Here is a 72,089-nt window from a genome sequence, read left to right as displayed (position 1 = left end):
CCCGGTCAGGGCACGATGAGAAACGAATTTTCCTTGATTGGTCTGGGTCTTGGATATTTATCTATATAAGTATTATTAAAAATATAGTATCGTCGAGTAAGTATCTCGTAACACAAGTCTCGAACTTACTTCGAGGCTAACTCAATCTGTGTAATTTGTCCCGTATATATTTATTTGAATTTCGATTCCATCATGGAGCCATACAGCTGAGCGTGGCCTGTCATTTCGAGGCTGTTGACTCTGTCTACCCCGCTAGAGATGTAGAGTGTTTTAGTACATCTAAAACAATGTATGTTACAGTTTAAAACAATTCCGATCAAGCTTTCAACTTAAAACTCAAATCGCTACATCCAAACAAAATAAGAAAAGAAGAGAGGCTTCACAAAAAAAATGGTTAAGTGCGAGTCGTAATCGTGCACGATGGGTTTCAACCATATTATATTTAAAAAAAATATTTTGTTAATATTTATGACAATATTATCAAATAGGAACCGTTAGGCGCTTGTAATAATTCATAACTTATTTTAATAACATTATATGTAGATAATATTTCGACGTTCTAAAGCCTTAAAAAATATTTTATACATACATACAGTCAGGTCTACATTCCTCGCGGGTTAGACAGAGCAACCAGTCTTAGAAAGACTAATAGGCCACGTTCAGCTTTTTGCCTTGATGATAGAATTGATATTCAAATAGTGACAGGTCGCTAGCCCGTCGCCAAAAAGAAGAATCCCAAGTTTATAAGCCTATCCCTCAGTCGCCTTTTTCTACATCCATGGGAAAGAGAAGGAGTGGCTCCATTCTTTTTCTCTTATGGTGCTTGGAACCACACGGCATACCATACACGACAAACCCTAAAACATGGCGGACTTAAGCTGCACCTCAATAGCACCCCACTACAAGCACGGTAATCCCCTCTTAGTCCCAAAAACAACCCCAAAGCAACTAACTTTCAATTACCGAGTCTCGTAAAGCTTTGTCTAAGCTTCCTGTACGCGAGTGTGTAAGGGGCCCCACACACTGGGCGTCTTTCGCGAATGAATGAATGATTGAACATACATACATATAGTCACGTCTATATCCCTTGCGGGGTAGACAGGGCCAACGGTCCTGAAGAGACTGACAGGCCCCGTTCAGCTGTTTGGCTTTATGATAGAATTGAGATTCGAATAGTGACAGATTGCTAGCCCATCGCCTAAAATAAGAATACCAAGTTTAAAAGCCTATCCCTTAGTCGCCTCTTACGACATCCACGGGAAATGAGCTGGAGTGTTCCTATTCTTTTTTATATTGGTGTAGTGAACCACACGGCATCATACATGAATGATTGAATGAATGATTTATTATGCAATTAGCCCCATTGTCTTACGTCTACGCGGCTTGCACGTATTTGTATGATGCTACGTCGACACTGAAGTCCTGTGCAGCGTGCCGCCGATCTAAGTCTGATTGACTCGGACAGACTGGATTGAAACTAGATTGAGACTGAATTGAACGAGTTTAATTAAACAGCTCAGTATAGCGCAACTTTTACGCATTCAACGCATTTAGCGGCAACCTGACAAAGGCTAACGCCTTTGGTCTTTTGATCATGACGCACAACGCTGCGGTATGCGTCCCAACGCAGCGTCACGACGCAGCATTTACCGTCCCTGCGGAGAAGTGGTCAGTTGATTTTGCCGCAGCGAACTAATTCTTTTAAATTGTCTTCGAAAAAATCCATATTGTCAACCCGTGACATACACCGCACAGCGCAGCGATGCAACGAGAAGCTTGCGTGAAAACCTTACCGTTCGCCGCTGACGCATTCTTCAAGACGGCCTCTGTGGCGCAGCGGTAATACGCTTGTCTGTGACAATGGGGGTCCCGGGTTCGAATCCCGGCCAGGGCATGATGAGAAAAGAACTTTTTCTGATTGGCCTGGGTCTTGGATGTTTGTCTATATAAGTATTTATTATAAAATATAGTATTGTTGAGTTAGTATCTCGTAACACAAGTCTCGAACTTATTTCGAAGCTAACTCAATCTGTGTAATTTGTCCCGTATATATTTATTTATTTATTTATTCTGCGACGGCACAAGAGAACGTTCTCGACGTTTTTCATATAATTGAGTATCCGGCATCGCATACCGCATACCGCAGCGTTGTGCGTCACGATCACGAGACCAAAGCTTTAGCAAGAAGTCGTGCGAAAGACGCCCAGTGTGGTAAGGCCCTAAAGGTGTTAGAGCATCAGCCATAATTAATTGTCTTCACAATTCGGAAACCAATTTTAGACCTGATTGTGGTGTTAGATGAAGCGTTTACCTGCGTTTGGATATCTGTAAATGTACCTGTATTTAGTTCACAGGTAAATTTACTTACATTACTTAGCTGAACGTGGCCATTCAGTCCTTTCAAGACTGTTGGCTCTGTCTACCCCGCAAGGGATATAGACGTGACGTACCGATTCATCGGTGTTAAATTGAGTGACAGGATAGCAGCGCGATAAAGAAATACTGTGATATGGAAAAAGATTACAACAGGAATAGAAAAGGAATGCTTAGATGGTTTGGTCATGTGAAGAGGACGTATTAAGCAGATTGACTAAGCAAATATACAAGAAGAGTGTGTATGGTAGCACCCAAAACCGACGAGCTTGCTTGAGCATAATTATGAATGTGGTTGAAGCGAAATAAGTATTCAGGGATTATGGTAAGTGACAAGATGTTGTCTCTGCCTACCCCTTCAAGTTAAATGTGTTATTTCATGTATAAATGTATTAAATGAACCACACAATAATCGTGAAGTTCCTCAAGATCTCCTGAAATGACCACAAAAGCAAAATGTTAATCTTCACAAAAATACAATATCCTATACTTAGTCCAAAATATCAAATACTTTCTAGTCTTCAAGCTTTATATGGGATCAAAGCGGGTTTTTGTATGGAATCCTGTAAATTCTAGATTGAATGTTGCAGACGGTTTTATTCAGAGTTACGAGAAATGGTTTTCTAAATAACATTTTATTTTATGTTATTTTGAAATCCATTAGTCAATCACGCGACACTGTCAGCCAATTAAAGCGAAGACTCTAAATCGCGCAAGCAAAGATTTCACGGATTGGAGCATATATACAACCTCCGATACAAAAGCGTCGGAGCCGCGGTTCCCCAGGCACAACACTTAGCCTGGTGGAAGATCTTCCCTTTGTGGCGGTCGAGCCTGAACTATCGCCCATTTACCCAATAGTCATCCCCAAAGTTATTGGAAGCAACCTTCATCAACTCCAATCCTTACCCATCCAACTTGCAAGCTCAGCATGTGCACGATTGCACAGCAAGACCAAGACATGAGACCTCCGGTCTTGGGGAGGAGTGGCGCCAATAACAGCTAAGAGTTTTAATTGCGCATGCAAAGATTGAAATAACTAGTTCTACATTCATTCATGTTTTTTAATGTAGACAATGTGCATTCGTCCATGATTTAGAATTAAGAGATCTATATTTGTATATTGAGGTCCGATAAAAATGCTGCAGTGTAGTTTGTTCCGCCAAGTCTTAAATGCACATGCAAAGATTTCACGGATTGGAGTATACATACAACCTGCGACTCGCGAGTATTTGGTGGCAGCGGTGGGGTACTTACATTAGTTTGAACATTGTAGACACGTAAACATTGCAGGTACATCTAGAAAATATAGAGATGCCTTCTTTGTCATTTATTTATTGTTATTTATTAATTGTTAGATGCAATAAATAGACACACAAATGCAAACATCATATATAACACCCTTCATATTTCTTTGGGTGTTAAAAATAAACTTTAATATCGTTACTCATTTTCCAGATTTTGCTTTACACTACACCGTTAATAGGATTTAGACGCCGGACTGAATTTCATATAGACTTTCAGCCATTACGTATTACGAGTATTATACTCCTACACAATGGCCATTGTTAAACATTTTCATGAAATATTCTATTAAAAGCTAGGAATATGATGAATAATAAAAGGAAATAAGACAAATAATAAATAAATATATAAACAATAAATGTGGTTTTAATAATAAAATATAAAATTGTTTTTTCCCAAGGATTCGATCCGAGGTTTCTCTCGTAGGAAGAGACTAAAGTCTAACGGAAAAAGAAATTATTTTTATGTAACGAAGTACGAGCTTAATAAACTTAATCCAGGAACACAATATGAAGGTACATACATACATACATAGGACATACACGAGTATTTGTGAGTTTGAAAGTAAAACTTATAATGAGTTCCGAATTTTCGACAACTGCGATTCTAACTGTCAAAGTACAAATTAGGACGTGTTTTAGTCATAATAGTAATTTATTTATTGACCAATCAGAAAAGCAGTAAATACTTAATATTAAAGTAATTTGCAACAATGTCTCAACTAGGTATAACCTGCCCTTTGATACCATGCCTTTTATCTGGATGGATCCTAGATTGGGCGAGTCAGGTCAGGTACCTTTGCAGGTAAACCTAACTCTTTCCCATGGATTTCGTAAAAGGTGACTCAAGGAAACGCTAGTGAACTTGGGATTCTTCTTTTACGCGATGGGCTAGCAACCTGTCACTATTTGAATCTCAATTCAACCATTAAGCCAAACAACAGCTGAACTTGGCCTTTCAGTCTTTTCAAGACTGTTGGCTCTGCCTTTCCCGCAAGGAATATAGACGTGACTATATGTAGGTATGTATGTAAAAATATATAAAAAAAGACGTAAAAAAGCCCCTCTTAACCTGTCTTTTCATAAAAAAATGCGTAAAATAAGGAAACTTGATAAATCGCCGGCGATATACGTTTATACTTAAGCCTCCACCAGTATTTGTCTTCATAAGTTCGTCAAAACTCCATCAATCTCTTAACGTCCATTATTTATGATTCCTGTAATAAAGGCGTAGTTCACACTTTGCGAGTAGTAAGAGTAAAAGCGAATGATGACTTTGTCAAAAAAAAATTTACTGATTAATTAAATTGATTAATAAACTGAACTAATTAAATTAAAAAAATAATTAGCCCATAATAGCCGTAGCCAAAAAGAATTATCCCAAGTTCATAAGACTAGAGAAGACACCTTTTACGACACCCATGGGAAAGAGATGAGGTAGTCCTGTAGGTTTCTAATTCAATTAAGCTTTTTTCGTTATTATTTCGTTATTCCTCAAAATCAGTTTGTAAAATGATTCCATGGTACGTACAAAATATGACAATATGTTTGTGAACAGTTATTGGTCGAGTGAAATAGAATAGTTAGAGTCGAAACGTGCTAGTTAACTCTATCAATGTAATCTTTAAAATATTGAAAAATATCCATCTTCACGGCATCGGGGCCAATGATTCGCGCGTTTGTTTCATGATTGAGTATGGCATGGGTTTGAATAACTTTCTCATTCAACGATTAATATATTATTCAGTACTTCTTATTTTTATTAGACAGGTTGAGATGTTAGTGAGATGGTTTTCAATACCGATCAACGTTTAATTACGCCATCGCGCGTGTTGTGACAGGTTGCCAGCCCATCGCCTAAAAAAAAAATCCCAAGCCTATCCTATAGTCGCCTTTTACGACACCCATGGGAAAGAGATGGAGTGGTATTATTATTTTTTGTATTGGTGCCGGGAACCACACGGGAACATTTTGCTATGATCTAATCTAACAGATTTTAAGTGAATCTAGTTATTATTTAATCATTGAAGCGCAAGATAGTCTACATAAATATTATTGTAAAAGTATGTGAATTAATAATATTTACAATTTGTAGTACCGTGTGGATCCCGGCTCCAATAAAAAAGTATAGGACAACTCCATCTTGTTCCCATGGATGTCATAAAAGGCATCTAAGGGATACGCTTATAAACGCGGGATTTTTTTCAGGCTAGCAACCTGTCACTATTTGAATCTCAATTCTTTCTTTAAGCCAAACAGCTGAATGTTGCCTATTAGTCTTTTCATACCTATTGACTATATCTACCCCGCAAGGGATATAGACGTGATTTTATGTATGTTTGTATGTTGTACCGACTGCAAAAAATATTTTAACTTAACAACAGGTGAAATTGGGACATTCATTTGAACAGAACAGTTACCACGCCTGTGACAAATACGTTGACAGCGTTCAAATTGAGTTTTCCCAAATTTCATCTCGTCTTAAGCGCAAGCATATTCTTGGGCAAAAAAATATATTTTTCTCCCTCGCGGGCTATTTTTGGGGATAAAGGTGTATCTACATTGATGAAATACCTGTGATGGTAGTCTATATATATGTGTATAAATGAACATATTCAAAACAATCATTTTTTTTTTATAAAATTTTAACGATTATATTTACAAGGGCAAATAAAGAAAGAAATCTACATAAGAATAGAATAGAATAGATTTATTTTCAAAATTGTATACAAGGGTATCACTTACTGACGTCACATCACTTAAATATAATTATAACTACTACCGCTTCCAAAGCGCATGTGTAGAAGAAGCGGCGGAACAAACTACAACCAAATTAGTATTTAACAGTCACTGGTTTTTTTTGTAAAACTGTACCTTTAACTGATTTTAAACTTTCGTGTCTCATCATACTATTTATAAATAATACAGGTTTCAAACGCGCATGTAACGTACCTTTATTTTTGAAAACGTCCGAGATAAAATAAAGGTACGTTAGGTGCGCGTTTAACACCTGAATTATTTATAAACTGATCCTTTAGGTAACTAACTATTAATACATGTGTGCCGTGTGGTTCCTGGCACCAATACAAAAAAGAATAATACCACTCCATCTCTTTCCCATGGATGTCGTAAAAGGCGACTAAGGTATAGGCTTATAAAATTGCGATCCTTTTTGCGATTCAGTCTTTTCGGGACTGTTGGCTCTGTCTACCCCGTAAGGGATATAAACTTGGCTATATATATGTGTGTATGCTATTAATACATTTTACAGCCATTGACTTTTTCGCTCAGTGAAAACTCGCCTTAATACCTACAGATATTCATCATTTTAGATAGGACGTTGACCCGTGAAAAATAAGGGTCTTTTAAGGATAATGTGTTATGTTTATACATTTTTCTTAGCTCCATGTCAGTTTCTGAGATTTATTGGACCGTTGTGTACTATCAGTCATGTTTCTTCAAACAATACTAATTTAGAAAAAGTATTTACATATTTTTAGCATAAAAGAAAACTTTCCGACGGTTCCCAACGAGATATGATGGAATATTCAGCGATATAATCGATCTTAATCGGAAATGTATAATTAAGATGTTGTTTTTTATGTTAATTTAGTTTTTGTTACACGTTCAGCTATTTGGCTTTAAAATAGAATTGAGATTCAAATAGTGACAGGTTGCTGGCCCGTCGCCTAAAAGAAAAATCTCATCTCCTCTCTCTCATCAAATCGTTTATAAGCCGTATCCCTTAGTCGGACTTTACGACAACCATGGGAAAGATATGGAGTGGTCCTATTCTTATTTCTATTGGTTCCGAAAACCACACGGCACAAAAGCCAAATAGCTGAACGTGGCCTTTCAGTCTTTTCAAGACTGTTCGCTCTGTCTACCTCGCAAGGGGTATAAACGTGATTATATGTATATATGTTTCACGTTCGTCCGTTTCGGAGGGGTTCAAAATTGCTTTCAGAGTATAAAGACAGAGATAAAAAACTTTAATCTCAAAAAAAATTGTAGGCAATGTTTTATTGAGGTAATGATGGAATTGAAATTCAGTAAATGACTGGCTGCTAGCTGTAACTTAAAAAAAGAATTCGAAATAGGTCTCTTCGATTTAAATTAGTAATTACTTCAATGTTTTCTGAAGAACAAATTCAAACTATAGTTGTTTTACTGTGTGTACTACGATTTCCTTTTTTGGTTGCAGTTTAAAATCACACTTAAACCAAAATAAAAAAATTTCAACCTTAGTTCAAACCAAATTCCACGGATTTTTATAATCTTTTCGCTTTCAGTATAATAATAATAATATAGTTAAAATAAATTCTGAATTACATAAAGAATCAACAATCTTAAGCACACACATTGTCGCTCCTGTATCAACGAAAAAATTCTGGAGTAAACACAATCACAAGCGTGAAACGAAACGTCAGAATGAAACGAACTGAGGGCAATAGAAAACCCGCCTAATAACGGTATTTTCTCACAATAAACGGTGAAAACCGGCCTATAACAAGTGACGAGTGAATTGTGTGTGGACCCCACGGAACCCAATATTAATATCGCTTCCTTCATCTGATTTGGGGTGGGCGACAATTAGGAGCCGTTGATGGTACGTTTACCCTAATAAGCGCTTTGTCGTGTCAAGAAAAATGTTTGGTTTACATTTACTGTCGGAAATAATATTGACTTTACTGACGAAAGTATGGTGAATGAATGAAAAGAAAAATCAGGAAATAAGTGTTCTTATATTATGATTAAAAGATTACTTTATCACTGTGCCAAGATTTATCAGAATTTGTTAATGAAAGTTTATTTAAATACAAATCGTTTATCATATGAAATATTGATTTGAACTCTGGTTGTCAGTCAATAATATGAGACACATCATAAATCAGAATGGAATGACAAAATGTACAAAAATATACTCTTTATAAAATGTATTTTTACGTAACAAAATTATGGAAGGACTTACATTTGACGACAAATACAAAAAAAAAATCAATGGTGAAAACCTTGGTAAATTCGTATAGAAATAAATATTGTGTCAACTTTATGAATCATTTCAGAATAACCGTCTGGCTAGACGCCAAAGCTAGTCGGTGATCTTAGTTACAAGTTTCAGGACACCTGCTAACATGCCGTGGGGAATATTGAACGTAGTGTTAGATATGAGAATTTTAAATTAAAATAATTTATCAAAAGATATTACATTCTACGAGCGAGTGTGTGTAAGGACCATAAACTCTATTTTCAAACTCAACTTCGAACTAAAAAGTATTATTGAAATCCCGTGGGATTTTTGGGAATTTTTCTCTTAGTGCACATTAAGATCATAAAGGCATATTATGCCAATATGTGTTTTAATAATAAAGCATAGAAATTCCAACTAATAGACAATACTATTCCAATTTTTATGTTTCTAGCAAAAAAAATTACCACAAATAGAAAAATATTGCAAAATAAAAAAAAAATTCTTCTATTTTCAAACGTATATTTTTATGTAGTCTGGGGTTTAACCGCGCAAAACAAGTCAGTTATTTAAAATAATGGCATTATAATAAGTTTGAACCCTCTACAGATCGCTCCATCAGAGTTGACGCCACCACCGGGTCGATGTTGGAAACTTTTTGATTAATTACGTTTCGTTCCACGTAGAAATATTGCCACATTCCAGGTGGAGGTAAAGTTATGTGAGGAAATATAGAGCTAAGAAAATATAGACTTGTCCTTATCACATATATTCAGACAAGTCTCTTGTCAGTTCTCTTGTCAGTGGAGATAAGTAGTGGTAAAAAAAATTCTGAATTTATTTTTTCTTATATTTTTTTTACGTTATCCAAATTTATAATTAAACCAAAAAGTCTTAAAAATAAATTAGACTATTTCTAGTGACTAGTATCTGGTAAGGACACGCTGCCACCGAAAACTTTAATTTAGACATATATTATATAGTTATAAGTACTCTTGTTACCACCAATCACAACGTGTGATTTTAAGACCGAAAATATTTTTTTTAAAGAATTAAAAAAAAATTTGATGCTTTCTATAAAGACAGGATCAAAAAAAAAATATTTTTTTTTTAATAAATATTTTTCTCGTGAGCTGTCTAAATATTCTATGACCACGCGTAAAGTGTGAAGAGCGACTTTAAGTTTATTACCTGACATGTTTGAAATACCAGTTTTATTGTGGGGGAAGGGGGGTGGCTGAGGTGGAATTTATTATATTTCCTCTTCAATGTTCAAATCTCTTCAACAGTTGAAAAACAATTATATTTGTATTAAGATGTAAGATAGAAATAATAGATTTGTAAAGGTTATTTATCCATTCATTCATATAATCAAGTGTATATTCCTTGCGGGCCAGACAGAGCCAGCAGTCTTAGAAGCCTGACAGGCCACGTTCAGCTGTTAGGCTAAATGATAAAATTGAAATTCTTTGAACCAAGTTACCTTAAAACAGGAACATTTTTACATGAATAAATTAATCTATCGTCAATCGACGTTATTTCGATCTGTTGATAATAATCTGTTAATAATCATTACTGAGCCTGTGTGGTTCTAGGCCCTAATATAAAAAAGAATTGGATTACTCCATATCTTTGCCATGGATGTCGTAAAAGGCAACTTATCGATTTGTTTATAAGCTTGGGATTCCTCATGTAGACGATGGGCTAGCAACCTATCACTATTTGAATCTCAATTCCATCATGAAGCCATACAGATGAGCGTGGCCTTTCGGTATTTTGAAGACTGAGTCTCCGCCCCTGCAAGGGATACGTGGCTATATGTATGTATGTTTGTTTATAGAACCAAATAAATGAAGACACATTTTAAAATTTTACTAACATAAAGGAAAGTTTGTATTTCCGCTCCGCAAAAGGAAGCATGCAATATTCTTTGGAATCAATGCAAGCATCACAAAGCCCAATTAATGAGCGCTACAGACGTAAGTGCATTGGAGCAAGCGGTTGTTAGAGGCTCGTTTGAGTTCAACTTAAGGTGCTGTTTCGTTAACACGACATGTCTGCGATTTTCTAAGAAAATGTTACAAAATCGGCGTGTACGAATATTGCGTTAAATATTAGAGTTAAAATAAAATATAACTTTTGGAAGCAATAGCATGTGAAAGAACATACATACATACATATAATCGCGTCTATATCCCTTGCGGGATAGACAGAAACAACAGTCTTTTAAAGACTGATAGGCCACGTTCAGCTATTTTGGCTTTAAGATAGAATTGAGATTCAAATAGTGACAGGTTGCTAACCCATCGCCTAAAAGAAGAATACCAAATTTATAAGCCTACCCCTTAGTCACCTTTTACGAAATCAATCGGAGAGAGATGGAGTGGTCCGATACTTTTTTCTATTGGTGCCGGGAACCACACGGCACGAGATGTGAAAGAACGATGTACTTAAACAAAATTTAATATCGTAACTGAGAAAAGATAAAGTAATAAATTACAACGCCAGTCTAATAGCGTATTTTTTGGGTATTTTATTGGGTATTCTGTAAATTGCGTATAACAGATAGTTGAAAAAACTTATTTTAGAATGTATACCAGTAAGTACCCGAAACCGCCGAGCTTGCGTGAAGGGAGTTATGAATGTGGAAGAAGCGAAGGAAGTAAGCAGAGATCGTGGCAAGTGGAAGAATCTAGCCTCTGCCTACCCCTCCGGGAAAAAGGTGTGATTTTTAGGCTTTATTCCAAGAAGGCTGAAGTCAAGAAATCAGCAGAATAATGATAATAGTTTCAGTCATGACTAACTTAAATATCCAATCTTTTGCATTCAAATTAAATTTATACTTTACTTTGGTTACAAGTTAATACTTGTAACGAGTATCGAGTATAAAATTATTTGCACGCAGACTGTCTATACCTTTTTATCATTTTTTGCGCGGAAACGTAAATATTATTTTTGCCTCAGGTGGTTATCACCTATGCTTACAAATAAACTACGACAACCTACAACTTATTTGCTGTAATTGTACTAGTGGTCTGACTAAAATATTCCTTTTCTCTATCGCCATGTTACAAAAAGTTTTTAAATCAGATCATCATCATCATCATCATCACAATCAGGTCACAAATGAATCACAATTAAAATTTGTTTACGTTTAACGATTTTATCACAGAAAATCGTGTTTAACAGAACCGTTCCTTAACCAAGGATGAGAGAGGGGTAACACCTGCGCGGGGCGAGGACCAGACGTCAGCTATCGATTATTCGAGAGCGAACACTCAGGGACCCGGGAACAGCGCTTCCTTCTCAAACAAAACAATAATTTTGTATCTTAACACAATGTAGCAAAGCGCATATTAGCTTATCAACAGTCGTAAATCACTTCCACCTAGCCGCATATCTACAGTCCTTCCCAAGCGATTGTAAAGACTATAGTTTCGTGTTACAGTCTATTTTACATTGAAATGTATTTCGACGAAATCAATTTGCGTATATGTAAATTTTTCGATGAGAAATTTCCTATGATACACTGTAAGTATGAAGTATGTTTGGTCGTAGTATAAATTGGTTCTGTCGTGAGACTGACGGTTATATGATAGGTAGTTGGCAGGCGTTTGTGTGTTTTTGATGTATTGGGATAGTGAGACGTTTCGTCAATTTTACGAAGAACTAGGTATATATTTGGATAATAATAAATAAATTTGCTAAATATTCTCACAGTACACAAAGTATCACCGCTTACATAGTATTTTTAGCGCCGCTAATAAGCAGACTCCGAGCTTCCAACTTTTAAAACTAGCTACTGGGAATTTTATAAAGGCGGGGATAGGCAAAAGACAAAGAAACATAGAGTAAAATCTAATAGACACGTTCTTCCAAGTAGTAAGCTATGATTATGTCTTGTAACGTTTTTAGCCTCAAAGTTTATTTTAGCTATTTTCAATCTAATCGATGAAATGGATCAACTGAAAACTGATTATCTATTTGATCAGTGAGCATAAAATTGCAAGAGTATTAGAACCTCTGTTTATTTTATGAAGTGATCATCATTCATTCTTGTTATTAAATAGTAGGAGGCGCAAGGACGCTACCCTGGGGAAGCCCATTTTAAGGTGATAACCAGCGGATGATTTTCAACAGCGGATACATCTAAATGCAGCATTTGCGAGAAAACTCACTCAGTTTTTGGGCAAAACAATGACATCAGTTTATACGCAAAGAACATATTGACAAAAACTGCCCTCATAACACAATGAAGCTCAAACCAAATCCCTCAACTTACATGTTGGGTAACTTAATGTCTTTAAAATAAATGATTAAGCTATTATTTCAATAGCGAGTAAAATACATTTTTGAGTACGTTTATCTTTGATCAGCTTGTAAAAAAACATACCCCTTTCATAGTCCGTTGTGTAAAAAGAATGTCAAGAAAAAGGGTTGTACAAGTATCAGAATTTCCACATGAGCAGGTATGAAACTCGTTCAGACACGTTCAACCCATCTCAAATTGACGTTATCAACAACCATTGTTTATTTCTCGGAAACTAGAATTTTTACGGTGCAATAATAAGTTATTTATTTAATATCATCTGTTGCCCGTTTATTTGTAAGGGGCAGTTCTGCTTTCGTAAGAACTACAGGGTACCTACCTATGGTCACCTCTATATCCCTTGCGAGGTAGACAGAACCAACAGTCTCGAAAAAAGGCTGAATGGCTACGTTCAGCTATTTGGCTTATATTGATAGAATTGAGATTCAAATTGTGACAGGTTGCTAGCCAATCGCCTAGAAAATAATCCCAAGTTTGTAAGCCTATCCCTTAGTCGCTTTTTACGACATCTATGGGAAAGAGATGGAGTAGTCCTATTCTTTTTGTATTGGTGCCGGGAACCACGCGGCACCTATTTCAATATAATTGGTCTTTAACATATCCCTGACATAAAAACTATTTGAATTAGTACTTATACTCACTCATTACAGTACTTTCTCTCATTCACATTTCTATTCTGATTATATAAGTGTGGATAATTGGGAATCTGACATTATTGAAGAAAATGGTGCAAACTCTACTGTTACATTCATACATACATATAGTCAAGACTTTATCCCCCGCGGGTTAAGCAGAGCCAACTTTTGTTTTGCTACACTATACTGTTACTTCTAAAAATTGTTTTATTAACAAAACAAAAAGATAAAGTGACCATTCCACTGAATGCAAAATCATAGCCCATCGGACTTACTACGCGTGAAGCGATTAATTCACGTGGAAACCTTAATCTTCAGGTTTAAACTTATGATCCAAAAATGATGGCTATCTTTTGACATACATTTTACATTAAAACACAAAAGGTACTTTTTTATAGCACCCGGGCCGAAATTTAATGGTCACTGGTGTCAGATTAGCGAGTAAAATAATTATTCACATTGTTGTAGTCGAAATAAGCATAACGGAATTATTTGCGCATTCATTCTTAGTACCTGGGTGACTGAACGTTGCTATGCTATAATGTAATTAAAATGCTAAAATTATGCTATTATGCTAAAATGCTAAACGTTTGCTATATGTAAATATGTAAGTATATTTTTGAAAAAAAATACTGAAATCCAAATAGAAACGTTTTATGAAAATAAAATAAATAATTTAAAATCATACAAATTTAAATTAATTAAAAAATGTAACTTAACACTAAAGTATTGCAACAACAATAAAACAAATTAGCTATAATTGTGTATCAAGATTGTATCGCTGGGTGGAATTTAATTAAAACTCGAGTTCAAACATCCTGAATTTGTGTTGTAATTGTATTATATTGGAATTCTGGAGTTTCGTAAGGTATTACTTTGTGCTAATATTTTGTAATTTTCATAATTTTTTAACCGGCGGCGTCCATAAAGGAGGTTGTGAAATGTACCATTTATTTGTTATCCTATTTTTCAACTAATAACGAATCGGTTTTTGATGAGTTTTTAAAACTAAACGAAAATTTTTACTATACTTAAATTTGTTTGGCTCTGTCTACTACGCAAGGGATGATAAATGACTCTCATTAAAGTAAAATTGAGTAAAAAGTACGATGATAAAGAAAGGGTAAGACAATGTAAGTAATAAGACTATACATATCTTATAGTCATTCAGTTATGAAAAAGCGTCACAGAGGAAATTCTCATGAAAAGAATAAACGGTAACAATAAACCAAAAAATTGCCAAGACAGAACTGTGTCTTTTAAGATAGTTCAGTATAAGCCTAGAAAAGTACCGTGTGGTTCCCGGCACCAATACATAAAAGAATTGGACCACTCCATCTCTTTCCCATGGATGTTGTAAAAGGCGACTAAGAGATAGGCTTATAAACTTGGGATTCTTCTTTTAGGCGATGATGGGCTAGCAACCCGTCACTATTTGAATCTCAATTCTATTCATTAAGCCAAACAGCTGAACATGGCCTATTAGTCTTTTCAAGACTGTTGGCTCTGTCTACCCCGTAAGGGATAAAGACGTGATCATATGTATGTATGTATGAACAAGGAATATACATACATATATCCGGCTCGAAGGACCACTGTTTTAAATCTTTATGTGGCGACTCAAATAAAAATTAGTGGGCTTTTCAACAAACTGAATCCCAATTCTATCATTAAACCAAACAACAGCTGAACGTGGCCTATCAGTCTTTTCAAGACTGTTGTCTCTGTCTACCCCGCAGGGGATATAGACGTGATTGTATGTATGTATGTATAACAATATATATAATTAGAAAATAAAGAATACAAGAGTAATTCGATACGCAGAAATGCCGTTGGTTAAAAAATTGTCGGGATTCTTCTTTTAGGTAATGGGCTAGCAACCTGTCACTATTTGAATTTCAATTCCATCAAGCTATACATACAGCTGAACGTGGTCTCTCAGTGTTTTCTAGACTGTTGGCTCTGTCTACTACGCAAGGGATGATAAATGACTCTCATTAAAGTAAAATTGAGTAAAAAGTACGATGAAAAAGAAAGGGTAAGACAATGTAATAAGACTAACATTCATGCATATCTTACGGTCATTCAGTTATGAAAAAGCGTCACAGAAGGCAATTCTCATGAAAAGAATAAACGGTAACAATAAACCAAAAAATTGCCAAGACAGAACTGTGTCTTTTATGATAGTTCAGTATAAGCCTAGAAAAGTGCCGTGTGGTTCCCGGCACCAATACAAAAAAGAATTGGACCACTCCATCTCTTTCCCATGGATGTCGTAAAAGGCGACTAAGGGATAGGCTTAAAAACGGGTTTCTTCTTTTAGGCGATGGGCTAGCAACCTATCACTATTCGCATCTCAATTCTATCATTAAGCCAAATAGCTGAACGTGGACATTCAGTCTTTCAAGACTGTTGGCTCTGTCTACCCCGCAAGGGATATAGACGTGACCATTTGTATGTATGTAAGCCTAGAAAAAAAAAGACAGACGTACGGCTTTACGTCGTCCTGAATGTTCATAAGATTCGTAGTAATACAAACATACATGCAGTCACATCCATATCCAAGCTAAGAGTCTTGAAAAGACTAAAAGACCATATTCTGTGTAGCTTAGTGATGTAGCTGAGACTTGAATAGTGACAGGTTGTTCAGTGAATTTATTGTAAAATGATACTACACGTCACAAAACATACTATTAATCAATACTGTGTTTCAGCAGCCGCAACAAGTCAAGCTTAAGTTTAACTCAGTGAGAATGAGAAATAATATACCTTAAATTAATTATTTTAACCTGTAAAGTATCCACAAAACTTGCAATTTATTTCTCCAATTTGAAAACCAAATATTAAATGAAAATTATAAACTAAGGAAGTTTAAATAAGAAGGCTTCTCGAAACACTCCTGTGAACGGAAAACTCTCAGTTTGAACTAAAGCAGTGGAGAGTTCAGGAAAATGTTTGCCTAGCAAACAATCTTAGTTGGTAGTGTTGCCAACTCTCTCCGGCCATATTGCGCTAAATCTGACCCGAAAAGCGCTACATTGGCAAAACCGCTTAATAATTTTCGCATTGACTGTTAGGTATGTATGAAAAACGCCTTTTATTTGCACAAAATTGTAAATTACACTGAATACATCTTCAAATTCGGTCGGCCTCAAATTCTTAAAAATCCTTGTATAAACGTTCTTTCGAATAGAAATGAATTAATGGAAAAACGTTATAATATAGATGATAGGCGTGAAGCTTCGAACTTTTCGCGCGGACGAGGTCAAAAAGGCGCTACGAGTATATTTAGCGCCGAAAGCGCTAAGTTGGCAACACTGTTAGTTGGTTATGAAAACATTATCAAAGGAAACGTAATATTCTTGCTACCTGAGTTACATTTACTTGGATTGAATGAAAATATTGAGTTTTAAAAGCAGCTTAAAGACATGTCTAAGGTAGAGTTTATTTAAAATTTAAAATCAGATTTCATCGGATTAGATTTTTCCATTTGCGAATAACGCAGAGAGTGGAAAATGAATAAATAAAGATAGATATGGTAATGTAATGAATTATGTAACAATATAAAATTGTATAAGTTTGTTTATATATTTGCTTGCCCTTTAGACTAGAATAGATTTATTTTCAAAATTGGATACAAGGTATCATTTATTGATGCCACATCACTTAAATCTATATACCAACTCTTCCAAAGCATGTGTAGAAGAAGCGGCGGAACAAACTACACTGCTACTACTCAGCCTCTCAATAATATAACACAGATGGAAAGCCATACGAAAAATATGAGTGGGTAAGGAGTTACTAGTGAGATGGCAAGTGTCAGAAACAATTGGAAAAAACTAACATAATATGCCGAATCCACGTAAAGAGTGACAAAAGGTAACGATAACGAAGAAATAACGTTTTTATCCCTTATTCACGTACCTTAATATTTTGTGCTAGCTTCCGCCCGCGACTCCGTCCGCGCGGATGTCGGTCTTCGCGTGGATGGTTTATTTCTAACTAAACCAATTTACGATAAAAACTTAAACTTTGGTATCAATCCAGTAACACCCCCTGCTATTTATTTTTTCAATATTTTCAATGTACAGAATTGACCCTTCTACAGATTTATATATGTATATAGATAAGGTAGGTAAACTTCATATTAATATTTTTAACGATTTTAAAAATTAGTTCGAGTTGAATTTTTTTTTTGAGATAAAAATATATATTTTTTTTTTGTGATAAATATATAGCAACCCATCCCCAATATTACACAAACAAACATACCGTTTAATACGACATAATCGCAACACGCGATACATTTGGCAGGTGATATAAAATATATATAAAAATTCTAGATACCGTGTTATAACGGCGCGGGCTGTAAAACTCCTTCATTGCAAATAGGCCGTAAAGAGTGCCGGATGCTTCGTACGACTGATGATCAAGTTGCGTAGAAGCGATATTGTTTCTCTGTCGTGTGGTTCCCGGCAGTGCCGTGTGGTTCTCGGGACCAATATAAAAAAGCATATGGGATCACTCCATGTCTTCCCCATGGATGTCGTAAAAGGCGACTAAGGGATAGGCTTTTAAACTTGGGATTGAGGATTTGATTGGGACTGTTATTATTTGAATCTCAATTCTATCATTTAGCCTAACAGCTGAACGTGGACTGTCAGTCTTTCAAGACTGCTGGCTCTGTCTACGCCGCAAGCGATAAAGACCCGATTATATGTATGTAATTATGATGTGATAACTTTAAAGCAATAAGCATCTGGAGAGGAGCCTAAGCGCCGTTTGTCCATGACATATTGCTTGTACATCGCCTATAAGAAGAATCCCTATAATAAGAAGTTTAAAAGCCTATCCCTTAGTCACCTTTTACGATATTAATGGCATAGAGATGGTCCAATTCTACACCATAATTAGACTATTTCATTCTTTTATTTTCATGCCTACGTACTTATACCGTAGAGTACACTTCTATATTAAATCATAATTAGACTATTTCATTCTCTTATTTCCATGCCTACGTACTTATTCTGTTGAGTACACTTCTATATTAAATTACTCTATGTCCGACCTCCCCTAGGCTTGCTGCTTTCCAAGGCTGGAATAAGAGAGGGTAGTTTTACAACGCACGAGGGATAACTTTACGTGTCGGGGTCCAGTCTCACCACCCTTTATACGCCTCGCCGTAATGCCCACTCAAATTCTTATTTTCAGTTCTGGTAGAATATACATACATACATACATATTATCACGTCTATATCCCTTGCGGGGTAGACAGAGCCTAAAGTCTTGTAAAGACTAAATAGGCCACGTTCAGCTGTGATGGAATTGAGATTCAAATAGTGACAGGTTGCTAGCCCATCGCCTAAAAGAGGAATCCCAAGTTTATAAGCCTACCCCTTAGTCGCCTTTTACGACATCCATGGGAAAGAGATGGAGTGGTCCTATTCTTTTTTCTATTCGTGCCGGGAACCACACGGCAATACACTTGTAGAATATTCTTGATTATATGGTTGCTATGCTAGTTGTGAGTTATGTCATCGCTTACTTGCATTGGAAGATAAAATTAGAAATCGTGAACACTTTTGTCAAACTGAGATCTTTTGAGACTGTTGAAGCTATCTACTTATATAGACAAGATTTTATGTGTATTTACACATACATACATACCTACATATGTACATACATATTTAAATAAAAATTTAAATAAATAAATAAATAATCACGTCTATGTCCTTTGCGGGGTAGACAGAGTCGATCTTGAAAACACTGATAGGCCACGTTCAGCTGTTTGATCAGCAATTGAGATTAGAATAGAATAGAATAGATTTATTTTCAAAATTGGATACAAGATATCACTTTTTGACGTCACATCACTTAAATCTAATTAGGTATAACTAAGTACTACCGCTTCCAAAGCGCATGTGTAAAAGAAGCGGCGGAACAAACTACACTGTAGCATTTTCACCGGACGTCACTTTACAAATATAGATCTCTTAAATCTAAATCTTGGAGGAATACACATTGTCTACATTAAAAAACATGAATTAATGTTAAACTTATTTTTTCAATACGAGTATTTCGTCAAATAATGCTAGATACAGGTTACTAACCCATCGCCTAAAGAAGAATCCCAAAATGTAATGTAATTGTAATTATTAGTGGATCGTGTTCGTGTCATTTAAAACAAGTTTTACTGACTAACTGACGTTCCTTCTAGATACTGGGTTCCTGGGAAACTGCCTTAATCAGTACAATTTTTGGATATCACTTAACAAAATGTTTTTCAAAACTTAACAAATTTTTGCTTTCTATTAGTCATTCTAAGTGTCCATCTATCCAATTCAGTTAAAAATACTAAATGTACAGACAAAATATTTTTATTGTTTTATTATATGTATAGATTATTTACATTTCGCTAATGAAAGAATATTACATTTTTCGACAGTAATAAAATTGTTATTGATCAAGTAGATAATTTCGTTATGCAAACGTTCCATGCTTACCTTATATTTATATTAAAAAAAATCCAATCAGACTTTTCATGACTGTTGGCTCCGTCTACATGATATAGACGTGAATATATGTATGTAAAAAATAAAAAAAAAACAGCAATAGTACCTATATAGCGACAGCGATAGGGTTGTCCCGCGAATAAATTTGGCCAGTTATTCGTTTATTGGAAATTCCATCCAATCCGTTGGAAACGTACCCTCTAGGTATTGTAGTTTAAAATTGGTTCTCAATTTTCGACTCATCTGCATTCAATTAACAACATTGGCTCCCAACCAATCTGTCAAGTAATTTATTTTATGTAAAGACCAAGTTTTTGATTTACAGTTTTTGCCGTGTGGTTTCCGGCACCAATACAAAAAAGAATAGGACCACTCCATCTCTTTCCCATGGATGTCATAAACGGCGACTAAGGGATAGGCTTACAAACTTGGGATTCTTTTTTAGGCGATGCTGCGACGATTAGGCTAGCAACCTGTCACTATTTGAATCTCAATTCTATCATTAAGCCAAATAGCTGAACGTGGCCATTCAGCCTTTTCAAGACTGTTGGCTCTGTCTACCCTGCAAGGGATATGGACGTGACCATTTGTAAGTATGTATGTATTTTTTGGTTGCGAAGTGCTTATCATGATATTTTATGTGTGTCTACTGTGTGTGTGTGTGTGTGTTAAAACCTTTAACTGATTTTAAACTTTCGCGTTGTATTTGTAAATAATAAATATACTATAACCTATTATAGTTATTAATTTATTAATAATAGGTATTAAACGTGCATTATCAGTGTGTCAGTAACGCAACTTTTATATATTTTACAAAATTCTTAAACTGTAAGAATATTTCTTGTTACTTCTATTAGAGAGGAACAAAAACAGGCATTTGTTTAATTTTGACGCGTATTAGGATAATTAAGTTTATTTCAATTTATTGTGCGACCCTCATAAAAGTTTAATTCAGAATGAGATGTGTAACTAAAACGTTAATATGCCTTAAGGTTATCACGAATGTATGAACCTTTCAAAGAGGATCGACCACTAATGGCATTCCGTACAAAATGAATAATTAATTTATTGTTAATCGAACTTTCTAGTAGTTTCTAATTGTACCCTTCTGTTAAATCAATCATGAGAGATGTACTATATATACTAATCACTACATAGTATAAAACAAAGTCGCTATTTTAGTCTGTTTGTCTGTATGCTTAAATCTTTTAAATTACGCAACGGATTTTGATGCGGTTTTTTGTAATAGGTAGAGTGATTCAAGAGAAAGGTTTTTATGTATAAAAACATTTATAATTTTGCACCCGTGCGAAGCCGCGGCGAGTCGCTAGTAATATTATAAATGCGAAAGTTTGTGAGTATGTCAGGTAGTCAGTATGGATGTTGGTTGCTCTTTCACGCAAAAACTACTTAACCGATTACGATGAAATTTAGAATGTAGGTAGCTGAAGACCCAAAATAACATATAGGGTACTTTTTATCCCGGAGTTCCCGCGGGATTGATTCCACGTCAAGTCGCGGGCGGCCTCTAGTAGGTTTATAAAATTACGCCTTTTTCCTAAGTAGGTAGACTATGTCTTTCTACATGCCACGATACCTAAATATATGTTGTTACTAGACATTTTTCTTTATCCCTGGACATATTTTTATATTGTAGAGTTAATCTGTTGAGATCTTTTCCCAAATGTTTATATATACAGAATAATCATCAGAAAAATTTTAAAAGAAAGCTTAAAGAGTATTTTGTAGAAAATATGGATAAATATATTTTGTGAAAATGTTTTAAATACCTAACTACCTAAGTAACGTTGTTTATTTTTATTTTATTTTATTTTTCTTACGTATGTAACTGTTAACAAAACTTTGAAATGTATTAAACTGCATTAGTACACAACAAACCTTTGTGGTTTTAACCTAATGTATTATGTGTACCATTGTAATTGTTGTTTTTTTTTCTGTAATGATAATAAATAAAAAAAAAAAAAAAAATCTGAAAAGAATCACTATTATTTTGATTTTTTTTTTAAATTTGCACAAAATCCTAATGACAAATAATTTTAATGAAAAGATAAAAGAAGTTAAAAATAAAACAATTTCACTCTTGTATGGTACCTACCTAAGCAATACGTTTATTACTAACTTGCCTACGAAAACAATTTTTGCGACAGCTATTATTTTTAATAAAATATAAAATAGCACCCCTCCATTAGCGTTCTATACTTAAACAGCAGTCTTGTACAAAATTAAAACTTTTAAGCGTGAAATTTCCACCCGTAATGGTGCCATATTAAACTTTACAAGGAGGGACTTAATTAAATTATTTGCTATCATATTTTATATTATTACATTTCGCTAATGGAGGGAATGTTATTGGAGATAAAATTTGGCGAACTCTCCATTTCTCTTAAGTTGAACCCTGTGGTATCCATATTTTCTTAGTATAGGAACGTAATGAACGAATTTCTTGTTTCTTTATACTTATAATATAACTGGCTGTGCCCGCGACTTCGTCCGCGTGGAATAGTTTTTTAGGGCATCATTGAAGTCCTCAAGGATGAATAATTTTCCCCGTTTTTTTTAATGATTATGCTAGGTATATATATAGCTATATATATGTAAGAACTACAATAGCTATTTTCTTTAAATACGCTTAAATTGTAATTTTTTCGAATCTCTTGGACCCAGATTTACCTACTTATTATATAATAAAGAAAACCTGTGTTTACAAACATTGTAATGTATATGTTAACGGAAATGTATACAATCCGAAGCTATTTAGGAAATGTATAAAATATTGTATTAAAAATTATTTAATGCATACATATCCTGGGAGATGTATACATTTCCTAGGAATTGTATATAATTCCTATATCGTATTAGGAAATGTATAAAAAGAAGGCTTTCTGTAATGAAACACCTTGTTTAAAAATGAGAATAATATTTTTAGGTTAGGTTAGGTTAGTTTTTTTTTTTTAAAGAAATAATAATTGCTTAGAGTTACATTCTGACGATATGATAGGCTTAACAACGATGCCCTTTTTTATGCTGCCCTATTTCTAGCTGTTGTTTTTGCCGTTAAAACTTCTTCTATTAACTCTTTGTAACGTTCATCTTCGATATAGGTAAGCGGTGTTCTTAGCGTTTGTTAACATTCTAAATGATGCCCCTCGCCCCGCTATCCCCGCGTACCACCACGGGTTTTACATTTCCGATTGCTATTTAGGAAATGTATACAGTTCCTAGGAAATGTGACTGATATAATTTATTTCACACATTTCCGGGCTATTTTAGGAATTACATACATTTCCTAGGAATTGTATACAATGACGGATTACATACATTTCCGTTAACATATAAAAAAAGGCGTTTACTTCATACGAAAATAAATAAAATAAAATACTGCCATCTAGTGGCAATAGCGCGAACCAAAAGGGTGTGGAGAAAATACAACTTTCGAACCTCAAGGCATTTGATGGGAAAATATAAGTTATGATATTTGTTAACTAGATGGCGTTAAACATAACTTTATTCATGAATTATTTTATTTATCGGATCTACAGTTATTATCAGGGATTTCAAATTATTATTTTTATTTAATAATTCGTGATACAAAACTTTGATCTCATTATCAATTAAATATACAAGGGCATAGATAACATTTCATTGAGGCAAAAACCTACCTTGTAGGAATGGTCCCCTCCCGTAATACAAAATCCTCTCCAGAGTGGTGAGGATGCAACCTGGACTAAAGCCAGGAGGAAGGAGATACTTTGCATTTAAGTTATTTCTTGTTAATGTTGTTACATACATACATACATATAGTCACGTCTATATCCCTTGCGGGGTAGACAGAGCCAACAGTCTTGAAAAGACTGAATAGCCACGTTCAGCTATTTGGCATAATGAAAGAATTGAGATTCAAATAGTGACAGGTTGCTAACCCAACGCCTAAAAAAGAATCCCAAGTTTGTAAGCCGATCCCTTAGTCGCCTTTTACGACATCCATGGGAAGGAGATGGAGTGGTCCTATTATTTTTTGTATTGGTGCCGAGAACCACACGGCACAATTATTTTAGTTATTTTTTAATAATTGTTATTTTTATTAAATTGTTATTTTGGCATTATTTGCCGCCTTTAACAACTTGTCGCTCTAGGTTCAGGCCTTCGGGGCCTTAGGGTTCCGAGTTAGGGTATCAGATTCGTAAAATCTTATACCACGTGAGGTCTACTTTTAGCTAATACCTTAATTGTCATTCACGTAACGCCCTCGACATAAATAATCCCGTAGAAAGTATTTATTCATGCAGGATTGATATTCAATGACTGTGAATTTCTGACGAATGATAAGAATATTAAGTGGAAAATCAGCATTGTACTTAATTCACTTTCTTGATGATAAGACAGGTAAAGGGTCAGGTCAAGAGTTTTGAATGTGGATGAAGCGAAGGAAGTATGCAGTGATCGTGACAAGTGGAAAGAGTTAGTCTCTGCCTACCCCTCCGGGAAAGAGGCGTGATATTATGTATGTATGTATTATAAGACAATATTTTCATTTTGTAAGTAATAAACTCAAGTGCCGTGTGGTTCCCGGCACCAATAGAAAAAAGAATAGGACCAGTCTTTACTCATAAATATACCTATTTAAGAGACTTATTATAATTCATTTTCCAAGTATAAATAAATAGTACTCAGTAATAAGTTAATTTTACTGCCACTTAACGCTTTTACATAAAAACCGCTAAGCGATTATACAATTACAATTTATATGAAATTTAGTCTTAAGCCTTTCTTTTATGACTTGTGGTAAGGTGGTATAAATGTCATCAAGCTTTGCGAAGAACTAATTTCCAACTGTTACAATAAGGCGCCGTGTGTTTCCCGGGACTTTCTAAAGTATTCAATTCATCCTATGGATGTCGTAAAAGGCGATTAAAGAAATGAGCATTAGAATAGGACAGGACCACTCTGTGTCTGTGACACCGGAGGTCCCGGGTTCTAATCCCGGTCAGGGCATGATAAGAAAAGAACTTTTTCTGATTGGCCTGGGTATCGGATGTTTATCTATATAAGTATTTATTATAAAGTATAGTATCCGTCAGTATCTCGTAACACAAGTCTCGAACTAACTTCGAGGCTTACTCGATCTGTGTAATATGTCCCGTATATATTTATTTATATATTATTCTTTATGTTTGTATGTAAAAAGAAATGTGAACGTTTGGTGTAATAAATAGATGGTTTGGTGTTAAAATAAGCGGTTTCTAACAAGGCTCACTTACAGATTAACGTGAGAGTGGGCTATTGTTCTAGTCAATTTGTTACGGACTATGGGAACGGCCAACACAAACACGATTACAGATTAAAGATAGTACATACATACATACATACATATGGTCACGTCTATATCCCTTGCGGGGTAGACAGAGCTAACAGTCTTGAAAAGACTGAATGGCCACGTTCAGCTATTTGGGATTAATGATAGAATTGAGATTCAAATAGTGACAGGTTGCTAAGAAAGAGATGGAGTGGTCCTATTATTTTTGCATTGGTGCCGGGAACCATACGGCACTATTAAAGATAATACATAATCATAATACGTGTGGTTCCCGGCTGTGCTGTGTGGTTCCCGGCACCAATACAAAAAAGAATAGGACCACTCCATCTGCTGATAATAATTTAAGAATGTAAAATTTAATGAAACACTTATTCATTTACATTATTTACTGAGCTGGCACTGACGAGATCTTTATAATGCTCGCAGCTCCGCCGGCGCAAAAAGAAAACGATCGTTTATTTACCGTTCTTCAGCGTGTTATTGAAATAGATAGATGAAGCGGCGGAACGAACTACACTGCGGCATTTACGTGGGACGTTAATTAACAAATACCTACCGATCTTAAATCAAAACCGTGAACGAATAAACAAAATCCTTTCTTAGTGATCTTCTACACATGAATAATTGCTATATTCAGTCAGTCAGTCAGATTAAGGCGATGGGAAGAAACTTGTCTACCTGATTGTCAAGTCTATCACTATGCCATTCAGCTGAACTTCAAGTCATATTGTAACTATTGGCTCTGTCTATCCCGTAGGTCATAAAAAAGTGAACTATTTATACGTACTTTTTCACGTATTGGTCCTTAATAAGTACAGGGGTCAAGATTTGCTTCATTTTTATTTTATATCATTGCCGAGAGAAAATATAGTGAACAATAGGTAGATTTGCGAATACTTTGTGTGATATAAATCTGCATAATTATAATGAAAAACTGTAGGTACATATTGTCTAATTATAGTATTTTTTTAACTTATTATGTTATTTCAATATCTAAGCTATATTACTGCAAAATTTCATTAAAATAAGCTAAGTAGTTTTTGCGTACAAGAGTAACAATCACGCACACATCCTTACAAACTTCCACATATTTAGTAGGAATGAATAACCGTCTACATACATACATATATTTAGTCACGTCTATATCCCTTGTGGGATAGACATACCAAACAGTCTTGTAAAGACTGATAGGCCACATTCAGCTGTTTGGCTTAATGATAGATAGATAGATAAATAAAATGTTTATTCGACAATGCTACAAACAAACAAATAAAACAATAACAAATCCTTAAAACTAACACTAATGACAGAATTTTGTTTCAAATAGTGACAGGTTGCTAGCCCATCGCCTAAAAGAAGAGTTCCACTTTATAAGTCTATCCCAATAAGCGTGTAACTGCTATATATGTTTTTAAAATAAGATCAATATTCATAGAAAGATGTTAGTATTGGACAAACTTTCTAGCCACTTTCTGAGTATTGTCTAAATGTTTGTGTTAGGATTCAACATCAATTAGCATAAACTAGCACCTCAAATATAGAGCAGTATAAGTATAATATTGCGAAAGTTATGTCTGGCTGTTATGCTTTCACGTCTAAACGACGAAACCCGATTTTGATGAAATTTTGAATTAGGGTTCCATATTATTGCGAAGAAGAATAAGCCCACTCCATCTCTTTCCCATACATGTCGTAAAAGGTGACTAAGAGATAGGCTTACAAACTTCTGTCACTATTTGAATCTCAATTCTATCATTAAGCCAAATAGCTGAACGTGGCCATTCAGTCTTTTCAAGACTGTTGGCTTTGTCTACCCCGCAGGGGATATAGACGTGACCATATGTATGTATGTAAAATCAAAATTTTGTGTTTGTTCCGTATAAAATTACCAATCTCAAATTTAATATCTAGGTAAGTAGATATTTTCTTGGCTGCCTTTGAGCATGAAATATCAAGTAAGTACAAAAATATAATCTGCGCTATGTACATAGATCATACAATTAATGTATAAGTTGTTATGTTTTTCTGCGTTTTGTAAATTGTTTAACATTAGTATTGTCTAACAAATTCAACTGATTAAACTGTTTAACATAAGTACATACTAATCACGTCTATATCTCTTGAGGGGTAGACAGAACCAACAGTTTTAAAAAGACTGATCGGCCACGCTAATTTAAAAAATAAAGCTTTTCCATTTTTCAATTGTCGAACATCAATCTATGTTTTCATACATCTAATATCGAATTCGTAAAAAAAAATATTACAGAAATATTATGTTGTGATTAATATCTTCTAAGAGGCCAATATTTTTTCGAAGGGCATTACAATTTTGAAAGATGTTGCTGCCTTTTACAAAAAATAAAAAGATAGTTTTTTTTGTTGGTATTTATTGTTATCATACAATCCATTTCGTAGTTAAAAAAAAAGAAATCAAGACATTACTATGTCTGCGTACTGTAATTAAAGGTGCGGTCACATGAACGCGATTCTCAATTCAAAATATTTTAAAATGTATATTACGTAGAAAGTATTGTTGAAAGCATTTGAAGAAATAAATTTTATAATTATTTGTCATAAAATGATGAATTTTCATTCATTAAGGACCAAAACTTTGTACGGCACCATTTTAGTCAGGTACGCACGAAATAACTAAAACTCCACGAGCGCTATTTGTATACTAAATTTATATCTAAAAATAGGTTGTAATAATATACATATCGCAGAGTAAGCAAATTACAATTATGTTTGACACAGACATAACGACTAATTTATAATTATCTTAAACGGATGTACTTCATACAAAGGTCGCTTCATTACCAATTCAGGATCCTGATCAAAAAGGTGAAGAACCAGGTAACGCCAGAACCAAAATGGAGGTGAAGATTAAGATATTATTCTCTCTATATATTTGTGGAGGGAAAGGTCGGAGTGGGAAGACCTAGACGAACGTATCTTGATTAAATTAAATACGTCCTGGTAAAGGGTCAGGTCAAAAGTACCCGAAACCGCCGAGCTTGCATGAAGAGAGTTATGAATGTGGATGAAGCGTAAATGGTAGTCTCTGCCTACCCCTCCGGGAAAGAGGCGTGATTTTGTGTATGTATATATTTTACATATCATTAAGCCTAACAGCTGAACGTGGCGTATCAGTCTTTCAAGACTGCTGACTTCTGCAAGGGATAAAGACGTAATTGTGAACGAATGTATACCTAAATATATTTCCCCAACGCCTTCCCAAAACGCCCAAGTGTGACCACACCTTAATGTCAAACAATAGTCTTTTCACATCAAGCAAAATGCGTGCTACAAGAGCTTTCTTTATCAATACCGCTCCTTTTAACCAAATAATTAAATCAGCTATTTCAATCGATCCAAGGGACGATAAAAAACCTTTTTGATTCAAGTCAAAACATTATAAGAAATATATCAAACTCACTTTTACATCACGTATTAGCGATATTAAAGCATTTTGTGTGTTAATTCTTTGATTTTAAGGTTGATTTTAAGTTGTGTATGTTGGTAAAGAGGTTGTATCAAGCAAGTTTGGTATCATTACGCTTTTGCCTTTTGCGCCGTGTGGTCGTAAGCTCATATATATTGCGATTATTTTCGTGCAAGTGACAAGTGTGTTTAATTTATTGTTTAATGTTGTGTTGTGATATACTTATTGGATAATGTGAGTTGTTGTTATTTTATATTGTATTGTTTGTTTTCGAGTAACATATATCACGTCTCTATCGTTTACGAGGAAGATAGATCCAAAACCGTCAGTTGATTAAGTTATTTTAATCAAGTTAAAAAAAAATTTCTGGAAACATCATATTTCAGGCTATTATTTATGGCCTGGTTATTTTTCAAATTCAGTAAATTATAAACTTTTGCATTGTTAAATAATATGGTAGTCAGTACTGAACGAGGCGACTAAGGGATAGGCTTATAAACTTGGGATTCTTCTTTTAGGCGATGGGCTAGCAACCTCACACTATTTGAATCTCAATTCTATTATCGGGCCAAAAAGCTTAACGTGGCCTGTCAGTCTTTTCAAGACTGTTGGCTCTGTCTAGCCCGCAAGGGATATAGACGTGACTATATGTATGTATGTATGGTTGAGTTAGTATCTCGTAACACAATACACGAACTTACTTCGAGGCCAACTCAATCTGTGTAATTTTTCCCGTATATATTTATTTATTTATTTCATTATTTTACAATGAAGTAACTAGATTACAATCACGATATGTCAGTAAGTAAGGTTAGTATAACATACATAGTGCACAAAGAAATAAGTGTAATTACTGAGAACGCTATTATGAAGATAAGCATCGGATGGTGACATGATTCTTATCGATTTTACAATGGAAAACTGTCACAAGTATGCAATCTACTGTGTTGTCCGCGACTTCATCTGCGCCCATCCCTAGGGAACGTAAATATTTTTACACTACGGAATTGTAAACGAAATTTTAGGTTTTCTTAAAACTAAAATGCAAAATACCATAAAAAGGTCATCAACACCCCTCGAAAACTGTTTTCACAAAAAAAATATGTATATTAATTGATTGAGTGCCGTGTGGTTACCGGCACCAATAATTAAATATAGTATTTTCGCAAATTCCACGGAAACTAGTTTAGTTTTTACCGGGATAAAAGGTACCCTATGTCTTTCTCCAGACTCTTAATTATACATACATACATACATATAATCGTGTCTATATCCCTTGCGGGGTAGACAGAGCCAACAGTCTTGTAAAGACTGAGAGGCCACATTCAGCTGCTCTTAATTATATACGTGATTTTTCAAGAAGATTTAACTCAGTAGATAACCCTTGAAGACGTAACCAACAAACAAACAAACTTTGTTACTTCTAATATTAGTTGCGATTCAGAAAAGTGTTAATTAGTACACTGGCTCTGTCTTCCCCGTTAAGGAGAGCTCCTATCTATGTTCTGCTTCGATTGAATAAATGATAGCTTTAATTATTTCCGCTTTTTTGCATATCATAAAGTTAATTGTTGCTTAACAAAGAGAAATTTGAACTGCATATAAGATAGATGTAGATTTTATTGAAGAATCATCAAAGTGTGAATGCATTAATTGGATATGTCGTTCTTGAATAGATAGCTTTAATTAATTCAATTTCATTTGGTTGCCTGAAATTTTATTCATTCATTAATATAATCACGTCAATAATCCTTGCGGGATAGACAGAGCAAGCAGTCTTGAAATACTGACAGGCCACGTTCAGCTGTTCGGCTTAATGATGGAATTGAGATTCAAATAGTGACCGGTTGCAATCGCCTATAAGAAGAATCCCAAGTTAATAAGCATATCACTCAGTCGCCTTTTACGACATCCATTGGGAAAGAGATGGAGTGGTCCTACGTATTCTTTTTTTATATTGGTGCCGGGACCACACGGCCATTGATAAGAGATTTGATCTTTGTGTACTATAGTTTACTAGCTATCGCCTGCGGTTTCGCACGCGTGAAATGACTTTCTTCACACTATAAGTATGCAAAATTTCGTGAAGGTCGGTCCAGTGGTTTTGACGTGAATGATGAATAGATAAACACAAAAAAATACACATATATATAATCTCGTCTATATCCCTTGCGAGGTAGGCAGAGCCAACTCGGCGGACACCAAAAAAACCAAGGCAGATGTCAATATTCAAATAACCTTGGTTGGACACAAGCAGTCATAGTGAGCTAGTGTTGCAGGATTATTCTCTGTGTTACATACATACATACATATGGTCACGTCTATATCCCATGCGGGGTAGACAGAGCCAACAGTGTTGAAAAGACTGAATGGCCACGATCAGCTATTTGGCTTAATGATAGAATTGAGATTCAAATAGTGGTTGCTAGCCCATCGCCTAAAATAGAATCCCAAGTTTGTAAGCCTATCCCTAAGACGCCTTTTACGACATCCATGGGGAAGAGATGGAGTGGTCCTATTCTTTTTGTATTAGTGCCGGGAACCACACGGCACCAACATACCAACACAAAAAACTATCCTATCTCCAGATGTTGCCAGCTACAGCAACTATATATTACCTTAACATCAAATCCCCAGACGATAATGGAAATATGTATGCTTTCACCCTTTCACTCGCATGCATATTTCATGCAAGCGCTTTGTGCTAAACCTGCATGCATGCATATTGTAATTTAGTGCATGTGGTCGCAACAGCGATGTAGTCCACTTTCAGTTGGTTTAATATGGTTGGGTTTGGTTAAATGAAGTATTTTTTTTTGGTTGTAACACTAGACACCAGATTATTCATTCATTCATTCAGCAGTTTTGAAAGACTGATAGATCACGTTCAGCTGTTCGGCTTAATGATAGAATTGAGATTCAAATAGGGACAGGTTGCTCATCTATCGTCCTAAAAAAAATCCCAAGTTTATAAGCATATCCCTTAGTCGCCTTTTACGACACGTATGGGAAAGAGATGGAGTGAATACAAAGTTTATAAACATATCCCTTAGTCGCCTTTTACGACATCCATGGCGAAGAGATGGAGTGGTCCTATTCTTTTTTTTTTGTATTAGTGCCGGGAACCACACGGCTCATGTACCTACGTATGTAAACGAGAGGAAATCGGCAAGATGTCCGCCGGCACAAATGTACTAGCAAGTCGTGCGTGCTTTGACCTACATAAGCAATCAGATGTCGCGTGTTTCGGTAATGAAAGTTGACAAAAGAAGGAATAATGAGAAAGAAAATTTTAGAAAAAAAAAAAGAATTGGTTGGTACCTATTAAGGCAATAAGATTTTTCAAGTCAGTCTTTTTCAGTTTTGAAAAGACTGTTGCTTTTGTCTACCCCGCAAGGGATGAATGGATGGATGTTGTAAAATGCGACTAAGGGATAGGCTTATAAACGTGGGATTCTTCTTTTATGCGATAGCCTAGCCACCTGTCACTATTTGAATCTCAATTCTTTCATTAAGCCGAACAGCTGAACGTGGCCATTCAGTCTTTTCAAGACTGTTTAGCTCTGTCTACCCCGCAAGGGATATAGACGTGACCATATATATGCATGTATGTATGTAGGATATAGACGTGACCATATATATGTATGTAATAGGTGGCCAACTCAACGTGGCCATTCAGTCTTTGCAAGACTGTTGGCTCTGTCTACCCCGCAAGGGGTATAGACGTGACCATTATGTGTAGTAATATCATGTGACATTAAGAAAGTGACTTTTTCTCAAGCTCGCAATACTATTTCAAACTCTCATAATTCAGAAGCTGATCTTCAGCTTCTGAATTATGAGAGAGATAACTGATGTCGTATTGTGAAGTTCACAATTTTTTCCCGCTAAGATTTCTACAAGAGGCCGCGCGCGACTTCGTCCGCGTGGAATGATTCCTGCGGGAACTCCGGGATTAAAAGTAGCCTATATGTTATTCTGGGTCTTCAGCTACCTACATACCAAATTTCATCGTAATCGGTTCAGTAGATTTTGCGTGAAAGAGTGACAAACATCGATACTGATATTGTCACAAACTTTCACATTTAAATATTAGTAGGATTAGCATACACAATATACCTTAGTATATCTGACTGGAAACCTTTAGTGTAGTAATTATAGTATAGTAATTTATTATTATGATAGCGCCTGGCTTCCTCAGTAAAGGTTTGCCTAGTGTAAGTTACAAGAAACCTAAAAATATAAACTGCTATGTATATAATAGCAGTAGTATCTATGTAGTGCCGTGTGGTTCCCGGCACCAATACAAAAAAAAAAAGAATAGGTCCACTCCAACTATTTCTCATGGGTGTCGTAAAAGGCGACTAAGGGATGTGCTTACAAACTTGGGATTCTTTTTCAGACGATGGACAACCTGTAGCAACCTGTCACTATTTGAATCACAATTCTATACTTAAGCCAAATAGCTGAACGTGGCCATTCAGTCTTTTCAAGACTGTTAGCTCTGTCTACCCCGCAAGGGAAATACAAGTGACCATATGTATGTATGTGTAGTAATATGTGGCCAACTCAACCATATGTATGTATGTATGTATGCAATATATGTAAGGCTAGAATTAAATAAAATTATATTGTTTCTCTTATGTAGGCTTCAAAATCACCTTTACTTAGGTATGTTAAGACTCACACAATTCAGCAAAACGTTTCCCACACTTAGGGACCAAATAACGAAATGACTGAAATCATCCTTTCTTTTGCAATTTTTGTTTGAATCACGAGTGATCACGTTACGTTATTGTGTATGAAAATTTCATGTATTTTTTTATTTTTATTCACCATTGATTTCCACTTTCACTCCGTGAAGAATTAAATATTTCCGTCGTTTTTATTGGGTTCGATAAACTTCATAAATGCCGTGCGGTTTCCGGGACTTTTCAATAAAACCACCCAATATATTTAAAAAAAAAAAGTGTCGTAATAGCCGACTTAGGGACATGCTTAAAAACTTGGGATTCCTTTAGAATGGCAACTTGTCACTATTTGAATCTCAATTCCATCATAAAGCCATACAGCTTTCAGACTTTTCAAGACTGTTGGCTCTGTCTATCCCGTAAGGATATAGACGTGACTGTGTATAAACAGGTAAACCTAACCCGAATTGAATCATAGTTATACATCCAGTTGCCTGAATGTGCAGGTTTCCTCACGATGATTTCCCTCACTCTAGGAGCATCTTTAGTATTCAAACTCATGCACATAACTTCGAAAATAGTCATTGGCTGAGGTGGGATTTGAACCTGTGCCTTTCTGCGCATTACGCATATTAACCACCTTAACTATTCGACCACCAACGCTCTTTCCTTTCCCTAACATGGTAGACATAGGTAATAGTTTCGAAAAACCTCGAAGAAATTGACAGTCTGATTGTGACGGATTGTTCTTTAGGATTCTCTCTCTTTCATGCTCTCGAATATTTAATCTTAAGTTACTAAAGACATATAAACAATTATTAGTCAAGACTGCAACTTCATAACGTAATTATAGGTGAAACTTAAACAAGATCATCATGAAATTAGCATCGAAATCATGTCTTCATATTAAGATTTCCATGAAAGCAACAAATTGGACTATTCATGACGTTTTTCCGAAATGACTTATTACAGAAATTTGTGAATCTCGCTGGTTATCTGTTCCGGTAGGCAAATTGAATCTGCATGAATTTGCAAAACAGCAGTTGACAACGTTATTATGGATTATGACGATCCATTGTTAAATTTTCGATGTTAGATAAGAGTAATATGAAAGAATAGATATTAAATTTTCAAATCTTTTGATAATAGAGCATTCTAAAAATTGCTCTAGATGTACGTATAATCACAATTTTAAGCATTAAGCAACATTTAAAACTAATTATCGAAGACCTTAATAAGATTTAGATAAATTATTTAAGAAATGAAGCTTCTTTCATCTTGTCTTTTAAATTGAAAACAATTCATCTGTACAGAAATACATATATGGGCACTAACATATCACCTTTGGTATGTTAGTGATCATATATTACAAAAGGTATAATAATATATGTTTTAAAAAAATTCTCATTTTCTATTTCAGATTGCAAAAGTCGTTACTACGGATGATATTGAAGATATTATCTACTGAAGCAACGATTGTTTATCTGCAAGAGGCTTTATCCAGAAGAGATAGTAAGAGCAATCACTCCCTATGACATGATCTAGAACACTGAATGGAAGTATAGTTAAAACGAGAAAACATTGAATGAAGATTCCGGATATAACATAACCACAAAAGTTGATAACACTTCGAATTACTTCGACAAATCTACACGAGACGTTAAAAGAAAACATTACAAGGGTAATAAAAATCGTATTAGTACTCACAAGTCGTTACTTTAAATTGGACATAAGAGTGCCAATTAAGAACAATAAATAACCCTGTTACGTGTAAAACTACCGCAGACCACTATTATTAAGAAAGATCCGTACTGATGCCAAAAGAAAGGAAAAGTGGAATCCACAAAAGAACCATAACAGCCATAAATGAGAAATGCAAAGATATAAAGGCAGCCGTAGAAGTGAAATTCTACAAAGCATTCCACTTAATTCAAAGTAATAAGGATGAATTTCAAGATGGTGATATTAACAGAGCTGCAGATGTTATTTTGTTAAATGAATATGTAACCTTTGAAAAGGTTAAATAAGAAATCATTCAACATTAAGTTACAGATGTAAGTTATAAGAGATTTTTGTTTAGTTCGTGACCGAATAACTGTGTTATGTCGTAATGGAAAGTGAATCAGATCTAATACAGCACAGGGATTTGAGAAAACGTGTACGAGAAGGTTGGTCTCTCAAGCGTTAAGGTGTGTCTGGACAAATGTATGCTGTTGGTAAGTGACTTTTTGTTGTTTTAAAGTTAATGATCTTTGAGGGAGATGATGAAAATTTGAGTCTTTTTTTAGATTTGTTTACTTATCATTATCATAGTGTGTTGAAAGTTACTGTTGTTGCTTAAAAAGCGGTGATATGGTAAATTGATAATGGATTTAAAAGATTAAAATAAGATTTAAGTTTCTGGTTAGAGTAAAATTTAATTGTGGTAATAAAGTTATGGTTATATGGTTTAAATAGTTAGTTACTATAAAAAATTTGGTTAGGTTTATTTTTTAAAGTATTTTTTTTTGAGCCCAAAGGGAGGGACAGGAATAGATACTTGACAAACCTCACCAGCACGGCATGAACATCCGGATTTATTTCCGTCCAACTCAAATGTACCTTCTTCCATTTTTATGTCAGGGTCACCAGTTTAGGCAAGAGGCACAGGTTGAAATCCTACCGCGGATCTGTAATAATAACTATTTGCAAAGTAATGTACATTACATTGAATACTAACCGATGCTTTTACAATGAGAGAAAATATCGTGACGAAATCTGCACATTCAAGAAACTGGATGTGGTTACATATCCAGTTTCCTGAATGTGCGGGTTTCTGATGTGATCTTATGATTAAATACGGGTAAGGTTTACTTGAAAAGGTTATGGAGGGCAGACGGGTATCGCATCTTTTAAAAACCTGACTTTTTGTGCAACCATGCACGAAGTCATTTTGTAAGATTGCCTACATCTTATGATATGCAGATTTTTCATATACATGTTTTGAATTTCCCTCTAGTCACTCAAGTACAGATTTACTACAATTGTGTATATAGAAAGTCTCTCTAAATTTCAAGTGATCTTAATCATGTTTATAACGAAGAAACTACCATTGCGCAATGACATATCATATTTGACACTTGAAAACATACGCAACTATTCTCGTAATCTCGAGTCATCATGATAATCAATTATTAAATTACTATTTATTTGCATAAGTTACTACTAAATTTGTCAGTTATTGACGTTGAGCAGGTAACTAAAAATGATGATTATCAATCAATATTTGAATACAAATTTAACTTAAAGCACTATGTTTTTAGTGATAATAATATGTCAACACCTATATATAACACCATGTAATATATAGATACATACATATAGTCAAGTCTAAATCCATTGCGGGATAGACAGAGCCAAAAAGTTTCCAAAAGATTTAAAGAAAGTGGCCACGTTCAGGTCTATGGCTTCATGATGAAACTGAGATTTAAATAGTGACAGGTTGGTAGCCCGTCGCCTACAAGAGGAAAACCAAGTTTATAAGCCTATCCCTTAGTCTCTTTTTATGCCATCCGTGGCAGATATGGAGTGTTTTCTTTTCTAAAGTACTGGAAACTGAACGGCCCTATATATTTGAGTAAAATGCTATTTGAATACATATTTTCGAGACATGGCTTTGTCAACTCTTTATAGGATATAGACATTATTATACATGTGTTTATGCTATGTTTAATAATAACATTATATAAAGGTTATAAATAATGATATTTTTGAAAAAAAAAATATTAATTAATTATTGATAGAGTGGGCACGTCCAAAGTTTCTTGGCGTTTTTTTTAGTGTTTAGTTAGTTAAGCAAGATGAGGCCTTAGTTGATACACGCAAGCTCATATAGTGCTTTTTCACTCTTGCCTTGAAAATCCCCAAGGACGGGTAGGAAATTCCAAATAACAGCTAAAAATTAAATCCGCATCCAAATTGAAGCAATAGTTTTCGCGATTTGCGAGTACAAACATACAGACATACATACATATAATCACGTCTATATCCCTTGCGGGGTAGACAGAGCCAACAGTCTTGAAAAGACTGATAGGCCACGTTCAGCTATTTGGTTTTGAGATAGAATTGAGATTTAAATAGTGACTGGTTGAAAAGAATCCCAAGTTTATAAGCCTACCTTAGTAGCCTTTTACTACATCCATGGGAGAGAGATGGAGTGGTCCTATTCTTGTTTCTATTGGTGCCGGGAACCACACGGCGCTCGAAACATACAGACAGATACAGGAATCCAAAAAATCCCATTTTTAGCTTTTTAAAGTATTAAAATGAATTGTCAGTGAAAATAACGAACCATTTCTCCATACAAATGTATGGAGAAATGGTACATATTTCTTCATAACAAGACAAGCGCCTTCATTATCTTAATCTCGGGTCATTGTCGCCAGAACTCTGAGACACTCGCGATTAGATCAGACTTTCTCGAGAGCTAAGTCAGCTTAATTATTTTTACTGTGTGATCTCCTTCAGTTTTAAGGTTCCGTATTAAAAGAATACATATATAATAACTTTAAGTTTTTCTGTTTGGTCAGCTGGTGGACTGATAGAGAATGCCAAACGGAATTAATTCCGCCTTTTCTACATTTTTTGTGCAATAAAGATTCGGCCGTGTGGTTCCCGGCACTATTACAAAAAAAAAAAGAATAGGACCACTCCATCATTTTCCCATGGATGTCGTAAAAGGCGACTAAAGGATAGGCTTATAAACTTAGGATTCCTCTTTTAGGCGATGGGCTAGCAACCTGTCACTATTTGAATCTCGGTTCTATCATTAAGCCAAATAGCTGAACGTGGCCATTCAGTCTTTACAAGACTGTTGGCTCTGTCTACCCCGCAAGGGATATAGACGTGATCATATGTATGTATGTATGTATAAAGATTTAAATACTCGTATATAACTATATCTTCTTCCTGGCGTTAGTCAATTCTCTGGAGAGAGAGATTTTTAATTTTGTGTAGGTATAAATATATTTATTTAGTTTGACCCCACATTAAGTTTTTTGTCAGACCCAATGGTTGACTGGTAGATAATGCTTCTAGCACTTAGTCCGCCAATTGTGCTATAAATTAGTAGATATCTTGTACAAAAAATAATAAATAAATAATGCAAGTAATCATTGAGATGAAATAAAACTTACTTCACGAGTAGATATCATCATCCAATTCATACACGTATATGTGATCCACGCCATCCTACTAATATTATAAATGCGAAAGTTTGTATGTCAGTATGGATGTTTGTTACTCTTTCACGCAAAAACTACTGAACCGATTACTATGAAATTTGGTATGTAGATAGCTGAAGACCCAGAATAACATATAGGCTACTGTTTATCCCAGAGTTTCCGCGGATAGTACCCGAAACTGCCGAGCGTGCATGAAGAGAGTTATGAAGGTGGATGAAGCGAAGGAAGTATGCAGAGATCGTGGCTAGTGGAAAGATGTAGCCTCTGCCAAGCCCTCCGGGAAAGAAGCGTGATTTTATGTATGCATATATGTATGTTCCCGCGTGATTGATAGGGTTTCCATGCGGGCGAAGTCGCCGGCGGCCTCTAGTCTCTAATATTTTCCCATCATTATTCGCCAGCACAATCGCTATTTCACTTTCAATACAATTTCTCTTCTAATCCACAAAAAGGGCTGCACAAAAACAGTGTTGGACCTTTCACGACGGCTGATTAAGTTATTTATGAAAGGGACAGTTTAGGTACGAGTACATTAGCCTTATCTGCGTCGCATCTGTCATTTTTCGTTATACGGTTTTGAATGGTTGAGAAAAGTAATCAGTATTGTCACTTGGTATTGCCCTTTTTGGAACTATATAATTAAGGCTCATATTTTGTCCCAATGGTAAAAATCAAAGAGAACTTAAACGCTACGTTTTTAAGAGATAGAATTTCCATATAAAATTAAATTTTTATTTGCATAATATATGTACAACAAGATCTTAAATTTATATAACAGATCTTCATATAACCATTTCAGATATTGCAAACATATATATGTATAGTAGGCATCCTACCTACTAATATTATAAATGCGAAAGTTTGTGAGTATGTCAGTATGAATGTTTGTTACTCTTTCACGCAAAAACTACTTAACCGATTACTATGAAATTTAGTATATAGGTAGCTGAAGACCCAGAAAAATATATAGGCTATTATTTATCCCGGAGATTGATAGGGTTTCCATGCGGACGAAGTCGCGGGCGGCCTCTAGTTGTTCATAAATCAAATATTACCCACAAGAAAGCGAACAAAATCGAATCGAAGCACTTTCCTTTGGGGAACCTGTTTTCTAAGAATTCCAGTGATTTTCCACCTGCGCGAGGTAAAATCTAGACTTCTTTATAGCAACATAATAATATCAGTGTAACCATAAATTAATAAGGCCTAAAGCTAAACTAGTAATGAATCCATCGTCTTGCAAATCACTCAGAATCACACTTTTATAGTATTAAAATTTGGTACTTGGCTGGTAAATATAGCCAACATAAATCCTAACTTATAAATGGACAAGTGATTTTTTTTATTTGTTTGTTTGTAATCTATCGCCGATTAACTGAATTAATCATCTTGAAATATCACGTATATATAATTAAGTGCCGTGTGGTTCCCGGCACCAGTACAAAAAATAACCACTCCATCTCTTTCCCATGGATGTCGTAAAAGGCGAAGAATCTGGAGAAGAACATTGGGTACCTTTAATTACGGTAAAAACAAGTTCACGTGGGATTTCCGGTAAAAGCCTGTATTTTTTTTTAAGGTAACGTGGGATTTGAACCTGTGTTTTTATGTGCATCACACATTTTAACCGGGCACCTTAACCATTGACCACTGGCACCGTTAAACCAAGTCTGTATTCTAATGACATTGATTGATAACGGCCTCTTTGGCGCAGCGGTAGTATGCACTGTCTGTGACACCGGAGGTCCCGGGTTCGAATCCCTGCCAGGTAAATAACGGTTTACATTTATAGAAATAATTTTTAGTTACACATTTCCAGACATAAAATTATCTAATTAAAATGAAGGCTTATAAATTTAGGATTATTTTTTTTGGCGTTGGGCTAGCAATTATTACTATTTTTAATCAAAATTTACGCAGCTGAACGTTACCTTCCAGTCTTATTGAGTTGTTGGCTCTGTCTCTCTGTAAGGGACAAAGACGTGATGAAATATCGGGACTAGAGAGATGTTTCTAATTAAATAATTAAACAGTATTAAATAAATTATTTGTCACAACGCCATCTAGTGTCAAAGTTAAGAAGATTTTTATAAGAGCGACAATTGCGAAATACGATGCATGTTCATTTTATTTCGTTCTCATCTCTGACGCTAGATGGCGCTAATTGAACTAATATTTTTAAAGAAAAAGACATTGTTTAAAACCGACTGAATAATAAACCATACTATCATATTTTACGTGAATGTGTGTTTATTGTTCCTTTTGTCACGTAAAAATCACTGAACAAAGCTCCATGAAATTTTGCATATATGTATATGTACGTAATATAGTGTGGAGTACGGAAGACAACGAGCGGAGCCGCGAGCGATATCTAGTTAATATATTTTGATTATTATACATATTTTCAATCATGTAATTTCCTGTTTATGATGATAGAATTGAGATTCAAATAGTCACTAGGTTGCTAGCTCATCGCCTAAAAGAAGAATCCCAAGTTTATAAGCCAGTCCTTTAGTCACCTTTTACGACTTCCATGGGAACGAAATGGAGTGATCCTATTGTATTTCTATTGGTGCCGGGAACCACACGGCATTTAGTAAATAAATAAATACCTATCACTGAAGATCAAAATCATTGACATGTATATGTATGTACTTACTAGATTGTATTTTTCTTGCATCACTTTGAATGCAATCCAGCATTCGTCATTATGTCTGCATAACAGTTTCTTAACTGCACATTAATTGATGCAGTTGCATCTATTTTTTACAATAGGCCTATATAGATTTTTTAATTTCTTCCTTATGAGGATTTTCTCTATACAAACATACGTACATACATACATATAGTCACGTCTATATCCCTTGCGGGGTAGTTCATCTTTTTGGCTTGATGATAGAATTGAGCTTGAAATAGTGACAGGTTGCTAGCCCATCGCCTAAAAGAAGAATCCCAAATTTATAAGCCTATCCCTTAGTCGCCTTTTGCAACGTCCATGAGAACACATGGAATTGTTCTATTTTGAAGTGCCGTAAACCTCGTGTCACCAGTGCTTATAAATCTTCTTATATATAAAATTCTCGTGTCACAATGTTAATTCCCGTACTCCTCTGAAACGGCTTGACCGATTCTCATGAACTTTTGTAATCACATCGAGTAGGTCTGAGAATCCTATCAGTCTATTGAAGACTGTTTGCTCTGTCTACCCCACAAGGGATATAGACGTGACCATATATACATATGTATGTATATTTATTGATCATTATTTATTTTATTCATAGTGTACCTTAAACTGTCACCACAATAATCTACGTCCATCTTCGATCCCATGTCGGATCGCATGTGGAAGTAGTACGGTGTCCCGTTAACTGCGCTCGCGCACCAGTCTTGACCGACATCAACGCGAGTGCGAACGCGTGTGTTGTGTTTTGTAACGGGTTACGGTGAGTTGAGATTGTTTTTTTTCTTTCTTTCTTTAATGAAAGGTTTATTGATTATATTTATTTAGGAGTATTAGGTATTAAAAATATTTAAATTAAAAAAAAAAATTTTGTTTCATACATTATGGGTGTTGATTGTGCATAACAAAAATTTTTTAAAACAACTTTAGAAGTAACAATATCGTTAGAAACTTCTTTTAAAATATAAACAAAATTTTTGATAATTAACAATAACAACTTATAGTAGGTACACCTTCTTTTTGTGTGGGAGGTTAAACAATTTCTGTTTGTCCATCCGTCCGTTCTTCGCGTCTATTGCGTGTAAACAGTTTACAGAAATGTAGAATTTCTCTACACTAGTTCGATTTTATGACTGGTTTGTCTTATAAAACATTTCGTTTAAAAACTTTTTAATTTTATTATTATTTAACTAGCTTTCCCCCGCGACTCCGTCCGCGCGCATGTCGGTCTTCGCGTAGATGGTTTATTTCTCCATTTTATTTTCAGTCCGGTCAATTTAGACCAAAAAATAGGAATGAAGCTACATTAATTCCCATCAAGCTGAAAATCAGTATAATTGTTTAAAACACAATCAAAAGCATTATTTCAAAATTCCCCATGATTCCGGTTTAAGGACAAAAATTACCCAAGGTCAAAGGTAAGAAAATGGGATTTTCACGATTTTCTTCAAAACGGTAAGTTTTATAGGAAAATTACCTCAGACATAGATTGTAGATCATAAAGATATCTATAAAAAGGAATCAATATTTTTTTTCCAATAAAGCTACCGTTTCTGAGATGAAAATAAAGATGATGATGATTACGATGCAAAAAGTTGCAAGCGTCATAATATGCATAAGCACGTCTTGTATATACTCTATGTAGCAGTAATATAAGTAAAAATATTGTTCTGTCGGTAATTTTAACTTGAATTCAAAATATAAAATATACATAAGTATAATGAAACCCAGTCCCTTCATTTATACTGTAGTGAAACCTTGAGACAACATCTGTCTCTCTGTTTAATTGTGTACGTGGCTAGGGTCGTATACCTGCTTTATCTCAGAATGCTCAACACATGAAATACCGTTAGTCTTTAATAATAGTTGTCCTTGCGGGGATACCGTTGTCGGCTATGGACACCACGGCCTCTCATGCCCTAGGAGTGCCGGCCGTTTAGGGCACCATGCCGCCCTAAATGATATAATCCTCCGTGCTCTTGCCACCATCCATGTTCCAGCCGTTCTAGAACCAAACGGTCTGGCTCGGGATGATGCCAAGAGACCGGATGGTATGACTTTGGTACCCTGGAGATTGGGGCGGCCTTTGGTGTGGGATGCTACTTGTGTCGACACACTTGCGCCGTCTCATCTTCAGGTTACTAAATCTAAGGCCGTTCTGCTTCAAATGAGGCAAAAAACCTCAAAAGGCGCAAATATGTAGTTATCGGTAATATCTATACTTTTGAACCTTTTGGGGTAGAAACTATGGGACCGGGGGGTCTATCTGCCCATCAGCTTTTCCGACAATTGTCGAAAAAGCTAATTGAGGTATCTCTTGACCGGAGGGCTGGAAATTATCTGGCTCAGAGAATCAGCATTGCCATTCGAATTGGCAATGCTGCCAGCCTTCTGGGCACATTCCCGCATGTTGATGGTATGCAAGGACTGTACAATTTATAAATTAAATTTTAGTTTGTAGTCATTTTTTTTCCTTCTTTTTATAAGTAGTTTTAGTTTTAATTTGGTTATTGCATTGAATTTGATAATTGTAATCTCTATTATTGTCCTAAGATGATTTTCTTCACTTAGGGTTATTCTATTTTTTTTTTAAATAATAAATGCGAAAGTTAGTCTTGAGTGCCACTGCGTAGTGAAAACACGTGTTTATTCTAACCTATTTCAGACTTTTTCAAGTTTAATAATAAAAATGTTAAAAAAAAACGCGCTAATAGTACACTACCTCAGAGGTGGCGTGGAAACGTGTGCATATTATGACGCTTGCAACTTTTTGCATCGTTATATCACAGAAACGGTAGCTTTGTTGAAAAAAAATATTGATACCTTTTTTATAGATAACTTTATGATCTACAATTTATGTCTGAGGTAATTTTCCGATTTGAAAAACTTACCGTTTTAAAGAAAATTGCGATACACCCTTTTTTTACCTTTGACCGTGAGTAAATTTTTTTCCTTAAACCGGAATCATGGGGAATTTTGAAATAATGCTTTTGATTGTGTTTTAAATAATTATACTCATTTTCAGCTTGATGGGAATTAATGTAGCTATGTAGTATTTTTTTCATAGTAATTAGTAGCGGCCCGCTTGTGCAGCAAACGGTTCAAGCCAAAGCCGACTTTAGGCGCTACAGGTTACGGCGCTAAATCCACTGCGGGTAACGCAACGTGTGTTCGCGGTTCTACAGAACAACGTCTATGGATAAACTGAAAAATTAAGATTTTTTTTCTTCGTATTTTTTCGGGATAAAAAGTATCCTATTTTACGCCCAGGATAATAAGGTATAATTATACCAAGTTTCATCAAAATCGAACCGTTAGTTTTCACGTGATGCCTGAACATACAGACAGACAGACAAAAATTTTTTTAATCACATTTTTGTATTTGGTATCGATCCAGTAACACCCCCTGCTATTTATTTTTTCAATATTTTCAATGTACAGAATTGACCTTTCTACAGATTTATTATATGTATAGATACACGGCAGTTTGAGGTTGATTTTTTTTTACATATTAGCTATCTCCTACGGCTTTACTTAAGTCAAAGGTACCCTGTGTCCTTCTCCGTACTTCACAGTATATAAATGCAAACATTTCATTTATATCGGTTTAGTGGTTTTGTCCTGAAAGATGGACAAACCAACTCGTAAACTCTGGATTGATTGATAAAATACAAAAAAACCAATGTTATAAAGATTAAAGTAAAAATTCCTGATTAATATCATGTAGATTTTTATAATAATAATAATTCTCTCCTTCTCTTAGACTATTTTAATAAATGTTCTGATTTTTACATTTTTAACTAGTTTTCAGAACACTGATTCATTAACCTGCTTATTTTTCGTAGGCCCACAAAACATCATTATTTGTTCAACCATCATTTGTTATACAAAAAATATTACACAGGCGTCATTGAAAACTAAACAATAATATGCCTCAATTTTTTTACATGTGAAACTGTTTGAAAAATGATTCACGACATGATGATTCGTGATTAAGTGATGATTAAGTAACGCGATTCGAAAGACTTCGACGCGCCTCGCCATCTTACTGTTAAGTTTACCGTTCGCTCATACCAGTAACACACGCATAACTTGCTTTTTATATAAATTAATTTATATTTTATCGAGTCATAGTGCCGTGTGGTTCCCGGCACCGATATAAAAAAAATACGATCACTCCGTCTCTTTTCCCATGGATGACGTAAGAGGCGAGTAAGGGCTTATAAACTGGGGATTCTTATTTTAGGCGTTGGGCTAGCAACCTGTCACTATTTGAATCTCAATTCTATCATTAATCTAAACAGCTGAACGTGGCCTTAAGTCTTTTGGAGACTTCCAAAAGACTTAAAGGCCGCGTTGGCTCTGTCTACCCTGCAAGGGATATAGACGTGATTATATGTTATGTTATGATGAAATATCGACTAATTTGACAACATGTAAACATAATGCTACTTCGTTGGGGCGTCGCGTAAAACTTTCTTACCATGCTTATTGACTATTTACTAAAGGAAACTTTAAACATGGCGTCCTTTAAACCTCGTATGCATATGTATTGGCATTCAATGTATATTGTTAAGCAAAGTGTATGTATATATACATTTGTATGACGGCTCGTCGCACCTAAATCTATGGATTAAGGTTGCTCGACCGCATTGTAAAGTATTTTCTCTCTCTAGTAAAGTATTAAAAGCTTGTGTTTTCACATCGTAATTGATAAACTCTTCTCTGTACTTGTAAATTTGTGCCGTGTGGTTCCCGGCACCAATAGAAAAAAGGAATAGGACCAATCCATCTCTTTCCCACGGATGTCGTAAGAGGCGACTAAGGGATAGGCTTATGAACTTGGTATTCTTCTTTTAGCTGATGGGCTAGCAACCTATCACAACCTATCTCAATTTCATCTTAAGCCAAACATCTGAATGGCCTTTCAGACTTTCAAGACTGTCAGCTCTGTCTACTCTGCAAGGGATATAGACGTGACAATATGTATGTATCTAACCCTCATATAAATAAGCTTTAACTGAAGATGTCTATGTAATGTAAACGCGTCGAACTGATGCATATACATAGAGGTGTCATTAAAGTAACGGAAAACAACGGTATCTTGCGTCAACTATGCATTATCTGCTCCATTTATTCGCATTCAAAGGTACAAGTATACAAGTTCTATGATTTGCAAATAGTTTTTCAGTCCCCTGGGAATCTTCTTTTAGGCGACGGGCTTGCAATCTGTCACTATTTGAATCTCAATTCTATCATTAAGCCAAATAGCTGAACGTGGCCATTCAGTCTTTTCAAGACTGTTGGCTCTATCCACCCCGCAAAGGATATAGACGTGACCATATGTATGTATGTATGTAAGTGCTACGCGTCCGAAGCCGGGGCGGTTCGCTAATGGGCTGATAAAACTTGTTTACATACATACATACATATGGTCACGTCTATATCCCTTGCGGGGTAGACAGAGCCAAACTAGTTTTGTTAACAATAAACACTTTCAGAGAAAGTTCCCTACAGATGGATTTGTGTGTACTTACGAGTACAAGTGCAAAAAGGTTGTAGGGTTGATGAGATATCTTTAATTTCTGTACATAAATCTATTTAAAATTGGCAATACATAAAAAATAAACGTTTTATTTTATTTATTATTAAAATCTGGTTCAAATTGAAAAATTCCTTTTGCGTTGAATAGACCATTTATCGGGGAAGGCTTTAGGCTGTATAACATCACGCTGCAACCATAAGAAGCAAATAAATAATGGAAAATGTGAAAAAAGAAAACGGGTAAAATTATTCATCCTTGAGGGCTTCAATGATGCCCAAAATAACTAATCCACGCGGACGGAGTCGCGGGCACAGCTTGTATAAGAATATAGTACAAAATAAATTATATTTATATCGATCAGATAATTCAGATAGACAACCTTAACTAAGACCTAGAATCGAGACAACTTTCCCACTTAGGTATTTGACTAGGTATAGGTATCTTTTAAGGACACTTTCATATCTGCATCCTATTTGAATGAGTAGGTATGATTTGTAACTATGTGCATACCGTGTGGTTCCCGGCACCTAAAGAAAAAAGAATAGGACCACTCCATCTCTTTCTCATGGATGTCGGAAACGGCGACTAAAGGGTAGACTTATAAACTTGGCATTCTTCTTTTGGGCGATGGGCTGGCAACCTGTCACTATTTGAATCTCAAAACATCAAAACAGCTGAACGTGGCCTATCAGTCTTTTCAAGACTGTTGGCTCTGTCTACCCCGCAAGTGATAAAGACGTGATTATATGTATATATGGCAGTCTATTAGAACTTTTTAATAGTCAACCTAGTCAACCTTTTTTTTTACAAGATAGTTGCTGGTTTATTACTTTCTTGAGTTGAGTGGATGGGATGAATCTGTACGTTTCTAAGAAAATATTATCAGCGCAAGAAAAAAAATATTATCCAATTCATATCAAAGTCTAATATAATATTTACTCATTAACCGAAACCCATCAAACTTTATAATGAGTCAGTATAATGGTTATCTTGGTATTTATATATTTATCCTTAACGGGGTAGGCAGAGCTAATGGTCTCGAAAAGACCCCAACACCACGGGTGGATGGCTTAATGACGGAATTTAGATTCAGGTAGCGATAAGATTGCTAGCTTATAGCTTAAAAGAAGACGCCTATAATTATTTCTAAAATTATGATGACTTCTTTAGTATAATCATCATTGAACTAAAATTGCTCAAAATCTTTCACCAAAATGACTATTGTCTTTCTAAGTGTGTCGCGTTCAAGTCCCGTTTAGATCGGTATTCGGTATGCGTGACCTTAATAATATCCATTGTTCATAACTAAGTCAGCGCTTGAAAGGATTCTGTTTTGAGTGAATTATATTGATTGGTATAAAAATAAGTTCAATTTATCGTGACAAATTAGATAAAGTTCAAAATCATACATTTTTGATGTCTTAGTATCTTTTATGTTTAATGTCCTTAGATGCTTTTTCTCCAAAGGATTTTCCATTCCAATATTCCATATTCACACACACACACAAGTTATTATACACATACATATAATTTTCAATATTTAAATAAGGCAAACTTAATTGTGGTATGAATTTGTAAAATTTCAATGGGTTAAGTATATTCTAAATTTATTTAAAAAAATCACACAACAAAAGAAATATCAATTGTTTGTTTGTTTGTAAACTTTTTATTTAACATGAAAATTTAACATAACAAATTACTTATTGGGATTTCTTCCAGCCTACCAAAATGTAAAGACAATTCTAGAAGCATGCTTACATGAAACAGATTTTATAGGCGGAATAGTAACCTTTGTATTATAAAAAACTAGAGGCCGCCCGCGACTTCGTCCGCGTGGAAACCCAATCACAACTTAACAATCAATCCCGCGGGAACTCCGGATAAAAAGTAGCCTATATGTTATTCTAGGTCTTCAGCTACCTGCATACCAAATTTCATCGTAATCGCTTCAGTAGTTTTTGCGTGAAAGAGTAACAAACATCCATACTGACATCCTGACATACTCACAAACTTTCGCATTTACAATATTAGTAGGATATTGTGTTACTATAAAATTAAACCGTATATATGTATAACAAGCTGTAAATTGTATAGGAAGAACAATTGAAGCGCAAAATAAAACAAACGATTACACAAACATAAACAACACATATAATTTGACATAACATAAGGCGTTGTTATAAAAATCCTGAACCAACATAACCTAACGATAGAAATAATGACTGCTATGGAATCGTCAATGAAACTTGTCAAGCGAAAAGTGACATAAAATGGAAAGTGTTTCCGCTAAGGCAATATGACAGTACATCTTCAATTATGGTTTAAGTGACAAGTATCATTTATAATGCAACGTTTTGCGTAATTTTTGGAAACGATCTATATTTTTGTGTGTGTCAAAATTTGTGTACGCTAGTAAGAATATGTAGGTGGCGAAGGATATGTCTTCGTACATACATATCACGGTCACGTCTATATCCCGTGCGGGGTAAACAGAGCCAACAGTCTTGAAAAGATTGAAATAGTGACAAGGTAGCCTGTCGCCTAAAAGTAGAATCCCAAGTTTATAACCTATCCCTTAGTCGCCTTTTACGACATCCATGGGAATGAGATGGAGGGATCCTATTCGTTTTACTCCATACATAAATATAGTTAAGTCTATATTCCTTGCGGGGTAGACAGAGCCAACAGCCTTGAAAAGATTAAGAGGCCGCGTTCATCTGTATGGTTTATAGATAGAATTGAGATTTGAATAATGACAGGTTGCTAGCCCATCGCCTTCAAGTATATTTACAAGTTTATTATTTTTGTTATTTTATATATTTTATTAGATATTTTATATATGTTATTTTATATTTTTGATTATTAGAAATAACAAGAAATACACGTTGGAAGCCTGATTTGGTCAGAAATCACATGGCATTGTCAATGGAACTTCTTTCCCGAAGTCATCGGAACATGTTGGACTAGAGAAACGAGAACGCATACCGATGTGCACGCGATCAGTTATATCATTAACATAATAATCATGCGCAACTCGAGACTGCACAAGTGATGAGCGGACGCGGGAGAATGACTGGTCTAGAAATTTCTAATACAATAATTAGTTTTTTATACATATACTAGCGACCCGCCCCGGCTTCGCACAGGTGCAAAATTATAAATGTTATTATACATAAAAACCTTCCTCTTGAATCACCTTACCTGTTACAAAAAACCGCATCAAAATCCGTTGCGTAATTTTAAAGATTTAAGCATACAGACAAACAGACTAAAATAGCGACTTTGTTTTATACTATGTAGTGATAACAAATTACAATGAACTAAAACTAAGTGTTACTTTTAGTACTTAATCTTAAAAAAAGAAAATGAATTATTTGTTTATTTATTACAGTTTTTATGTATGTTTATTGTAATTATACTGTTTTGTGTAAGTATAAATATATTTATTCTGTTTGACTCGACCTAAAGTTTTGTCAGACACATTTGGGACCTTCATGCTACTAGAATTAAGTGCTATACATTTGTATTTTATACAATAAAGTATAAATAAATGAATGAATTATTAAAGACAAAGGATTGTAAAAAATATAAAAAAGATCTAAAATAAATGAAATATGATAAAGTTAGGCCTTATCAACATTATATCTAAATTTAGTTAAAAAAATAAAGACAATATTCCAATTCTGACTTCAAAAATCACAAAATCAAGTTAATAAATATATTTATATACTTTATACACGTTCGATTGTGTAAAACATACCAACATATAGCCACGGCTATATCCCTTACGGAGTAGACAGATAGATAAAACTCTTTATTGCACCATAAGAGTAAAACATACAAAACAGACAGAGATAGTACAAAGGCGGTCTTATCGCTAATGCAATCTCTTCCAGTCAACCTTTGGGTAGACAGAGCTAACAGTCTTGAAAAGACTGAAAGGCCACTTGCAGTACGACTTTATGGTTAAATTGAGATTCAAATTGTGACAGGTTGATAACCCATCGCCTACAATAGAACTACCAAGTAGATTTTGAAGTTTTAGTCAAAAGTGATAATTCACATGTTGTTAAAATGTACTTATAGCAAAAAATTCCAAGCCGTTGAGTAAATTAAATTAAATTTCATTTATTTCAGACAACAAAGATCCATATACAATTTTCAATAAAATCAAATAGATAAAATTAAATCAATATTAAATTAAAAATCAAATTGCAATCAAAATTTAAAAATAAAAATCAATCTATACTTAAATGAATTAATTAACCTTAATATAAAATACAAATAAAATAAGTTAAAATAACAACCATTTTAATAAATAAATTTAACGTCTTGTGACTTGAGAACATAGTGTTAATGCACTTGAAGTAATTACCACTGAATGTTACGGTCAAGTACCATAAATGCATAGTAGATGGCGCTGATAATAGTGCTAGGAAAACAAGGGGCCTGTTTCTAGAAAAGGCTAGGAATACATCCGGTTTACAGGTACCTACCCTCTTGGAACTAATAAGGAAAAATATGTACCTAATATCATAAGTTTAAAGTTGGTTGTTAAGGCCCTTCCATTATGAAAGACATGCATGCATAATCACGTCTACATTCCTGGCGGGGTACATAGAGCTGACAGTCTCGAAGGCGTATGTTCAGCTGTACGGCTTATGTTTTATTATTAACTAGCGCCCCGCCCCGGCTCCGCACGGGTGCAAAATAATAAATGTTATTATACATAAAAACCTTCCTCTTGAATTACTCTACCTGTTACAAAAAACGCATCAAAATCCGTTGCGTAATTTTAAAGATTTAAGCATACAGACAAACAGACTAAAATAGCGACTTTGTTTTATACTATGTAGTGATTAATTGTGAAATTCAAATAGACACGATTTGCTAGCCCATCACCTACAAGAGAAACCTCAAGTTTCAAGCCATTACTTTAGACGCCTTTTGCGACATCCACGGGTTAGAAATGGAGTGGTCCTATTCTTTACGTGGCCTTTTAAAACTGTCGGCTCTGTCTACCCCGCAAGGGATACAGACGGAATATATTCATGTATGTATCCGTTATAAAAACTAATCTCCTCGAGTAACATATCGCATATAAAAAAATCAAGTATTTTTCATCTCAATTAATTAATTACGTATTAAAATAAATTAAAAATATTAAATTAAATATATACGGGACAAATTACGCTGATTGAGTTAGCCTCGAAGTAAGTTCGAGATTTGTGTAACAAGATACTTTTTTTTTTTTTTTTACGTGTGGAAAGACCTTCGTCTACCCGGCCGGCTACGGGAAGTCGGACGGGTTATGTGGGGCTTGAACCCACTAAAACCACACGGTGCCATCGCCTACCGCTTCGTTGCCAGGAGTGTGAGCTGCCCTCGCTCATATTCCTGACGCGGCGGCCGCTTCCACGGCGGCCTCGGCTCGGCCGCTCTCCACGGAGCGTCCTGACCCGTCGGCCTTCAATTCTACTGTGTAACAAGATACTAACTCAACGATACTATATTTCATAATAAATACTTATAAAGATAAACATCCAAGACCCAGGCCCATCAGAAAAAGTTCGTTTCTCATCATGCCCTGGCCGGGATTCGAACCCGGGACCTACGGTGTCACAGACAAGCGTACTACAGCTGCGTCACGGAGGCCGTAGAATATCGTATTTCCGTGCCGTTTTCAGTAAACTACCGGCTTGAGTTCATAATAATATTGAGAGGATTAAAAATATACCCAAAAATGACCCACATTCAAGTTTACAAATCGCTTAACGGCTATACGGTAACGGGACGAAAAAACAAAACCAGTTTGGATATTGAGGTTAGTACTGTCGTGTGTAAATCCAATGTTTCGGTCATGGCCGAAAGGTCATTCAACTCTGGGATAATAACATTGGGCGCTTGGTGGTATTTTGTATGACATTGTTTTTTTTTTTTTTTGAGCGTTTTGTTTGTCGTCAAAATTTGTGAAAGGGTTTTAATTGGTTTAAATCGCTCATAATAGTTGCAGCGTGATGTTATATAGCCTAAAGCCTTCCTCGATAAATGGTCTTTCCAACACAAAAATAATTAAATTCAGCTTTATAATATTAGTATAGATTGATTAAAAATGTAAAAATTGATTAATATAATTTATAAGAAAGTAAGTTTACCTATTTGTTTGTTGTATTTTCACGCGTTATCTACTGTAGTAATCTGATTTTGCATATAAGATAATTTAGAGTCTGGAAAAGGATGTACGGAAAATTCTGTGCTTTTTGTAGGTTGCGCTTTATTCGCGGGCAAAAGCTAATATAATAACCAATATATTAAGAAAAAAGTTTCAAAATAGTAAGCATTTATTGTAAGATAGTTTTACTAATACTGGCTATGTAGGTAGGTATATTTAGAAAAATAAAATAATACTAGCTATAGTCATAAAAAAAAATACAGTCATAGCTAAAAGCGGCAGAAACCACCAAAACTCCTTTCTCTTTAATATTAAATAGACTTACCAATCGTCGTAAGAGATAGAGATCTTGTCATAAATGTGAAGGTTTTTCGTATTGTCTTTTCATTTAGGCGATGGCCTAGCAACTTAGGCTTAAGCGGACCCTGGGCTCCGAAACACTTCTGTGGAGGGTGCAACCGGGAACACGTAGAGATGAGAGAGAGATGGTCTAGCAACTTATCACTATCTGAATCTCAATTCCATCATTAAGCCACCCAGCTGAACGTGGCATTTGGTCTTTTCGAGAATATATATCCTACTACTATTATAAAGGCGAAAGTTTGTATGGATGTTTGTTACTCTTTCACGCAAAAACTACTGAACCGATTACCATGAAATTTGGTATGTAGGTAGCTGAAGACCCAGAATAACACATAGGCTACTTTTTATCCCAGAGTTCCCGCGGGATTGATAGGGTTTCCATGCGGACGAAGTCGCGGGCGGCCTCTAGTGTGACATACCTATATTCTATCACTAAGCCATCCAGTTTAATGTGGCATTTGGTATTTTTCGAGGTTATAAATGTGACATACCTATGCATGTGTGTTTATAAGGAAAATCTTTTAATTCTTGCAAATTGGTTGTCACAGGAATCGTAATTATTACGGACATTTGGTACAGTGGTCACACAACTTTCACCGTTTGGAATTTCGTATGACTAAGTTTTGTGACGCATTCGTTGAAAGTAAACAGGATAATAATGCAAGAAAGTTAATTACTAAGAACATAAATATATTATTATTACGTCTATATCGCTGGTGGGGTAGACAGAGCCAACAGTTTTGAATAAAAGATAGACCACATTGCCATCAAAATATTAGCAATTTAAAAATATACATTATACATTCCCAGATTGTTTTTATTTGCAACCACATTGTTGCTTAAATTTTATTTTATTGATAATGCTAATATTGTGGTGTAAAAAACGCATTTCTATGTTTGTTAATAAAACAGTGACTCACACTTATTTCTTTGTCTTCTAAGTAACATACCTACGTGCCTTTATATTTTTTTCAAAGTAATTTTTTTTTTACTTTAAATTTAATCCCTAACATCACTCTTACATTTTTATCAACGTTCCTTTAGAATTTAATCATTCACGTACGTAAGGAACACTTACTTAAATCCTACTAGTGAGTATGTCAGATTATCCGTATGGATGTTTGTTACTCTTTCACGCAAAAACTACTGAACCGATTCCGATGAAATTTGGTATGTAGGTAGCTGAAGACCCAGAATAACATATAGGCTACTTTTTATCCCGGAGTTCCCGTGGAATTAATTACACGCGGACGAAGTCGCGGGCGGCCTAGTCTAGTAGGAAATAATTTAGACTTCCTGATGCCAGTCTCCTTCATGAACAGTTAATGCATACATACATATGGTCACGTCTAAATCCCTTGCGGGGTAGACAGAGCCAAAAGTCTTGAAAAGACTGAATGACCACGTTCAGCTATTTGGCTTAACGATAGAATTGAGATTCAACTAGTGACAGGTTGCTAGCCCATCGCCTAAAAAATTATCCCAAGTTTGTAAGCCTATCCCTTAGTCGCCTTTTACGACATCCATGGGAAAGAGATGGAGTGGTCCTATTCTTTTTTGTATTGGTGCCGGGAACCAAACGTACAAGTTAATGCACTTGCTCTTTATACTATGGTCTATGGTCACTTTGACAGTCTATGAAGATTTATTCCTACTCAAAGGCGGTCGTACATACTTACATGGCGAAATTATTATTTCTCCGATTCAATAAAATCCATCGTTGTAACGGTGTCATCCGCCTCTTGGGTTAACGATGTTTAACGGGTCTCTTTTTACTGGAAGATCTACCGGTTTTTACTTGTTTATCGGTCATCCATATTTGATCAAGTTTGGAAACTGTTAAACTTTAGTCAGTTAGTTTAAGAAAATAACAAACTTTTTATCTAATGATGATAATATTGTTATATTTTTTTTTATATTGCCACAATCAAGTAAATCAGTATTGGTGCCGCGAACCACACGACTCCATTATTTTACCATGGATGTTGTATAAGGCGACTAAGGGATAGGCTTACAAACTTGGGATTCTTTTTTAGGCGATGGGCTAGCAACCTGTCACTATTAGAATCTCAATTCTATCATTAAGCCAAATAGCTGAGCGTGGCCTATCAGTCTTTTTAAGACTGTTGACTCTGTCTACCCCGCAAGCGATATAGACGTGACCATATGTATGTAACTTTGTCTACAAATTTCCGATTAACCAAAATTATTCTCTTTTATTTGAGTCTAATATTTTGTTTGTTTTGTTCTCAGGTAGCGCTCGTGTGCTTCAAGATGACGCGTCGAAAAAGTGTGTGTTTAAAGTGGACTTTAGTTTTATTAGTTGTTATATTTTGTCCATCAGTGTGCCCGCGACCACAAGACTCTTCTCCGTCTTTGATAGGCAGTACAACAATAAACATTGACAAAGATAAACCAACAGAAAATCCTATAAGGTATAAATATAGAAGTCATAGCATAAGTTTTAATAATACTAAGTTACCTTTAGTTTTCAGTCATGTGAATAAGTTTAATACTAGTAAAACAGATATCCCAATAAATGTTAATGTGGATAATAAGCACGTCTTTAACAATACGGTTAGTCTTAATAATGAATTAGATACTAAGCCTTCATATACTCACAGAAAAAATCGTTTAATATCAGCAATCTATTCCAACGATCCAAATGTATCTCAGCACTTGCAAAATGGTCTTCCATATGACATTAATATACCAAAAAATATAATAACCAATAAAAACGTAACAAATGATAAAAGAAAACCAGCTATTAAAAAAGTTTTAACGAAATGGACCGATAGTACAAAGGATGAATACTTTGATTTCACATATGAAACTACTACATCTAACGAAAATCACGACTTGATAGCAATAAAAAATGTCCATGTTGGACTCTCTAGTAAAGAAAGCGAAGAAAATACTGATGCAGCGGAAAAAATATTCAATCCTCAAGATCTAAAAAAATTATATGAACTGTTTCAAAAAAAGAAAAAACATAAACCGCAAAAGCCTGATATGGTTCACGTATATTCAGACAATATCCATGTTACTGACACATACTCACATCCTTCCCCACGGCCTACTTACATTTTCAGTACACCTAAACCTACACCTATCATCACAAATGTAGGAGAACCCAAACCTTGGTCTAAACCAGGTTATCATCAAGTACATCGTAGACCAACTACGCAAAAGCCTAATATAATTACAAAACCACTTCATAATCAATATAACTATCATAATTCAGTTCATAATACCTATCCACATTACCCAGACAATGATTTCGGGGTCACTACTTTCCCACCTTCTACAGCCTATACAGACAGAATAGTAATAAGACCGGAAGAATACAGCGGTTCACCTGACGAATGTCCAACGATTTTTCTAACTTTGAATAACACATTTGAAGGGCAGGCCAAAGAAGCATGTCCCGATTTAAACATAGCTGTAAATACTAATGTCGTTAACAAAAATGTTGTAATAGAAACTGAGGAAGATGAATCAGAAGGTATTTTCCCAGGAGGTTTTGGTGTTCCTTATGAAGATGAGTCTGGTGATGAGGAAGGTTACAGCAATTACGATTCAGATGAAAATCAAGAACAAACCGAAAGTGAATCCATTGAAGCACTGGACTTGACAAACTATAACGCTAATTCGATTCCAACTGAATCTTCTGAACCAGTTGTTTCGGCATCGAACCCTTTATCATCAATTCAAAAACCCGGTCATCACCGTCCAGACGACGATGATGATATATTTAGCATATCTCCGTTGCTATCATTTTTTAAACCAGCAATTAATGCAATGAGCTATATTGCTAACATAAATCCATTTACATTTGGCTTATTTTCATTACTTTTATCACCCTTGATGTTTATTTTCGCTGGCACATCAGGTGTTGCTGCTTTATTCGCTCCGTGGGCCTTCTCTGGCAGGGAAGCCCCAAAAGTGGTAGTTCATGCATACCGTCCACATTGGCAATGGGATAATCAATTGAAAACGTGGCAATTACACACATTTGAAAATTTAAACGATAAGTCTTGGCGAGCAGAATCTTGGGAATCCAGAAGTAGTAGAGAAACTGAAGATGCAGTTTCACCGAAACCAACATTTTTATCAAATTTTAAAGAATGGATGAAGAGATTTACCAAAATATTAAGAGAAAAACAGAACAGTAAAAAGCAGCCAGAAAACTTAAATATTCATAGAAAGAATAGGAGAAAGAAAAGAGAGACGTGGACGAAGCGAGTGAAGTAGTTATAGTCATACGTATTTATATTAATTTTAATGAGCATTATATTCATTATGGATAATTGAATATAAAAATTACAAACAAAATACATACAAAAAGTAATATAGATAGCTAAGTTACCCATATAATTTTATTTTCTTCTTATTTTATCCTTAATTCAATAACTTATTTAAAAAATAATGAGAAAAATATTAAGGAGACCTGTTATTGTTTCTTGATAAATTAATTTTTAAATTGTTAGGTAAAATATTTATTTAGATTATAGACGTAGATGGTTTGATTTTGTTTTAATTATGTTTAACGTATTTAACAATTATTTAATCAAATCTGGGTTACAAGGAATAATATTTTGCATACATTATTAATGTCGTATGGAAGATTTGTACCCTGGTACTTTAAATATTTTCAACTTGTGTCAAAATAAAGGATACCGAAAAAAGCTAAAACGCAAAAATGGTTTATTATGTTCTTTGCTCAGCCTTTTTTTCTGACGAGGATAAGGCACACTATTAGAACTGCTCCATTTTGTCCAGTGGAAGTTGTTGAAAAATTCATAGTGAACTTTAGCACCAAATTGACCGTAAAAATTTTTACATACATAGGTACATATAACGCGTCGTTTATTACCCTTGCGGGGTAGAAAGCGCCAATAGTCTTGAAAGACTGATAAGCCACGTTCTGCTGTTTGGCTTTATGATAGAATTGAGATTCAAATAGTGACAGCTTGCTAGCCCATCGTCTAAAAGAAGAATCCCATACAGTGTTAGCATTATAGACAGACAGCTGACTATGAAAACTACATCATTTGATTTTGAATCCGAACTTTTTAAGGCATCTTGATTAACAGCTCTATCACCGGCGCTCTTCAAGGTATTCTTTAGATTATTAGTTGTCTTTGATGTAACGATCACTTTTTGTGACAAGATTTAGTTGTGACAAAAGTATGTAAAATTAAATTGCATAGCGTAAAAATTTTTACATTAATGTAAACAAATGTGAATCCAGTATTATGTAATCGATATATTTTATAAAACATAATAAAAAAATTATATACACTTTTAATTATTAAAACTATATAAGTTAACTAAATTATGTGTGAATTTCACCATAACTTTGTATATTAATATATTTACAGTTTGTGATTTTAAACTTTAAAAAGTGATTTGGCAGCATTATACGATTTGGTTGTCATTATTGTAATTTGGTGCAACTCACAATATAAGTATGTATACAATTATATTAAGTGTACATTGAACCGTAATACACTAAAGTAAGTCAACAATATTATTGTAAGTCTTAACTATAACCAAACTCAGTATGAGGTAATTCAAACTAAATCCTGATGTTATATAATATGCGAAAAAACGTTTTTCCTTTTACGCGTTATCTACAAAACCGAACTTCGTTAAATTTTAAATTTTTCATTTATTCGCGATTAAAACTAGTGCCTGGCAAAAGCCTGTATTTTTTGTAGGTAGGCTGTCGGTTGCGCTAAATTTGAAAGGGCCAAATTTGAATTGTGTGTATTGTAATATATAAATTTAATTATAAGTAAATTATTGGAATTATTATTGAATATGTAGATAAAAACAATCATTTTTTAATTATTCTCTAGAACAATAACTCGATAATGTGATGTAAATTGAATAAAAATAATACAAATAAAAAAATAGTTTTATAAGATAAATTAGTATTTCAAACATTATTTCTTAGCTAAACTCTAATGAATGGTGGTAAAACTGACATTTTAATTTCTTTTTAATTTTTAATTGTTTTTATAATTCAATATTTCAAATTTTCCTTGCTCTGTAAACTATCTTTATTTCTTCATCAAATATAAATTTATACAAAAATAAATAAAATATAAGCGACGCTATGTGTTTTCATTGGTATTGCCATTAACTTGAAAATTAAATATTGTGTGTACAAATATTTTAAAATATAAAAATTACATGTTAACTTGGTATATTATTTAGGTTATTAAAACAGTTCTATTCATATGTCAAGTGAAACTCTATTGACTGACGATTATCCGGAAAATGTTCTCTCCATGGAAGAGTTCTGGATACACCTGGCATCTTTATCCAGCATAAGTCAGATGTTACTCGCCTCTGACATCTACAATCCGGTCATCAGAAGATCCTCAGCATCATAATAATGTTATAGTATTTGGTTTCTTTACAATGTTATATTTCGTCGTAAGAGCATATATTTCAAAAACGAGTATATTGCACTTAATTAATAAACTTGTACTTAACGAATTATATCCCTTTTCTTATTCTCTTATAACAAAAAAAGTATCTAATTAAACAATTTCATCAAAGTTGATTAAACAGATACGCCATATATATTTTATAAGTTATTTAGCTTGTGCGGTGATGTATGTCATAAAATAAAATGTTGAACTTAATGAATTAAATTTAAAAGATTATTTTTCATGTTTCAGGGAACTCAGCACGAGAAATCAAGATGGTCAAGAAAAAGCGGAACAAAAACAACCGATCCCAGCAGAAAACCAAGCAGAAAACCAAAACTCAGGAAGAGAAGTTAAAAATAAAGCACCCATAAGAGAGTCGATTAAATTTGTAGCTAATCAATTGCTACAAAAGTCTTCAAATAATACAGATGAAGCATCTATTGTGATTGACACAAGAATACCTCCAAAAATAAAAAATCAAGTGACTAACAAGCACAGTATTAAAACAAGAAACGATGATGGAGATGAACCAATGGAAAACGGTCACGCGGGCATCGCAGTTCCAGTTACCATGGAAGATTTGGAAAAAGAAAATAAAATAAGTGAATCTTCAACTTCAAATGAAGGTATTTCTACATGGGTTCTACTGAGTAATCCCACCAACTTTACTGGATCTACGGAACCTACCAAAGTTGAGTCGTCTACTAAGAAACAAAAGCCAACAACACCGAAAAATAAACTAAAGCGGCCACAAAATAAAAATCCAATTATCAAGCGTCCGATAATAGGCAGCACTAATAAGTCTGATTTAGTTGCGGGTGGATCAGCCATAAATGAAAATGTTTACAATAAAATTAAAGATACAGTTTTGTCAAACGTTCAGAAAAATAAAGTTTCTACCACTCAACGTACAACCACCGTAAGCAGCACGTCACCGCCGACTACAACTGAAGTTCTTACGACAAAAAAAGAAGTAACAAAAGTAGTTAGCACCTCTACATTATCGCCTGTTGTTAAAATCACTTCCAAACCATCAAAAAAGAAAAATAAAAACAAACATAAAACAACTAGTACTACTTTAGCTCCAGTTGAAAATGAATCTGCCTTGCTGCCAATGGAACCTAAAGAACAAGAAATTGAATTAGAAATCAGCACTCCCGCGACTACTACAAAGAAGCCTAAACGTAGTTCAACAAGGAAGAAGAATAAAACAAAAAAACGCAAAACGTCTAAGAAACCAGAAACTGAAGCATCTGTTTCAGATAATAAAACTTCAAGCAATAAGACAAAATCAGCAAAGCCAGCAAAAAAACCAACAAGTATAACAGGTCCATTTACAACCCAAATTTATAATTACCTTTCGAGAGAAGTTATGCCTGTTGGAGTGGGAGTCATAGGTCTTGCTAGTTTGGTTGGGCTAGCCAGTTACTTCCTATATCCATTTTCAACACCCGTGCGAAGAAATTTCGAGGTCGACAAAAAAGATAACTTGTATAAAAATAATGCTGAAGAATATGCAATCGAAGGTAATGGACAAGCTGAAGAGGACATGCTTGGAACTGTTCTTGCTGGTATGCCGGCACACGCAAAACAAAAAATTAACCCATATGCTGGCCAAACTGTTGCACATGGAAATACCCGATACACTGTTAAGAAAGAACAAGATATTAGATATCGTCACGTCGCTGCAAATCGTGAACCAAATTATAATCTACACTACCCACAGCAAAAGACCGGAATTGCTCATGGTGCAGTGTACTCCAAACCGGTAAATTATAATCCGCTTCAGTATGAAACTAGAAATATTTACACTACAGAAAGTAAATATACATATGATAAGGGAGCCAGTGCATATACACCTTATCCTGCTGTCGAGCCTATTTATGCAGCACCTCAAACTGGTCCATCAGCTGGATCTAGCTATGGAAGCGACGCATCCAATTCTGTGGTATACGGAGTTAAACCTAATTCTGACACTGATTTTAGACCAGTGTATCCTTTTGAGGGACATATTTATAGTGAAACGACTAGTAACCCAGCGACTTACTCTCCAACATCTATGTACTTGGGCTCAAATGATGACTCCGATGATACAGAGAACAGTAAATATGAGGAAAATGAAAGCAATGGTGAGGAGGTTGATAATAAATTTGTAGTTGGTAATGTACCAAAAGAATTATCGGATTCTGCTACTCCGGCCGTTGTTCCAGAACATGGACCTAGAAAATTAAGGAGAAGACGACATGCTATCAATAAAAGAAGTGTTCGGGGTAATATTGAAGAAATCTTAAATGATGCTAAAAACAGGAAAGATATTTTTATTAGTAATGAAATAGACGATTCTTTTGGTTATGTAAAGCATATATCATCATTAACCAATGAAGTCTCAGCAAATAATGAAATGACAGTACAACCTGAATCTAAAGATTTTTACACAATATACGCAGAACCAGCTAATCCGTCAGTAGATCAGAAGACAACATCTACAGATGTACCTAGCACGTTTAAAAATGACGTTGTTGAAAGCGTGTCTACAGTTCCAATAAATAATTATCAAGAAAAATCAACAACTGAGGCTACCATGACTAATGTCCAAGACGTAACAACAAAAGCTTTTAAAGTTTACGAAGTGTTCTCAACTAAAACCGATGAACAAAGCAGTCCTATAGTGAAAGACATCACAGCACCGCAAGAAACAACATCAGTTAAAAACATGATGACAGAAACGACTACGGAATTAAAATCAGAAACAACATCAACAATGCCTCCGTCTGTTTCAGCTGTTTCGGAACAAAATCCACCAAAAAGTACAACGAATTTTATTGACACATCAGACGTAGTAACATATCCCCCGCCTAATTCAGAAAATGGATTCTTTTCTTTGTTAAAACGTTTCTTGGAATTTAAATACAGGCTTGGATTGAGCATACTTCAAACGACTTCAGATAATTTGAAAAGGTATTTAGAAGGTACGGTACACAATGTAGCTAAGGCATCTTAGAATATAAAAACATATTTTTTTAACTATTAAGATACTCACCGAAAAAATATTTAATTTCTTAAGTATTTTGGTATTGTAAGACTTCCATTTTGATTATGTTGCATCAAAATTTGAATAAACAGGGATTATAAGAATAAAACTGTTGATAAACATTATTTTTGGAGCTATTTTATATTTTCAGAATGTTAGCCTCGTTGACATGAGGAAAGCCTACTGAATTTATATTGTGATAAAGTTGTATTTTTTTTCTAAAACATAGGTCTCATTGATATCGAGTTTTGAAAATTTAAGAATTTAATAATCGATTCCTATATTTGATTTATCATGCATATATTTTTTAAGCTAAAAATAATATAATAAAATCATTGTAAATATCAAAATAAAATATTTTTAATAAAATTAAACATATGCTATTTTATTTTCCTTTTCACCATTGTTATTGCTAACTACTCAACTAAAGTATGAGAGGGTTAATATAAAAAAAAAAAAAAAAACAAAAATTATTTATTTCAATAATCATTGTCATTACACAATAATGTCAAAATATCTCCTAGATTTTTTAAACCTTAATATTTATATTGTCTCCTTTCTCCTGGCGACAGTCCTGGTTATATCCTTTCTTCTTTCAGGACGTAAGAGGCGACCTCTACTAGAGCCAGAATCTACTTTCAAACCCCTGAGATTTGGGAATTAGTGATTTTTACTTCTTTGATTAACTAGCGACATCTCTTATTCGGATGTAAAACAACTTAATAGGTATTCACAACACAAACAGCGCATTTACGAACATAAGTTCGTTTAGTTTAGCGTTTACTCAACAGATGGCTCTTACAGAATATTTAGAATTTTTTGATCATGACAAACTTCTTAATTTTTCTTCTTATATTTTTTGTTTAGTTTACGAGTTCCTATTAATGTAGTCAAATACGAGTAATGGGAATAATAATTTTACTAATCTTTACCCGGAGTAGGTTTGATTCAATAATAAAATTTTACGGCTTATCCTATTTTGAAAATAAATCTACTATTCCTCTGTGGCCATTGTAAATTTTTCGTTTCATTTTAGTCTTAACTTATTAATGTCGTTGACTGTACCAAATAACTAATATTGCGGCAGTAACGAAGAAACCCGTGTGACGTGCCAGTAAGTAATATTGTTGCACGTTGAACACGTAGTACATACATACAGCGTGGTTACCTCACTTCGCACCATTTACTTTAAATATTATATAAGCTGTTGATTAAAAATTAATCTTAACAATTCATGCATTAAATAATTTCCATATTATTAACAGGTTTTCATGGTTTAATTTACAATCATTCATACAAAAAATAATAATGATAATTCAGACATAAATTCAGAAACTGTTATAAAATTCGATATTTTTATTCATTATTATAGGATACTTCATATCGCTTAATAATTGTCAAATCTTTTGGTTTCACAACATTGGTTGACGTCAAATAAATTACTTAAAACTAAGTTTACTGCCGCTTCCAAAACGTCAGTGCAGAAGAAGCGGTAACAAACTGCATTGCAGCGAATACATTGTTCAGATTAATTTATTTTAATATTGAGATTTAGAATAACATATTGAGAATTTTATAATAATTAATTTTTATTTTTTTATGGATTGCCAATTTTAAATAGATTCATGTACAGAGTGTACTGATACATCGTCATAACTAAAAATATATAATCTACGGTAGGTACGCTACGTTCCATTGAATTGCTCATTAAACAAATCAAGTAACAAAATTGCGCGCATCCTCACCTCACCGCGTATCGGCAAGTGATTTCCCGATTCCCATTTCCCAAATTCCCGCAGTGACGTAAGCTTGTTATCGGTAAAGCGGTTAGCCGCCTCTATTATTGCTGTCGAGTGCCTCTGAGCGCATTTTCTAGTTTCCGAATCCCGATGGACGGTCAATTAGTTAAAAGCGTTGACTAATCTTTTGATAGTGAACGGTTGAAACGCTGGAAGGTTTAAAAACACACGTCTTTTTCTGTTACGGACCAGCCAGAGCTAAGTCTCGGAAAGACCGAGACCACCATTGATTGAAATTGAATTGAGATTGTGAAATAAAACTTTGTTTCTGTATTTCCAAGTTTATAAAGACTTTCTTTTTGTAGCTACCAGACTTGTATAGCTTGCTTTAGATGATTTTATAAACGAACTCCCTTAGTCGTCTTTTTACGACATTCATGTTGGTTTCGCAGCGAAGAAAATACATAGTGTATGCCAGCTTCTTCTCTTCCCTGTAGACTGTAAAAGTCAATCAAGGTGATGGCAAGTTCAACTTTTATGTGATTGGCTAGCAATCTGTCACTATTTTTTTCTATATAATAGACTAGAGTCTGCCCGCGACTTCGTCCGCATGGAAACCCTATCAATCCTGCGGGCACTCCGGGATAAAAAGTAGCCTACATGTTATTCTGGGGTCTTCAGCTATCTACATACCAAATTTCATCGTAATCGGTTCAGTAGTTTTTGCGGGAATCAGTAACAAACATCCATACTCACATCCTGACATACTCACAAACTTTCGCATTTATAATATTAGTAGAATTTGAGTGCGTTTAACCTCAATCTGCCTGGTGTTAAGCAAGATGAGGCCTAAGGTGGTTCACGCAAGCTCACATAATGACTAATCACTCTTGCCTTGAAAATCCCCAAATTATAAATATGTAGGGGAAAAGAGATGCAGGTAATGTGAATTAATTTTTAGGCAACGGTAATGTTACGAAGAAGATTTTCGAAAATGTTTACGAAAGAATCCACAAATGGATTCACTAGATCTTACACAAATAGAAATAGATATGCAGCCGGGGCACACTAGGGTCATTCCCTTTTATAGACGTCGGGGAAGGAAAACATTAACCCTTCACTTTCCTTAGTGGCATCCCGACCGTACGAAGGTTTATTATTTAAGGGTTAACCGTTGTTTTCATTGGTATTAGGTTTATTAGGGTAAGGTCCCTCCGATGAGCTCTATTGGATTCTTTTTTACGTTTTTGTCCTCTATCAATGGAGTGTTAATTGTTTTTTTTTCTAGCTAAAGACGCCATTAAATTTGATATAACAACGGGTTCTTTGGTTCGGTATTAGATTTTTATAAAAATGTCTGATTTGATGATTCTATACATTGGTCTGTAAAGTAATAAACTCTAATATCTGAAATATTTTTACATAGATTCATGTACATTTAATTGTCTATATCCCTTACGGGGTGGACGAACCCAACAGTATTGAAAAGACTGATAGGCCCACGTTCTAACACCTTTTTAGCTTAATGATAGAATTGAGATTCATATAGTAACAGGTTGCTAGCGCATCGCCTAAAAGAAGCATCCCAAGTTTAAAAGCCTATCTCTTAGTTGCTTTTTTCGACATCCATGGCAAAGAGATGGATATTGTTCAAAAGTTATTTAATACTTTTCGAATTGCAATCAAAATATCAGACCAGGTATCAAACCAGTCACTGTCACACACAACCCAACTTTGATATAGAAATATACGAGTTTAAAGATAGTTTTAAAAATCAGAAGTTTACTCATCCAGCCAACTACCTTGATTGAATTATACCTACCACGTGCATAAGTCATTTTTAACAAACTTTTAATATCGCCGTGGATGCAACTCGTCATCCTAACTGGTAACCAGATACATAGTACAATTAAATTAAAAATAAAGAAAAAAACAATAAAAAGCGACATTGAAAAAAACCCACACGCGACCCGACCTCATAAATTTAACACTTAGAGCACGCGTTATAAATCTCATTGTTGCAACTAAATCAACAAATGGTTATATAACGGCGACAACAATCGACCACAATACAACAGCGCAAGTTGTCTCCAAAACTCAATGAAATTTGTGTAGAGTATTGACGCTATAGATTTATAGCCACAGCATTAGGATTTTTGCGGCCGAACAGTGGCGTGCGTGGAGTGGCATTATGTTATAAAAAACTAGCTGTCCCAGCAAACGTTGTTTTGCCATATAAATAATTCTTTAAAGTAATTTATAGTTAAAAAAAATGTTAAGGGTGGACAACCCTTATCACGAAGGGGTATGAAAAATAGATGTTGGCCGATTCTCAGACCTGCTCAATATGCTCACAAAATTTTATGAGAATCGGTCAAGCCATTTCGGAGGAGTACGGGAACGAACATTGTGACACGAGAATTTTATATACATATAAGATTTATTTTGATAAGTCAACAGATTGATCAAGATTGGAGTCTCTTTATGAATAGTGAATCGTAATCTTTTGGGGGATTGGATGGGAATGGGATTCCCTGAGCTTATCCTCAGGGAAGTCGTAACCGGGACTAATGTCGGTAGGATAATTATAAGTTCCAGTAGGACATCGGGTACTATCGCATCAGCGACAACGTTTATAGAGATTACCTATTAATTTTTAATCTTTTTTATGTACCTAGTAACATAATCATCATCATCTCAGTCATCGTCTTTGACCACGTATAATAAATCAGGTTTTTACACAAATCGGTGCCGTGTGGTTCCGGCACCAATACAAAAAAGAATAGGACCACTACATCTTTTTCCCATGGATGCCGTAAAAGGCGACTAAGGGATAGGCTTGTAAACTTGAGATATTTTTTTTAAGGCGATGGGCTAGCAACCTGTCACTATTTGAATCTCAATTTTATCAGAAAGCCAATTAGCTGAACGTGGCCAATCAGTCTTTTTTCAGGGCTCTACCCCGCATGGCATATAGACGTGAATATATGTACATATGTATGTATGTATGTACAATTCCCGTCCGACTACTTTGCAGTGAATTAATCAAGTTTCCATTTTGAAAATGTGTTTTTCAAAATAAGATAACAAAATAGCTACTCCATTGTTTTCGCTGTGCCCTCTACCCTCCGCACGGCACATTACCCCCGACGGGTACCATTCGATAATATTCTCATTTTATTTTATTAAATCCCCCGACCCCAAATTTCCGAACCGACGATTCCCTTTTCATGCCTTACTCGAGATTTCGACACATAATTTGTTGATTTAATGAACTATACGCTTCATAGAATAGGAAATGGGTCACTATTGTCGGTCTATCGCGTCGGCCAAAATGAGATATTGAATAAAATACCGCTGAAGATATTTTGATTCGGAAAAAGGATATTTTTATAAAAATATAATAAAAATTTGAATCTCAATTCTATCATTAAGCCAAATAGCTGAACGTGGCCATTCAGTCTTTTCGAGACTGTTGGCTCTGTCTACCCCGCAAGGGATATAGACGTGACCATATGTATGGATGTTTGTATATAATAAAAATAAATAAATAACTTATATTGGACAAATTACACAGATTGAGTTTAATCAGAAAAAGTTCGTTTCTCATTATATCGTATGTCTATCTATCTCTATCTATTAGCATAAAATATCGTGTCATAATTTTACATGGCATACCTTTGTTTAGCCTTATAATTGTTACGCATAATATTATTTGGCATAACTTTTTAGGCATATTTCTTTAAGCATAGGTACTATTAGCATAACCTTACTTAACCTAATATAAGAAGTGCTCGCCTTATAGCGCATTACACTACATCTGCTCAACGCAAAAAATAAATTAGTCTAAACCATATTTATGCCTATTGAAATAGTATGTCAAAACTAATTATGCCAAAAAACTATTATGACAAAAAATAGTATGCCTAACTCGATATGCCAAACTAAAATAGGACAAAAAAAATTAGTCGAATGATAATAATTGAAAAACGAGATTAGCAATGACGTCATTTGAATTCAATACTCTTTGCTAACTTTTTAATCTTGATTAAAATATAGCGAGCAACATGACAATATAGAGGTTTATTTGGGTACCACAACATGCTGTCTGTACAAGCAATTTAGCATAAAACACATTCTGTGAGCTGGGCTTCTGAATAGACTGACACTTAGATAATGACTTTTCGTGTTCATGCACAGACATGTCACTAGCTAGATACCGCTTCCCTATAAGACTTTTAATGACACGTAAATTGGCTTGATGAATCGATACCATTATTACTATTGCTCTTTATTAATTAACTGTAGCTTGAACCTTTATGTTCTACAAAAACTTTCAAGCATTACCAAATATACCCTAAATCTCCATTTAAAAAATATGAAAATATATACTTACATGTCATTTCTTTCTGCTCTTTTTTTCCATTAACAAAGTAAAATTAGGAATTTTCTTTTACAATATTTTTGTAGATTTTACTGACGTATGTTCAAATTTGTACGACAATAAATTTAAATACGTCAATGAGGATTATTAACATCATATCGATAAAAAAATACAAAATGAGTTCACATGAAAATGAAACAGGAGCCAACCAAAAGGGGCACGTTTCTTAATCATTGATGTACGTCCGCGGGGTCTATTCAGATCTATGTCTTTGTGTTCCTGCATTGTCTAGGTTCCACGCTCTAGTTAGTGTAAATGCAACCTCTGCCAAGAATAATGCTGTGTCCTTTTCGTACCTTTCACTTGCGCATAAGCAAGACAGTGATGCATGCATGAAGTGATAGAAGTAGGCAGGAATCATGATGTAGTCTCTGCCAACCGATTCGGGGAAGAGGTACTAATGAGTCTAGTTCCCCGTACTTTAAAATAGGACCACTTAATCTCTTTCCTATGGAGGTCGTAAAAGATCATTAAGGAAGTAAGCGCACAATAACTGGGGGTAACGCCAAAGTAGATTTCAAGTACTATTTTTGGTCTTGTACTTGGATGTTTATATAAATAAGTATTTGTTATAAACTATAATATCGTTGAGTTAGTATCTCGTAACACTAGTCTCAAACTTACTCCGAGGCTTACTCAATCTGTGTAATCTGTCCCGTATATAAGTATATATAATATATTAATTTAGTTATTCTCTACCGTATTGGTGCCGTGTGGTTCCCGGCACCAATACAAAAAAGAATAGGACCACTCCATCTTTCCCATAGATGTCGTAAAAGGCGACTAAGGGATAGGCTTACAAACTTGGGATTATTTTTAGGCAATGGGCTAGCAATCTGTCACTATTTGAATCTCAATTCTATCATTAAGCTAAATAGCTGAACGTGGCTATTCAGTCTTTTTAAGACTGTTGGCTCTGTCTAGCCCGCAAGGGATATAGACGTGACAATATGTATGTATGTATTCTCTACCACCAGAAAGCATTAACAGCCTTGCAATTTTCCTATATTAATTTTACTATCACAATTCGGCGTTGAAACAAATTATAGTCCCAACTATGTTTTCTCATTAACGGGCCATTCAGTAGTGAAATTTGACGTTCAGCTTTATTAATTCAGGATTTCGAGTTAATGTACTGTGTATTCGATACAAAAGGATGTGTTCAGACCACTGGTCCATGTGAAACAAATGAATTATGTAGGACAATTGTTTATTTTAATCGTATCTTTGGTTAGATTTTACGTGCGAATTATTTATGGTATTGTCCATTTAAACTCTAATATAATACATACATATGGTCACGTCTATTTTACTTGCGGTGATAACTGAGCCAATTGTCTTAAAAAGCTTCGGCTATTTGGCTGAATGATAGATAGATTTGAGATTCAAATAGTGACAGTTTGCTAGCCCATCGCCTAAAAGAAGAATCCCAAAATAAGCCTATTCCTTAGGCCAAGCATTCACTATTTTCTTTTCATATTCAGATGTAAAACTTTAAGTTAATTTTACTAACAATACTATCGTAACGTAATTTAACTAAACAAAAGAGATAACATAATAAGCGTATACGTAATTAGTATCAGGGATCGCCTCTTTTGTTAGGGGAAAAGGCCGAATCCAGCGGATGCGACAAAGGCGTATAATTTATTCCACTTTAATTCAGCGCCATTTTGTTACGGGAAGGGAAGTCTATTGAAAGTCAGTAGTTGTGAAACGGAGACCATTAGGAGGGGCGGTTAAAGAGTTAATAATTTAGTCCTGATTTAGTTTGCTACGCATTTTTATACTATATACATACATACAAACATACTATATCACGTCTATATCCCTTGCGAGGTAGACAGAGACAACAGTCTTGAAAGGACTGATAGGCCATGTTCAGCTGTTTGGCTTAATGATAGAATTGATATTCATATAGTGACAGAGAGCAACCTGTCACTATTTGAATCTCAATTCTATCGCCTAAAAGAAGAATGCCAAGTTTAAAAGCCTATCCCTTAGTCGCCTTTTACGATATCCATGGGAAAGATATTGAGTGGTCCTATTATTTGCCTATCGGTGCCAGAACCACAAGGCGATTCACTCTATTAATTAACTATTTTACGTGTTACTTGATAATACACTCAGCGTCATTTGAGGGTAAAATCAGGTCAATCAGGCAAATATTGTTTATTTCCTGTGATAACCAAATTTTACCCAAATAACAAACACAGTTTCGGCTTTACCTTGTCTGTCTGTCAGTCACTCAGTTAGATTATTTTGAACATATTCATTGATTGATATAATGTTTTCCACATTTCTATTCTAAGTTTGGATAGTTGCAGTGCAGTTTGTTACCGCTGCTTCTGTATTGACGCTTCGCAAGCGTCAATAAAGTAAGTATTAAGTAATTAATTTGACGTCGTCAACCAATATTGTGAAATCAAAAGATATGACAATAATAATTATTAAGTGATGTTTAAGTGTCCATAATCTATACCTAATATAAAAATTAATCGCAAAATGTGTTAAGCGTGCAGCAGCAGAATGTGTTGAAGTTTGAGTATGTTTTTTACGGCGAGAAAAATTCGAATGATTGCCGGAAATACCCTAAAACCAGCCATTTTCTTTTTCCCATACAAATGTTTTATAACTAAAACGTAGAGTCAATTTGAGCTTTTTATAATTTTGTATAAAGTTCACGCCTTGTCACCAGAGTGACGGTTGTGTAAAGAATTTTAAGGCCCGTTTATAAAATAGGTAAGAACAAAAAACTGCTACGTACATCACAAATCTTTTTTACAGAACGAAGTCTGTCGGGTCCGCTAGTAATGAAATAAAAGTTTTAAATTTTGAATTCAAGACAACAGGCCATGA

The 72,089-nt window shown here is 34.8% G+C and overlaps 1 protein-coding gene across 2 annotated transcripts; it reads left to right on the top strand.

Annotated features, from left to right (window-relative positions):
- The first annotated feature begins 29,023 nt into the window (after nucleotides 1-29,023).
- Nucleotides 29,024-63,282, top strand: LOC106139738 (uncharacterized). 2 transcript variants are annotated; one of them, XM_060948287.1, is made up of 4 exons: nucleotides 29,024-29,134; nucleotides 35,012-35,807; nucleotides 55,827-56,008; nucleotides 60,269-63,282. In XM_060948287.1, exons 2-4 carry the CDS (start codon nucleotides 35,799-35,801, stop codon nucleotides 63,018-63,020), a joined length of 2,943 nt encoding a protein of 980 aa, XP_060804270.1. In that variant the 5' UTR covers nucleotides 29,024-29,134; nucleotides 35,012-35,798; the 3' UTR covers nucleotides 63,021-63,282. The 2 variants fall into 2 exon arrangements, with proteins under 2 accessions (XP_060804270.1, XP_013196695.2); XM_013341241.2 differs by lacking the exons at nucleotides 29,024-29,134; nucleotides 35,012-35,807 and adding an exon at nucleotides 42,210-42,256.
- The last annotated feature ends 8,807 nt before the right edge of the window (nucleotides 63,283-72,089 follow it).

This window comes from Amyelois transitella, chromosome 15, assembly GCF_032362555.1.
Source record: "Amyelois transitella isolate CPQ chromosome 15, ilAmyTran1.1, whole genome shotgun sequence".
Classification (NCBI taxonomy): domain Eukaryota; kingdom Metazoa; phylum Arthropoda; class Insecta; order Lepidoptera; family Pyralidae; genus Amyelois; species Amyelois transitella.
The sequence above is the reverse complement of the archived record's forward strand: the minus strand, read 5'-3'. Positions and strand labels throughout refer to the sequence as shown.

Excerpts from the sequence above, each read along its gene's own strand:
- LOC106139738 (XM_060948287.1), top strand. Across the intron at positions 56,009-60,268 it reads CCAACAGAAAATCCTATAAG|GGAACTCAGCACGAGAAATC; the intron begins GTATAAATATAG and ends TTCATGTTTCAG.